The sequence below is a fragment of the Pagrus major genome, chromosome 17, assembly GCF_040436345.1.
Source record: "Pagrus major chromosome 17, Pma_NU_1.0".
NCBI lineage: Eukaryota > Metazoa > Chordata > Actinopteri > Spariformes > Sparidae > Pagrus > Pagrus major.
The window spans coordinates 4635951-4708039 of NC_133231.1; the positions used below are offsets into that span (position 1 = coordinate 4635951).

The 72089-nt window shown below is 40.8% G+C and overlaps 1 protein-coding gene across 1 annotated transcript; it reads left to right on the forward strand.

Moving 5' to 3' along the window:
* The first annotated feature begins 26266 nt into the window (after nucleotides 1-26266).
* Nucleotides 26267-29641, forward strand: id4 (inhibitor of DNA binding 4). The gene is made up of 3 exons (XM_073484585.1): nucleotides 26267-26868; nucleotides 27403-27468; nucleotides 28183-29641. Exons 1-2 carry the CDS (start codon nucleotides 26500-26502, stop codon nucleotides 27448-27450), a joined length of 417 nt encoding a protein of 138 aa, XP_073340686.1. The 5' UTR covers nucleotides 26267-26499; the 3' UTR covers nucleotides 27451-27468; nucleotides 28183-29641.
* Nucleotides 29642-72089: the final 42448 nt, after the last annotated feature.

A 72089-nucleotide genomic window follows, 5' to 3' on the forward strand; every position in this document is an offset into this window, starting at 1 on the left:
AGCAACTAATAGCAACTCAGAGCAGACGGTGGAAGGCAGGATGAAAAGACCTGTTATCATAAAGAGGGGCATGACACGATAATTGTCCAATGGAGTACCGACGCCAATTTCCAGGCATTCATGGAAGTGCACTTACCTGTACATATAACAAATGAGAGGAAAAGCTGTGTGAGGACTGAAAAAGGCTTGAAAGAGAATACAATGTTGCCTCCTTTCTCACCTTCCCACAACTGGCCAGTCGTTGTGTGGATCTTTGTTGGATTTTTGGTTTTGGAAAAGTACAGTTCCAACCAGGGTTGGAATTTCGTCATTTTAGGGGCAAGGCCATTTGGCCTTCACTTTTTTTTTTTTTAGGGGCACCAAGGCCACATGACAGGGCACAAAGGCCATTGAGTAAAATTCGATGGTTTTACCTTTCAGATTGATACCATAACATCCTAATTTATAATAAGACATGGATTATGTATTAAAACATTTTTTAATACCAATATCAAGTTAATGTTACATTAGAAAACAATTTTTTAAAGTACATCTTACAAAGGAATTACTACTTGAAAGCAATAAAACATATTATGTATTAAATCTTATATAAATATATCAATATCAAGTTAATAGTACATTGAAAAACTTTTTTTTTCAAATTACATCTTACAAAAGAATTAAAAACAGAGAGTGTGTGTGTGTGTGTGTGTGTGTGAGAGAGAGAGAGAGAGAGAGAGAGAGAGAGAGAGAGAGAGAGAGTGTGAGTGAATGCAGTGTATTAATTTAATCGGACTCATCACTTGATGACGGAGAATCTGACATCCGGTTAATTTTCAAAATAAAACACTCCGTGTTGATACCATCACAAAAACCTCAAAAAAATAGTCAAATACGCGCTCTTCTTCTAATCCTTCAGTCGGGAACACTTCGTGTTGTTGTGTTTATAACACATACATATAACTGTGGTCGTGCGTGATTATGTAATTATATAATATTATATGTTGATAAAATGTTATTATCAACAAACAGTCCAACACCAAAAGTCACACTACACCACAATGTCAGCATGTCCTCATTAGAAACACAACCCTATAAAGTAAGTTGACTGTGAAAGCAGCTTAATACGACCCATATTTATGTTTACTTTTGGAGGCTTTCTCTGGGGGTCGTACTAATTCATTTGGCAGCAAAAGAGGAAGTTGTGACGGTGACGTAGTATGAAGAGCAACAAAGTCCGCTTCAGGAGGAGGTTTGGGTGAATGGATGGGTGTCACAGCAACACAACCCCAGGGACTTGATTTCCAACTTATCAATGGCTTCTGAGGTTTGGTTGCCCATGTATATATTGAATTCTGCTTTTGGCTTTAGGCTATAGGTCTCTGTTCCAGCACTGACCTGATCCACCCAACCAACTCACTCCCTGTGGTCCGACCATGTTTAGCATCACTACTCCAACGACAGTTCATTTATAGACATTTACATGCAGACATTAACTTTAAAACCAAACCTTAGCACTTAGCAGCGAAAAAGGGGGTTCCCCCAGCAGTCCCATCAAGAAATTCTTAAATATCTGTTCACTCTGCATCTCCCAAGTGTTCCAACCTCATGACACCCCTCCCTTTTAGTTGTTAGTATAGGCAAATTAGTTATGTAAATACTATGACTACACTATGTAAGAAACTGAAGTAAAATAAGTAAGGTAGTAATTTTACCCCAAACCACAATGTTTTCCCAAATCTAACCAAGTTGTTGTGCTGCCTAAACCTAACCAAACTGCAAGTGGATGATGACGGTTGGGTGACAACTTCATGTTGATTTGCGAATGGTGTTATATGTCATTTTGGGAGTCACTGGCAATCGACCTTTGCAGTTGTTTGGATATGAAGATGTGATCCAAAATTCTTAACAATTAATCTTCTGCCAGTTAAATCAGTTAATTGACTAACTAAATGAGTAGCTCTACACCGATTGTGTTCATTTTTCAAGTGGTTTAACAGGAAGTAACACTGATAAAGTCTGACAACGAACAGGTACAGAGGGGTGAAGTGTGTTATGAATTTGCCACTTGGTGCCTGCAGCACTTTGATAAAACTATATTTTCAGGATAGTATGTGTGTGATCTGCCGAGTCAATTGTCATGTTAATGCAGTAATTAGCTACCACATTCTTCGGCTTTTTTCTCAGAAATAGTGCTGGAGCCAGAGGCTGGTGGTCAAGGGCTGATTTAATGGACAGGATGCATGCTGGGCAACAGCACCCACAGGGAGGTCAGAGCACCCTGCCCAACCGCCTTCAGCCCCCAGCCCTGCTACTACTGCTGCACTGGAAGGCACACCTGTTACACTTTCCCAGGGGTGTGGAGGTGGAGAGGGCACAAACACCCTGCAGCACAAAGAACACACACATACACACACTGTGCACACAAGAAAGGCAGCAACAGTAGCCGCCCACACACACTATAGGGCACGAAACCTTCATTCAGCTTCTATCGTCTCCACCACATACCACAACACATTCCAGTACCAGAAGTGGATCTGGACCTCTACCCCCCACAAAACACACACACACACACACACACACACACACACACACACACGTTTTTCTTTGTGTAAAGAGTCTAATTGAATGGGAAAGGGGGAGGGATGCTTCGCTGCGTGGAGATACACTCTTTTTCAAGAGAACACAAGAAAAACAGAAGGAGGGGAAATGGGAGTGCAGGAAATGTGTTCCAGGCATTTTTTTAGAGAAGTGCTTGGGATTGTCCTGGTCTTCAAGGTCAAAAAGTGAAAAAACAAACTACTTGTTCAAATGGATGCAGAGATCAAAATAGCGAGATCAGATGAAATGTCGCCTGTAGAGTGAGAAGAGATGTGAAGGGATGAAGAGACGATGGGTAATAGATGGGGGGGTGGGGTTATTCTGCATGGGGCTTCCCTTTCTCATTGCGGAGGGTTAGGGAGCGGGCATAATATAATCTCTTGCCGCCACAGGTAAGCTTTTGCAAGACAATAGTCACAAGGTGAAGGAAGATAGAGGAAAAGGTTCACATCCATGTATTTTGTTGTAATGATAAGAAAAGTGACTATTTCTTGCTGCAAAGAGCTTAATGTTCTATTGAAATTGCATTCTCTTTAAATTATGATAAAGCAAATTTGCTCGAAGGAAGGAGATATAATGATATTGTGGCTATGCGATTTATACATTTTTCAAAATAACTTAAAACTGGTGTGGGACATATTGTAGAAATACCATTTAAACCTCAAGCCTTTCGTTGGCGAGCAGTCGATATCCATCTAGTGCTACTGACTGGATCACATTATAGCCTCGTGTAGCCTACAAACAAGAAATTCATTTCTCTTTTTCAACAAGCACATGGTTGGATATGTACTATTAGCGATACAAGACATTTGTTCCAATGTTTGTATTTCATTCGGGAGTGGAGGCTGGTTTACTACACAGTAAAATTATCAGAGTAATTTCTTTTTTTTCTACTTTCGGTGTTTATATTTTACTCTATATGATGATAATTTACTCTGTGAAGCATACAATCAAAACAACTCTACCCCAAATGTAATCGATATAGAGTTGTATTTAAAGCTATGGTCTATGATTTGAAAGATTGGTCATTATTATGAACATTATTTAGATGGTGGTTATGGCCCAATAGTACGACCTACACAATGTGAAGAGCAAAAGGAACCAAATAAATCCATTCTCTCTAGCGCCTGCAAAACTGAAAAGAATTTTCCCATCCATTCCCCTCGCTCACTCTCCTGCTCCTGGTCACGCCTCGTCCAGACCCACTTCCGCATTTGAAATTACAAGCGGACAAGAGGTTTGTTTTGCCCTGAGCAGTTCAGGTACGGAGGGAAAGCAGAGCTTGCCCCACCGGCAAAGGCTGAAAGAAAGCGAAAGTCTGTCACTGAAAAGACACAAAGCGGAGATGTAAACAAAGAGGGCTCAAACCCGAGTAAACATCGGGTCATCATTTGAACGGTGGTGACAGGTCTGTGAAGATATGGACCCGATGCTGATACAGCGGAGTTTCTGTTGAACAGGTAATCTTTCGTCTTTATTGTGGATGTGGTGACACAGATAACTTTCATGCCGATGCTGGCTTATGACTGTGAAAGCTGCTGTTAGTTTTTTCAATTTCTGTCTCTGCAGTATTGTCAACACTTGTTTATTTGTTCGACGGAGACGTTAGCCTCTATGTTAGCATTGTAAGCTAACAACAAGCTAACATTGCTATCATGTTTACACCAAATCAGCCTATGTATTTGCTCGTGGCAGCTAAATGAAGCAGCAAGTAAAGCTTAGTTTATGCTTCTGCGTCATGTCGACGCCGTACCTACGCCGTCGACATGACGCCGTTGTTGAGCATTCGAAGTTCTGCGTCGAGGGTCCGCGTTGCTCTGCAATTCACCGCCATGCCGCCAGGGGGGTGTGGCTGTGTGGCTGTGTGGTTTCAGGGGTTATAGCCGAATCCTTGCTTTATCTTCCGGTCACAGTAAACAACAGTAAACAATGGCGACCGAGGTGGAGCAGCTGTATTTGGAGTTGGATCAATATTGAAGAGCAAATGCTTATATTGTAAATGTTAAAGCGCAGGCGACAGAGAAGACGTTTGCGGAGGTGGTCTGTACGACCGGAAAAAGCAACTGCCGGAAATTACGTTCTGAGCGGACCAATCACAGCGCTTGCGGTCCGCGTCAGCGCGACGCGTAGTTAGGATTTTTTGGAGGTGCACGTCAGGCTACGGCGTAGGGGTCTGCGTCGACGGCGTAGCTACGGCGTAGGTACGCCGTTGACCTGACGCAGAACCATAAATTAAGCTTAATGCAGGCTAAAGCTATTCTGATACAGCAGAGTTTCTGTTGAACAGGTAATCTTTCGTCGTCTTTATTGTGGACGCTGTAACAAAGATAACTTTCATGCCGATGCTGGCTTATGACTGTGAAAGCTGCCGTTTTTGTCTGTGTTATTAGGCGGTGTCGAAACAATTTAGAGACGTTAGCTTCTATGTTAGCCTTGTAAGCTAACATTGCTATCATGTTTACAACAAATCAGCCTATTTATTTGCTTGTGGCAGCTAAATGAAGCAGCAATGCAAGTATGATGAATGAAACCCTCCGCTTCACGTTGGGGTTTCATTCATCCTGTCCGGATTTATTTCTCCATAAAACCTCTCGCCCGGTCACTACTCAACTGTTTTGTTAACCCTCCTCCCGGTCTTGTCCATTTGTTTTCAACGAAGCCTTTGCTAAATCAATATGATGGATTATCACATACTCGTTACGATGTGTGTATTTGTGTGTCTTATCTGTCATAAACAAGAGATTACGGTTTACGGCACGTTTGTGTCGCGGTCTGGTGCTACTCAGACAACAGCTGGGACACAGCTGGTCCGAGGCTCATGTAGGTTTAGTTTTCAGCCACAATGTGGAAGCGATCATTGTGATTAAAGCTGACAGCAGCATCTGTTAGTCTCTTGGCCCTCAATAACTTTTAGAAGTGGCTAACTTAGCTATTGATAAATAGTAACTTATTACCTAGCTGTAACGTAACGCAGCTGTAACATGCTAATGACGTTACGCTAGCTTGGCTGTGGAGCTTAGCTGTGGACATTGTAATGACTTACAAGATTTACGTTAGTTTCAACGTGCATTGTAGTAACTTTACCTGTGAATCCGACATCGTTACTAAAGCTGGCGCTGTATTTGGTTTCTGCCGGCCGGCTTGTTGCTCTTGTTGCGGGAGGGGGTGTGTCGCGGGAGGCTCCGAGGGGAGATGGAGGAGATCTCGACATGGAGCGCGTATTTTTTCAAATCTTTTTTGGATCTTAGACCATAGCTTTAACTCAACACAGAATTCTACTTCACTCAATATATTTGATATATTACACTCAGTCACTATGATACACTGAAAGGTTATCGTGTAAAGTGTTAGAAATAAGCAATAAATCAAAACACTCACATTTAACTTTTTCCATTACAAATATCATTTTAATAAAACAATTTTGCAATCCAATACATTTGGGTTTTAAAGAGCTTACTGTGCACTTCTCTGGACCACAGGGAACAGTATGGAACAATGAAGAAACTTGAATCATAACAACTGTATGACATCTGTATACTGTATCAAATGCTTTGTAACAGAAAAGCTCTTTGACATGAACTACATCAGGTCCTTCTGTTGTACACAAAACTTTATATGTATTAAAAAGCTCCTCAAGACATACTGTTTGTAGGGCAAAGAAACCAACAGTAACCTCTCTGGATTGTGTGGAAAAACTGGCATCTCACAATGGACATTATTACAACAACTAAACCTAAGTAAACCTGAATACATATTTCCATGGTGTTTGGCCCATCTCACATTTAAAACCTTGGTGTCAATTGGTACCTGAAGAGTCTCAGCTATCTCAGAGTCCCAGTCCATCACATTTTAAGATAACATTTTACCTGGTCCTCCTGGGGGATCCTGAGGCATTACCTGGCCAGATGAGATATGTAATCTCTCCAGCGAGTTCTGGTTCTGCCCTGGGGTCTCCTTCCAGTTGGACGTGCCCAGAAAACCTCCAATGTGAGGCAACCAGGAGGCATTCCGATCAGATGCCCGAACCAACTCAGCTGGCTCCTTTCAATGTGAAGGAGCAGCGGCCCTACTTCTGCCAACCGGAGAAGGCATTCTCCCATTTTCCGGCAGAGAACCATGGCCTCAGACTTAGAGGTGCTGACCCTCATCCCGACCGCTTCGAACTCGGCTGCGAATCGCTCCAGTGCCTGCTGGAGGTCACAGAATGAAGAAGCCAGAAGAACCATGTCATCTGCAAAAAACAGAGACTCATTTGTGAGGTTCCCACTCTCCTCACCACCACTGTGCCTTGAGATCCGTAAATATCATGAATAGGATCAGGGACATGGGACAGCCCTGGCAGACTCCAACATCCACTGGAAACATGTTTGACTTTGTGCTGAGCTCGAGGAGGAGCTATCCGGGCCCAGGAGGAGCAGGAAAGCATTGCTGGGGAAATGGATGTCTGGAATACCCTACTGAGCCTGCTGCCACCACGACTCAACCTGTGATAAGCAGACGAAGATGGATGGATTTTACCTGGTCCGATCATCATTCTGTTGGGGTCAAATGTCTGCCAACTGTAAGCTATTTGACTTTGGTGTTTCTTTGCCAATGTTTTATTTACATTTTTTAACCTTTTCAGTTGCTCTTAAAGGTCCCATATTATGAAAAACACGTTTTCTCTGGTCTCTACATGTATAAACTGGTCCTCCCTGAGCCTACCAACTCCCAGAATGAGGAAAGCAAACGAGTCCTGCATGGTCTCTGCAGCCCACCCACTGGTAAAACGGGGCTCCTACAGGCTGTTCAGATTCAGCTCCTGTCATTACGTAACGAAAGGAGTGATTTTCATAGGCCGGCCTCCTCTGCGCGAAAACACTCCCCCCTCTCCCCGGAGATATCCGAGAGGGGGGCGTTCATCCCCGAGGTGAAGTTCAGTGTGTCGAGCAGTAAGATACCAGTGTTTCGCAATGTCGTCGCTCAGAGCTAGACACTCAAATTGCTCTGTTGTTGGTTGTAAAAATCAACATAAGTGCCTATATTCTGTCCCAGCTAAAGAAGAACAGAAGAGACAGTGGTAGCGTTTCATTTTTAACGACAACGTGCTGGCTACGGCACAAAGTCTGTTTGTGTTTGCTAACCACTTCACATCGGACTGCTTCAGTAACGAGGGTCAGCACAAAGCTGGCTTTGTGCTGACCCTCGTTAAAGGATCAGTCCCAACCATACGGGACCCAGCAACTGCACCCGAGCCACAGGTAAGTGTCGCCACGTGTTGATAGTATTTACAGTTGCCTATGAGTATGGTGAAGTCAGCTTGAAATTGGCTAACTAGTTAGCTCCGCTTCGGTCCGCTATGCAATGGCGTTTGAAGCGAGTTTAATGTTAATAATATTACGAGGGAGCTTGGTTGTCACAGTGAAAAGTCTGGAAACGTGCAGACTGGAGACAGAGAATATGCGAACAGTGTCCAAGAGTTTGGAGACTGTGTTGGAGACAAACACAGCTTTCGCTCGCTGTTTATAGATGTTACCTGTTGCAGGTCAGTGGGGGATGGGAGCCGGGTGGTTGTGTTGGGGAGTGGGGAGTCTCTCATGTAAGTATGTCTCCTTCTGGGTCCGATTCTGGGTCAAACTGGTATGGTTGAACGACAGCATCTCGGCGAGCCATAGCGATACATCCACTGTAAACATTAGCGCATGCTACCGCTAGCGGAGAGCGGCATCCTCTCCCTGAGAGGGGCGTGTGGCAGGCAAGGCAGGCGTTGACAGATGGAGCTCATTAGCATTTAAAGGTGTAGGCACAGAAACAGCCTGCTCTCAGTAGAGCTCACTTGAGCGACTTTCAGACAGCTGAAGTTCAGGACCAGGATGGGTTTGGGGCAATACATTTTGAATACAGTGTTGTTGGACCTCTCACAGCTGTGTGAAATTGATGAAAAACAGTATAATATGGGACCTTTAAAGAAAAATATGGGTTGCTTCATAGCTCATGCATACGCTATGCAAAAGTGGTCCAATTTTAAGAATACATGTAGGGTAACGCACCATAAAAAGATGCTTCGCCAGCAGCTTCTAGTTTGGAAACAAATGCTAAAAATAAAATGTGGTGTTCAGCGATCAAGTGTTTCAAGAAAATGGTACAGTAATACTGTTAGATAACACTGGAGAAAATACAAAGTTTAGAATTTGAAGCAACAACAGCAACCAGTGTTGATTTTTGGACAAAGTCTCCAAAGATAAGTGGTAGATTGCGAAGTAAACACCAGGATTGGAAGGCATTTAACTAGGTCTAGGTTAAGTCTTTTGAGTCCTCTACTAACTTCACTGCCGCAGGTTTGTTGTTTTGTTCTATTTAGCCATATAAAGCTCTTACTGCTCCTGTGTACTTCCTTTGATGTTGAATATTTGTCCATCAAGTGCAGTGTTAGCAGTTTCATTTCATACTGTGCCTTAGCCTCCAATACATCAAGCATAATATCGACTGAGATATTTTCCCATGTATTGAAATACTGCAAGGAATTCAAAATGCAAGAACGTTTAACACCCATCACATAGAGAAGACCTGGATTTGACTCCATTTTTGTGCTTGAGTTCACATAACTATCTTTGCTGAACCCTCATTAAATTCTGTCTGAAAGTCCTCTTTCTCAGCAAGACAAAAGTGGCAGAAATATCCGGCACTGAATTATTCAACAAAACCAAACAAGCAGTGAAGACCAAAGTTGTCACCTGTAACTTGGACAATAGTTCCATAGTCTCCACCTCCAACACTGTGTCCAGTAATAAAACGTCCTTAAATAGACCGCATCCCAAATTCCTTCCTTATTTAGCGTGTTCACCTGGGTCTTATGTTTAGATCAAAGCCGAGCTGAGGTGATAAAAACCCATGTCTACTGCAGAGTCAGTTGAATCGGGTGTAAATGCTGAGTTTACACATTCCCATTGCACACAAAAGCCCGATCTTGGCGGGTTTAAGTGGGATTTTTGACCGGTGGAGAAGGGGTGTAAGAGGATTTTCTTTCATACTGGAATCAGTCTGCATCATCTCCTTCATATGAGGGTGTTAAAAGTAAACTGTAATGTTTTCAAAATTAGGATGTAAACAAATTTATCAGTAAGAACAAACTGATCATAGGTTCCAGTAGTTCGATTGCGCAGGGTATCAATCAACACTTCCTTGGCCCTGGCACAGTTTGAAGAGGTGTATTGTCACGGTATGGTTACTCATGCACAAGCACTAGCATGGGTGCGCGACATGGACATGAAGTGTTATCATGCGTATTACGCTGCCTTGCATAATCATGAAATCCAGGGATGTGAGAGTGCCATCTATGACCAAAACGACACAAAAAAAGTCACAAAAAAGTTAAGTCATGTGTGTTGTTCTCCATTCTGCTGCGACTGCTACACGACGTGATTACATATGTACAAGAGGTAACTGTGCTCAGGCCCGGTTGCAGCTGGAGCAATCCGAGTGCAGGCCAGCGGGGAACAGGGGAGGAGGGACAACCATGCTTCGGCACGGTACGGAGCAACTGGGCCAAGTGTGAGTGCGCCCTTACTGAGTAATGACTGAATCAAAAGGGACACTTCTAGATGGAAAGTTATCACAATGACTTGCTGCTAAATCTTCAGCTGTAGTGGGGCTTTCACCAGGATCAGGACATGGTTTATGTGCTTTATTGAGATGCTTTCTAAACCCAGAAAAATTGCCATAAACGTTGTCTGAACAAATACCGTGGATCAACTTCAAGTGCTTTATCAGGGAATTAGCATTGCTAAGGGCTTTTGCAAATAAAACACAACATCTCAGTATCAACTCAGTGCAGCATCCGAGCCCTCAACTCTGCAACCCTTGGATTCACCTTAGTGGTATCAACATCTATTTCATAAATGGTGGTCTGCAAGAAGTTGTATACATTTACCAGATCGTGGTTGTATGAGGTACCAAAGACAAAATTAACTATAAAGAGCTCATCAAAACAGGCAAGAGAGTCTGGTGACTTACAAGGTACTGCATGTTTGTCAATCACAATGAAATACTTGAATCACACTCCTCTGCGTCCCAACAGGAAGCAGATAAGGCTTTACGTAATGCTATCCCGATGCCCCTGGATGTTGTTTCCAGTCTGTGACACAAGAACTCTGTAGACTGTGATTAATTTTAATAACAGACTAATAAACAGTTTGAGAAAACTCTGCACTCCAAAAACAAACTGGATGCTTGTTCAGTACTGCGAGCAAAGTTCGTAGCATTTTAAAATCCTTCTTACTGTACACATACCGATCACAATGTCCTCCACCGTGCTCAATAACAGCAACATCTCGTCGTGTCTCAACCCAGGTATGAAGTATTGCGTTATAAGATCTTATAAAACATTCATGGTCACCACTCTATTCTCTTTCAATGTCACACCCACAGCAAAATCTGACTGGTTACACGTCTTAAGTATTAGCCTATCAACACTGAAGGCTACTGTGCTTCACAGGCAGAAGGACTGGAGCTTCTTCGTTTCTACTGAGAGCAGAGCTGTATTGTAGCAGATATTGCCGAAGATGCAATAAACATCACAATCTCACGATTTACTTTGATGATGACACTGTCATCATTACACAACCTTAATTCATTTATCATTTATCACAACATCTTCAATTTTGGCATTTGTTTAAAATTTCTGAAAGGATGTGAGGCAATCTGCAGAGCTTACTTGAGCTAGACGAGTATCCTCTGCTCTCTTGTAGAAGGACTACGCTGCAATACTATGGTGTCATCAGAGTCTGCCTCCACTTGTCTCCACTGGAGCTTGCAAAGGAGCTGCTAGCAGGGGAGCTCAGCCAGTCTATCAATCATGTAACATTAAATTGATGCTATTAACACTGTAAACATTACACAATTAAAGGGAAAAAAACATTATCACTACAGGACTATTTGTTCATGACAAGTGCAATGCAAAAAATTCACAATAGATTTGATTAGGCCCACTATTGTTCCAGAAGGTGTGTGACAGGTGAGCCCAAAAAAGATTATTTGAAATGACCAAAATGAGAACCAACAATTCAGCAGCTGCTCTCCAACACCTCCTCATACTGTAACCTTCAGTCTTTGATTCATCATAAACTTTTGAGTCCTAAGTTGGAATGTCTAATTTCTTTGCAAATGTGAAGACTAAATAAGGTTGCACAAGCATATTGATGAATCTGTTTTGTATATGTAGAAAAAACAGAATAAGACAGAAATCAAAAGGTCATCTTTACTTGAACAGCAGAAACCCAAATTGAATTTGGTGCTCTTTTCCAGATAAATTCCAATGATATGCAGCCTGTCTACTACTGCCTCGTACTTAACTATTAACACCACTTCTGAGTTTTATCGCAATACACCTCATGTTTCCACTGCAATTGTGGCAGCATACAAATATGAAAGTATCACTTCTTTAAAACCATTACTGAAAGGCGAAGACAATGAGCACAGCTTACGTTTATACAGATAAGCATAATTACAGATGGCTCCAAAAACACAAACCAATCTTTGATCTGTGATTTAGGGAGGCATATACAGTCATGGAAAAAATTATTAGACCACCCTTGTTTTCTTCAATTTCTTGTTCATTTTAATGCCTGGTTCAACTAAAGGTACATTTGTTTGGACAAATATAATGATAACAACAAAAATAGCTCGTAAGAGTTTAATTTAAGAGCTGATATCTAGCCATTTTCCATGGTTTTCTTGATAGTAACCAAAATCACTTAAGTTCTTACATCAATAGCTATGGCACTGTACTGCCAAAAACACTGCTTTTAAGCATTCCATGTTTTCTTTTCTGTTTGCTTTAAACACATGATACACACAGGAGTTAGTACTTGATTGCGTAACCATTGTTTTTGATGACTGAAGCCATGCGTCTTGGCATGCTCTCCACCAGCTTCTGACATTGTTCTGCTGTCACAGCAGCCCATTCCTGTTGCACAAATTCAAACAAATTTGCTTTGTTTTTGGGCTTGTGGTTCTCCATTTTGAGTTTGATGATTTTCCATAGGTTTTCAACTGGATTCAGATCTGGTGATTGAGCAGGCCAAGGCATGGTGCGAATGTTGTGGTTCTCCATCCAGGCTTTAACTGACCTTGCTGTGTGGCAAGGGGCATTGTCTTGTTGGAAAATCCAGTCATTCGAGGCAGGAAAGAGTTTTCCAGCTGATGGAAGAAGACTGTTTTCAAGAGTAGCCCTGTACATGACCTGGTTCATTCGCCCTTCACACAATTGCATTTGCCCTATTCCACTCATACTGAAACAACCCCAGATCATCACTGATCCACCCCCATGTTTTACTGTAGGGGCAAGACAGTCTGGTTTGTAGGCTTCTCCAGGCCTCCTCCTAACCAGTAAGTTAGCTGGAGTGGGCATCAACTCAAAATTGGATTCATCACTGAAGAGAACCTTAGCCCAATCATCAACAGTCCAATCCTTGTGATCCCTAGTAAAGAGTAACCGGGCCTTCCTGTGCCTTTCGTTGATGAAGGGCTTCTTCCGTGCTCTGTGTGACTTCAGACCAGCTTCAACAAGTCGGTTTCGAACTGTCCTTGCCGAACAAGTCACATTTCTCGACAGTGCCCACTCATTTTTAAGGTCCCTGGAGGTCTGATGACGATTCCTGACACAGGAACGGACGAGTGCACGGTCATCTCGTGGGGTAGAGAGACGTTTCCTGCCGCGGCCAGGTAGCAATTTGGTAGTGCCGTGTTCGGCTTGTTTTTTCTTGTTGTAATGAACAGCTGTCTTGGAGATCTTTAGTTTTTCTGCTACCTGTCTCTCACTCATGCCAATTTCCAGCAGTGCCAAGATGGCTGCCTTTGTGGCTTCACATAATTCTTTTGTTTTAGGCATTATGTGAGAGCTGACAACTTCTGAGTTGTGCTATGGCTTGAATGTAAGCAGGAAACCACTCTAAGCCTTTGCATGTGCAGTGCTGCTTATGACATGAAATGGCCTCTTATATACCCTGGGAATACAATTAAGCTTAAGAATGTCAAATAGGACATAAAGTATTATGTGATCAGCTGCATTTTTTGTCGTGTTCATTGTATTATACCTTTAGTGGTACCAGGTATTAAAATGAACAAGAAATTGAAGAAAACAAGGGTGGTCTAATAATTTTTTCCATGACTGTATATCTGATAACTCAAAAGAATAATCAGTAAACTAGTCTAATACTAAAGTAACTGATTTAGTCTGCATCCTTGACAACAAAAAAAGTTCATTTTAATTACATCACAAATACTCACAGCAATACAAGTTTCAATATACAGAAAAAAATCTTGAATGATAGTGATCGGAGATCATTTAAAAGTTTGGTGAAATCAAATTGTAAAAAATCAACAGTAGAACTCATGGCTATGTTTAAAGTGAAAGTAAGAGCATTTCCACACGCACAATGTGAAGAGAACTCAAGAGATTGGGACTAAACAGCTGTGTAACCCTTAAGAAAAGCACTTATCAGTGAGGCTAATCGGGAAAAAGGGCTTCAATTTGTAAAGGAGCATAAAGATTGGACTCAGCAATGGAAAAAGTTCATGTGGTCTGATGAGTCCAGATTTACCCTGTTCCAGAGTGATGGGCGCATCAGGGTAAGAAGAGAGGGGGATGAAGTGATGCACCCATCATGCCTAGTGCCTACCGTACAAGCTTGTGGGGGCAGTGATATGATCTGGGGTTGATTCAGTTGGTCAGGTCTAGGTTCAGCAACGTTATGTGCCCAAAAAATGTGGTCAGCTGACTACCTGAATATACTAAATGACCAGGTTTTTTCCATCAATGGATTTTTTCTTCCCTGATGGCATGGGCATATTCCAAGATGACAATGCCAGGATTTGTCAGGCTGAAATTGTGAAAGAGTGGTTCAGGGAGCATGGGACATCATTTCACACATGGATTGGCCACCACAGATTCCAGACCTTAACCCCATTGAGAATCTTTGGGATGTGCTGGTGAAGACTTTATGCAGCAGCCTGACTCTCCCATCATCAACACAAGATCTTGGCGAAAAAATTAATGCAACTCTGGACAGAAATAAATGTTGTGACATTGCATAAGCTTATCAAAACGATGCCATGGCGAATGTGTGCCGTGATTTCAAAACATGCTGAGTCATCACAAAAACGGCTCTGCTGCCGTGGCGGATCAGAGACGGACTGAACACAGATCTGGTGTGATTTGGGGGTTATTCTGTTTTCTTTTCAATGTTCACTATTGACGTCCAAATGACATCATTACAGGGTTAAAAAAGAAAGTTTTTATAATGTCATTTTTGGGCGTCTTTACAACGACATCCAAAGGACAGCTGCTTAGGGGTCAAAATTAGTATTTCATGATGTCTTTCATTAACACAGTCCTTCTAGCTTTCCTCCTTTCATCTGCTAGAGCGCTTTAGCAGTTTGTTTTACACAGCCTCCCAACTCTTTTTTAAAAAAAAATTAGAATAGGGGTTGTATAAGCTACAATTCTTTATTGAAATTGGACAAATATACCTGATTCCTTGGAAAATTTCTGGGAAAATTTCCCCGAAAGTCTGCCCCTTTGCAACCCTCATGTAATTATGAATAACTGGATAGCCTCACTTGGAAATAGCATAATAATAATAATAATAATAATAATAGCATAGCCACTTTCACTATAATTTAATTATTTTTCTTTATATAACATGTATTTCACTTTACTATTTGTCAAAAAACTTAGTTTAGTTTCCAATAATGGCAAAAATATTGGTTCTGATGTTGAAACTGCGTAAGATACCTGTAGAGGTCTAGCTAGAAGTCAAGATATTTAGCTTTCTTGCACGTCCACAAACATCCAAAAAGTAGTGTCATAGATTGTGGTTGAGACATTGAACCTGTTTTGCACGTTAAGAGACTTCCAAAAGGGGTCAGACATTCAAATATTTAACCTATTGTGCATGTCCATAAGCGTCCAAGAGGGTCCCTAGCCAGACGTCCAGATACTAAACCTGTGTTGAACGTCCACAAACGTCCAAGTGGCTCACTAGCCAGACATTTGAATATTTAACCTGTGTTGCACGTCCACAGATGTCCAAAAGGGGCCAGACATCCAAATATTAAACCTCTCTGAACGTCCATCAGACGTACAAAAGTGGGTCCAGACTGACAGACGATAAAAAGACATGTTCTGAACATCTCCCTGACGTCACATGTTTGCTGGGAAATGGCAACATTGTGTAGCATATGGAGTTATTACAATTTTGACCAAATAAGTACACAAGATGGTGTTTTTGTGGATGTGTATTTTTCTGGCGTCAAGAGAGATTTAACCTTCAGTTAGCTTGTAAAAACACACCAGATTTGAATTTCATCCTCTGCAATGTTTCAAAGGTTTGCATAAAATTTGGATGCTGGTTTAATGGAATGCAAAAGAGGGAAAAAACTGAGATGATGATGATGAGAGAAGTGGAATCCTCCTGCTCTCAAGACTCTATTCTTTCTTTCTCACTTACTGCCTTCCTCTTTCTCCCCATCATCTCTCTCAATAACATTCCAGTCAGTGGTCTGCAGTTGGATCATAGGGATTTAGGGTCTCTGCTGGCGTCCGGGGTCGCCAACAAGAAAGACAAGGAGCAGATGGTGGTCTTTGTCATTCCCTCCTCTTTTCAGCCTCCTGGCAAGCCTCACCACCTCTCTCTCTCTCTCCCTCTCTCTCTCTACACCACAGCAACATTGCGGGCGTCTGAATAGGCCCCAACCTCCGCAATGCAAGCAGCCTCGTAGGTATGGACCTCCACAACCAGATGGTGAGATTATTTGGAGCAATTAATTCTTTAAGAGAATCAGTGGGAACATGTTTGCAGCAGAGATTTGGGGGTGAGCGGTTGAATGTGTTGAATGACATTCTTCCTTAAAGTCCCTCCAAGAAAAAAAAGTTCAGAAGGGGTGGGGAGGTGGGGGCCTTTGGTGGGAGGTTCCAGGAGGAGCAGAGTGAAAGGGAGGGTTTCTATTCCAGGCAAGAAAAGCGCGCGTAAAGCATGAGGCCGAGTATGGGAACTTTTCTTAATGAAAAGGGACATAGGGTTGACTTTGGAATTTCCACATTCCAGAGCAAAAATAAACAGGAAAACATGTTTTCAACATAAAAAAAAACTAACAATCTGGTGTTACAGAATAATTACAAATGTTTAATCTGTAATGATACATACACTTATTAATCGGTGAGTAAAATTTTCAAATAAATATGTCTTCATCACATCATAGAAATCATCACTCTACCACGTCAACTGATTAGCTGTCCAAAGCGATCAATCAACATATCAGTCAATCTGTCCATCAACTGCTGCCTTTTCATGTCGAGCAGTCTGTTGTGCTAAGTAGGCGAGCAGTAACATAAGGGCTGTAATCCGTCAACACACTGCATCATAGACCTCCTAATGACCCTGCAGGTCACAGGGTCGAGTCCCTCATTAACTCTGACACCAGTGTCGTCATCACTCCTTTCTCTGGATATTTCCTCTGAGGAATTATACTCTTTTATTTCTTCTTTTCCTCTCATTCCCACTCCTGTTGATGAAACATCTGTGGTAAAGACTGGTGGAACAGAAGATCCAAGTGAAACCTGCAGAGAGGTCTCAAGGAAGACTATGTTCAGGAAGAGTGACAAAACAGGACCAAAAATGCATGGCAACAAATATGTAAGGAGGTTGTTATGTTAAAGACAGATTAACCAATGTTTTAAGATCACAGAGGTTGCCATAGAAATGAATGAACATCACAGGGGTTCTTGTTTCCAACTTAATCAGCTGACTGAAGTCGTTCACTCTTAAATCAATCAGATTTTTCTATCACTTCAGTGACCCAATCATCTCATCGCTGTCAAAGTGTAAAAACAGGTCCTTCCTTTGCTGCTGTCAGGTGTTAGTGTCAGTTAGGTGTTAAAAAGTCGACTATGTCATGGTAACCTAGCTGCTAGCTGACATCTGTGCCCCAGGCAGCCACATTTCTTTGATGACAACTGGTTATTTTGTTGTTTCTTTTATTTAGAATAACAAAAAATGCTTCTTTTTTTTTGACATGTTTATAAAATGTGATCCTACATAGTGTGACATGTCGCAGTGGAATGCTTAAACATTCTGCATTACAAAATACAATTTTCATTGTTCGTTAGAACTCCTCTCACTGCATCTTTCTTTCATATATAACGACTAGACTACTAGTTAACTGCTACTATGAAAAACTTTTGTGAAACCCTTAGTGTCAGCTCAATGCAACCCTCCCCCACACCATTCACATCCAGTCTTCATCAAAACCAGTCTTCCCAGTTGATCCTTCCAGTGATCCTTTAGATGTCCTTCTCTACATCTCATCCATGCAGATCTTCAACATTGCTCTTCACCCCTTCACCACCACCACCCGTGTCTAGACGCCATCAGGAGGAATATTCTTGTACAGCTGACGACATTACTTACCATATGATGTCACAGTGGGGTTTAATCACCAAACACTCACTTCATCTTCTTCAACCCTCCTATTGTGCACTATGTCAAAAAAAAAAATTAATCACTCTCTTCAATTTAGTATCTGCTGATTGAACTAGGCTCAGACTAGTCAGACAGATCAGATGATGATCTGTGGATGAAGATATTTGAAAATAATTGCATAGTATGGGTGGCTGCAGTAGCCTAACTCCTCATCAGGTGAAAAAGTCAGAGATTGTCTGTGCACAGAAATCTAAGTGCAATGGTTATTATTTTATATTTTGTCCTTGCCAAGGGTAGAATGTCATCATAAAAATCTCCCACTTCTCCCCTGTCAATTATTTTCTCCTAACCTAGGTATATGGTAAGTGATGCCATTGATATTCAAAGTGAGGTTCTGCAAATTAATATACTTTAAAAAACAAAAAGCAAAAGCTGATGAATGCTTCCAGTTCAATTTCAGGTGTGCAGAATTGTAATATTTAGTCATGTTCAAATAATTGACGATGGTTTTCAGCTGTACACACAGTAATCCTAACCCTACTGCCCACCACCCTCAGAGAATGTATGTACTTCTCATTAACGAGTTGGTCTTTTTTTTTATTATTAATTATTTTCCTATATTTTTATTTTTAGAATATTCCACCGAACCACCAGACTGGGCCACTCATCATTTACAATTAGCTTAATGGCTAAATGGAGCTCGTTTAAAGCTCATTTTTCACTGCTGAGATAATGTTAGTCTCTTACTATTTCTTAACATACCTTATGCCTAAGTGTTACTCACACTATAACAAATGGCATATGGTTGAGTTTACAGGAGGTGCTCAGCACCTTGACAAGTAGATCTCAAGGAATGCTTTTGATTGGCCCACATCTGCAAGAACAATGTTTTATGTTAAAAATGAAGTATTCTCTAGTCTACAGCAGGGCTTCAGTAAGGGTGCCTTAAGGATATGTCTAGCCACAAGCCACTAGATTTGTTCCCATGTTTTTTACTGTACATTTACTGTATGTTTTTAATTATGCCACATCAAAAAAGGCTACATTTACATTACTACATTTTTATATTACTTTTGAAAACATAATAATTTATTATTATATTAAATACACTGTTGACGTAATGCTGCAGTAAAGACTGGTGACCACAGCTCATGGTCACTAGTTGTCATTGTAACACGTGTGTTCCCCGCAGACACATTTTCCAAGAGCACAGCAGTTAAATATAAGGAGCAAATGATTTTCCACTGCAGGTAGAGCTCAAAGAAATGCTGATACATCTCAACTCTCAACAGAGGGACTAAAATCAGGCTGCACAGTAAAAACTACTTGTATTACAGCTTTTCATAGAGAAGCCGGCAAAAATATGAACTGGTACAGTCACAGAAAGGTAAATTAAAAACAACACATACATGTGTCCATCTATTTTGCCCTTGAAAACATAAAATGTAAGCTAATTTTCCTTTTAACACATTTTAGCAATGAGCATACTTCATTACTATTCATTGTTTTATTTATGCTCAATATTTATATGCAAATCTGTACTGCAAATCAGCGGAATAAATGTTGGCAATGTACTTTTTTGCAAACCACAGATATGTTGAAACATTTCTGTCAGGTTCAATTTTCAATTTTATTGGTTAGGCTTAGGAACAAAAATACGCAGTTAGGGTCAGCGAAGAACATGTCTGGGTTTAAAATACCTGTTTTGGTTGTCACAAACACAGCTGGAGATGTCTGGACATCTCAACAAAAATATCCAGTTTCTGTCGCCACAAACAGCTGGAAATCGCCCCATGGTCCTTAAATACTGGCTTGGCAGCCTTCTAGCCCAGCTGTATCTCTATCACAATCCCCTCCACCTCCTGATTAAAAGGTCATGTCATAAACATGTAATGTGAACGTGATATGACACGTATTGTAGAATGTCAATAAATGATTCGGGCATGATGTCATGCACACAGTCCAGCTTACTAATGCTGCTCAGTTCTCACTTTGACGTGTTTGTAGACAGACAGACGTTGTGTCCTCTGTCTCTCTCTTTGGCTCACATCAACATTTTGTCACCAAACTTGCATCATCAGCAAAGGAAACAAGTATTCAGCTGATGTTCTGCTCAGTTACAGGAAATGTTTGAGCCATATATTTATACATACATTATAACAAAACAGAACAATAAAATATGGTACAAGGCTTACCCTGAAAGAAGGGACGATTTAGGATCTGATGCTAGTAGAAGAGACAACAAGCGGAGCAGCAGCTGCACAACAGGATGCAACAAAGGTGCACCTGTTGTTACACACACACACACACACACACACAGAGACCATCACAAACACAAAGAGAACACTTCACACAAATATCTGTCTGCACCTACATGTTGTTGTGTCTCTCTACAGTTTGGAGTACAAACAGGACAAACTGAGCGAGCATCCAAAACGCCAGGTCAGGAGTGTTTGATGTGACTACGGTGGGAAATGGGGAAGTGAAAGTAGCAGCTGGGGGAATTATGAAAAACTCCCAGTGGCGATGACAAGAAAGCAGTGAATTATGCTTTTAGACTTCACTGAACTGCTCGTGACCTAAATGAGTGTGGCCCAGAACACGGCTACCACTTTTAGCACAGTTAATACGAGGATAGATCATGGCTACTAAACACAAACCCCACAGGTGGACTGCGACATGGTGCGCCTGCCAGCGGAGAGAATTGTCTAAGTGGGGTTTCTTTCCTTTATACGCTATTTTTATCCTATACCACATTTTCCATCCCTTTTATTTACTATAACTATCTCTCAGCTGTCTTTCATGATGCATTTGTGTTTGCAAGTAGGTGTGTGTGCATGTGTGTGTCTGTGGATGGTTACTCAGGTTGCACAGTGTAAACAGTGAATGCACCTGTGTAAATGACACAGTGAGAGATGTTTAGCTGGGAGGCCATCAGGGAATTAGGCCTGTTGTGCAAACTGTGTCACCTGGAGGGAACAAGAAAAAAAAAAGTGGCTTCACCAGTCACAGCCATAGCTGAGCCAGCTGACACAGACAGATCTGGGTTCAGAAGATTCCCCAGCTCTCCTACACCTGAGAAAGACAGATAGCAAATACTGTGCATGCAAATGTTAGACGTAGTTTGAGAGATTATTGACTGTTGTGCAGGCTGTGTGACATATGAAGACACAGAGAAAGAGTGTCACTACTAAAGCTCAGACAGAATAACAGAAAGCCAGTCCACCTGTTGGGTTTTATTTACAAGCTCGTCTGTCACCCATCCAAACCAGAACCAGCAAACAAGCAACCTGCACAGCTGGGCCAAAGTTCAGGAGTCATGTGATGGTGAAGGTTTCTGAGAATGTGAGCTGGGATAGGCAGCAGGGTTTCAGAGGTGGCTGTGATGGCTCGTGTGGGCTTGAGATAAGTTGTGCGACTGCAGCTTCTTTCAGGCTGGGTGTGTTTGAGGGGTGGGGGCTTTTTACAAGTCAGTTTCCAGGGGCTGTAAGCTATATGTTGTTTAAAAAACTGGCAGTTATTTGCTGATATTATTTAAAGTTGTTTATTTTGGCATTTGGTTATTACACTGAATAAACCATATAATTATTCATGCTGTAAAGTTTAAGAGCCAAGGCTTTAAATTTGAGTCTTAGGAGATTGTAAACAGATTTGGTCGAGCTTAAGATGTAGCTTCTTTTCCTTGTCAAACATATTATCAGTACAAGTTTTACACCCAATGTATTTTGTAGATTGTTTGTTTGCGCTAACTTTTCTCGCACTCAACCAAGTGAGTGTTCACATATAGCTTTAAAGGCATGATAGTAAGTCAGGGTTCAGTGTGAAGTGGAATGGTGCTTTGTGGTTTTCTTAAGCTGTAGAATATTATTTACTGTGTTACCTTATACTCCACATCTGGATATAACATGTGTATACGTATGTGTACACTGGGATCAAAAATATTATCCTTGTGGGGAAGCAGCCTTTCACAAAACCTTATCAGGCAGTGGAACTGAATATCATTTTTGAATTACCTTGAATCCTAAACGCCTTCAGTTGAAAAATTTCTGTTTCAAACAATTGTTATCCTCACAATGTAAAATAAATTCTGTCAACCTAAACATAAGTTCAACATTTATAAAACGTGGAAGTGTCAGGTGGCTCTTGTTGTTGGCTACCATCATAACATGCTCCATGAAATGACCTTACCTCCAGTTTGAAAACCAGGAGGGAAAAGGAGGTGTCACCTGAGAGTGTGTCCCCACCCTCAATTCAACCACATCTCACAGAAACCTCTTGCAAAATGTGGCCATCATGTAATTTCCACTTTGTACACGGTTGCTGCAATGTTGGCCCACTACCAAAAATGTAGCTGAAATACTACTAATGCAAGACTTTCTCTCAGTGTTCTTCTGAACTGCATAAATGGAGTTTTGTCAGAAAGAGCAGACTGCATAAGTTAGTAATCTGGTCCCTGTCTCCACATTGTAGTCACAACAAACAGAGGGCTTCACCTATTAGCCTTATCTAGTAATGAGTCTCTAGTTACCAAGATTCATTCCCCAGTCAGCACCGCTATAAACCTTTGGGGAAGTAGTGCCAGAAGGGCCACAATTAGAGAAGTACATGTAGAGGAAGCATAGGACAGCAAACACAAAGACAGAAGGGCAGAGAGATAATGCACACTCATGTTTCCTCTTTGTTCTGACCAACTTTGCCTTATTGCATGTGTTAAACCTGAGGTTGATCCATGCATCGTTGACTGTGTACAAGGCGAAAGACAGACAAGAATAGAATATAACAAGGTTATTGGGCACAAAAAGTCACAAAGAGCATCTTGTTTACATTTCTGCCAAAGGACACACAAAACTCTGCCTTTATAGAGGTTATTCCTTGAACCTTAACCTGCCAAAGGCCTGGTCTGGTGGCACAGCAAAATTAATCTGTGCATCCTCATAAATATGTGGTTATGGAAGGGAAAACTTGTAATGTCAGGTTGTAAATAACTGATCTACTGGTCTACCAGCAGCTCTCAGACCTTCTTTATTTTTACTCTGTACTATGCCTTTTACTACCCTTTGCATTTTGTCCTCAGCATTGTACATTATACCATCCAATAAAGAGTTACCAAAGTGCAACAAAAGCTCTCTCTAAATGGCGTTCATTTTAGCTAGACTAATCTGAAACATATCTGATGCTTTAGCTCCTACCTCATACCTGTCTGCAAATCATTCCTCTATTGTGGAGCAGTTTATACTCCAATAAAAGAGGTTAAATAAAAGTAGATGTTATGACATAGCAAATAAGCTATGAAGCTGATAGCTTCCTCAATTTTGGACTCTCCAGCTCTTTGTTCCCTCACAGGTCAGTACTGTCAAGATCAAGCCCCCAGGAGGAGCGCCAGGCTTTGAAGCCAATTTGACATAGTGGCCAAACAGTGTAATTACAAAGTCGTGATGCAGTGGGGCCCAAACGACTTTTCCCCATGAACATACGTAGTAAAAGAAGTGGCTGTACATTAATGGATACATTTATGTGGGCATCACAGCTCCAGCAAAATGACTCATTTCACTATGAGAATTTGATCCATTCATTCCGATAACATTTGGAAAGTCTAGAAGAGCCACACCATTAAATCATTTATCCCAGATTAAGTTAGCCAGGGGCTTAACCTGAAGTTAGCCAACTCAGCCAGCGGAATCTCTAGTGTCCTCATTCTATGGGTCCAACAATGTTACAGATCGGGTAATTTTATAACTGGAAAGTCTAACTTTTTTGTCTTCATGCACCACTGAGCAGCTTTAATGAATAGGCACTGTAGGCACTGACACTGTATCCAGTTCTCATTAAAGCTCGATGGTCAGGATGGTTTGGTAAATGGTTGAATGGAATCAAAGTTCACTAAAATTGAACTTGACATTAAAAAAAGTGGACATGTTTAATTTTCTATATAATAGGCAATAATCATTGCAGCAAGCCTGCATTGGAATGACTAGATTTGGCTCCAAAATGTTGCTGGGTGAACTGCTATCATGACCAGGCCTTCATACTTTAGATCAATCAGGAAAACTTAGTGTTTAGAGGATGTATACTGAATGTAAGAGCCACCAAACACACATACTGATACATTTCACAGCCGGAAGTTAAATTTCATTCATTCATACAGAACAAATAATACACCTTTACCCGAAATACTTACACACATTCCATGAGCAAAACAGGAGACAAGCTTAGATTACCCACCCCTTTCTTAATAATAACATAATATACTGTAGATACAGATGGCCATCCCTTTGTTGTTTATCATTTCTTTTCACAATTAATATAAAAATGTAGCAATACATACTCAGATACAATCAACAACAGTCATCTGGACATATATATCACTCCATGAGTTCATAATGTCTCACTGGTTTTCTGTGTAAATTCTTTTAAGTTGGATCATCAGACTGAGCAGAATCTCCAACTTTCTGTTTTTATTATGGACATACATGGTCAAAATGGAAGCATCAGTGAGTCATTGCTTCGGCTCAGCTGGACAGTGTTTTTCTCTCAGACCTAGTCCGTCATCTGCTTGTCATGGGCAAGAGTTCGTGGACCATGTTGCTAGTGGAAAGGCTACTATCAAAGATTTACACCACTGAAACCTTTGAAATTGTCCATGAACCAAACATTGTTGCACACATTACTGAGCAGAACAGTCACTTCCCATGGCAACAGAAAACACAGAAAGAGAGAGACAGAGGCAGGAAGACAGAGAGACAGAGAGAAGAGGAAAATAACCATTTAAAGCCATTTAAGCCTTTCAATATTCATGACAGAAGAGACTGTGGTGGTTCCCATAAAGTTTGGGACATTAAACCTCCAAAGAGGCACTGAGGTGGGTGTCATCCCTGCTTGACTCAGACCTCAAGGCCCCCCTATGCATCCGAGATGGAAAACACTCAGGATTCAGGCTGACCTGAAGCTGAGTGGAGCTTCAGTGTTGTCTTGGCAACCTGTCTGACAAAAAGAAAGAAAGAAAGAAAGAAAGAAAGAAAGAAAGAAAGAAAAGAGAGAAAGAATGAGAGAGGAGAGGAGAGGAGAGGAGAGGAGAGGAGAGGAGAGGAGAGGAGAGTGAATGGATGAGCTCCCCATGTGTGGCGCCAGGCAGTCTACCCGGCGGGGCAACTCAATAGGCGGCTGTGAGGGAGGGAGCGGAGCGGCGACGCGTCCCCGAGAGCGGAGGAATGTAGGAGGCACAATAACACACAGCTGGAGCAAGGAATGGCAAGGAGGCGCCGCCAAATTGGCCTGTCCCGGCTCCCATAGAGCTGCAGTCATGGGTTGTGAGAAAGAAGATATTACATGAAGTCATATTAACAGTTTATTCAGTCAGAGATGATGATGAGCTACAATTAGATGTCCTTAACACCACGTTTTTTTCCCTCTCATGAAGAACTAGTAATAAATCTGATAAATACAAGTTTCAAAGTAAAATTACAATTCACTGAAAGAATGCTGCATAAATAACGTTGTAATAATTTACAATGAGGTCAAAGCTTAGTTAGTTAATCAAGTTAACGGTCAATATTAACGCATCCTCCGTCCCGAAATGGATTAGAATATTATCTTGTACTTTTGGTTAGTTTTATTTATTGGGAAATTGAATTATTTTAGTTAATGTCAGGTTACCTTTACATTTTCATTTCCGCACTGAAGTGGGACAGGTTACTATTTCTAAGCAGGTGGTTCGGCTCGGGATCTTCTGTCACATCAGTACAAGCGAGGCTGTGCGTAATTACGCATCAATGACTAAGGCAGTAAACATGCAATCCGACGCTAATCAGCCTGGTGAATTGTGCAAATATATCACCACCACTACCACCACCACCTCTGGCTCGACCAGTCAGAAAACATTCAAGATATGCCTCTCAAGATACTTGAGACTTTTTTTCTTTGTATGGCGTCAGTAATGCATTATTGAGTGTTTTAAATCCCCCCGCCCTCTCTCTCTCTCTCTCTCTCTCTCTCTCTCACACACACACACACACACACACACACACACACGCATACAAACACCTCTTCTACCAACAGGCAGCCCATCGCAGCGCACACAGAATGAGACACGCCTTTTTCTCGGCTCCGTTGTGGGGTCGGTGGGCAGCGGGCTGCCGGTGATTGACCAGCTTCTCTCCCTGATCTGTCAGCCGGCTGGCTTGGCGCCTCCCCTCTCCTCTATAAATGTAGGAAATCTATTCATTCCTTTCACATCGAGCCTGCTGAAGTAAGAGGAACTGTAAGGCTCCACGGGATGTGTTGACAGACTAGAATTTCGCTTTTTGATTTCCCTTTTTCTCTCGCTCATTTGCGGCTGTATTAGAGTAGCTTTTGTCGTGTTTACAGCGCCGTGCTGTAATCTCAAAACCTCCTGCTACCAGTAGTGTAATCATTTGTTTGTTTTTTTTTGCGTTGCTTCTCTCTGAGCCGTTGGTTATCTAAGATGAAGGCTGTTACTCCAGTCCGCCCCCAGAACTCCTCCTCCAGCGGCAACGAGCTCTCCCTGCACTATCTGTCGAAGCAGAGCCTCAACATCGCCCGGTGCAGGATGGAAGAAGAGGACCTGTTCTGCCTGCAGTACGACATGAACGACTGCTACAGCCGGCTGAAGCGCCTGGTGCCCACCATTCCGCAGGATAAGAAAGTCAGCAAAGTGGAGATCCTCCAGCATGTCATAGACTACATCCTAGACCTGCAGCTGGCCCTGGAGACGCACCCTTCTCTCCATAAACAACAGACCGGGACCTACCCTCCTCCAGCTTCCAACCCCAGCCGGACACCGCTGACGGTGCTCAACACTGACCACCATCAGGTAAGCTTTAATCAGCGGAGAGGACTCTTTCATTCCTCGTTTCTGCCGGGACTTACCGGAGACCCCGATTTACTGTAACTCCCCGTGCCATCTGCCAGTCAGACTCAGACAAAGCGCGTCATGCCCTGTTATGTGTCATTGTCCTTTGAATGTTATGAAAAGAAAGGAATCAAAATACTAAACACTTCACATTGAAAAAATCGTGCGCAAAAACGCATTTGATGTGGGTTAGATTGCGCACTTGATTGCGGGCTGTATGATTTGCATGATAATGACAGTGTGTGTCAGAGGCCCACCTTATCCCAGGATTGGTGAAGTACCTCAGCCTGCAGCCCACTCCACTGCGCACAATAAGGGCAATTTGTTATTCAATAGGCAATAAGAGAATTTATTATGGCAGATATCGCCGGCTAATTCTCTGCTGCTCTGCTGCATATCATTTATTTTGCAGTGCTTTATGGCTTGCTTTTATTTAGTCTTTTCCATGGCAGCTAAAATGGTTTTACATGTTTCTTTTTCTTCTTCTTTTTGTAGAGGACGTCTATAGTCAAAAAGCCGGAGGACTCTATTTTATGCCGCTGAGATGTAAGCACTGCATTGGTAAGTTGAATTAAAATATTACTCAATATTTGAAATGTTTTTTTCTTATTTTTTATTTACAATCAGAAGTTTGGTTGCTGCTCATTTATTTAATAGATGTGACCAGTAGAAAACCACCATGTGCTGGTCACTGAGGCATCCCCATTAACTTGATTATTGTTGCCTATATATGGTGTGGATTGACAATCTGTAGAGTGCTCTGGGGAGGCCAGTAGATCTCAAGGAAAATAATAATTGAGGAACACTAAATTGGCACCAACCTCAGAGGCAGCTGTGCTTTGCGCAATAACTGTCACTGGTGTAGCAATCTGGAAAGAAGAGAGGGTTAAAACCTCAGCGTGCCCTCTCTTTTATTCTTACACACACTCCTTCCTCTCTCTCTCTCCGGCTCTCTCACTCATTCACTCTCACAGTTTTTATTCAAGCTGCTGCTCTGGCTTTAAGGTTAGATTTATAGCTTTGAATCTAAACACACCTGGATAAGGCTAAAAGCATGTGTGTGGTGTGTGTTACAGTAAGACACTCTCGCAGTCTGTCTGAGAGCCTCAGCAGCCTCTCGGCAGCCTTGCCCCACAGCCTGAGGAGCTGTGTGGTTGTTGTTTGACCTGGTTTGTTTTGGGTTGTTGATCAAGCATGGCCTCTGTTTTATCGGTGGCGCCAGTCAGTCTGGAGCGCTGTAGCTCACCCCCCCGCTGCTATTCATCCCCTCCACAGGTGTGCAGGCTGCTCAGAGCCGCTCCAAAGCCAGCAAAGCTTCGCCAGGGACTCACACCCAACTGGAGGCACAATCACAAGGGGATTTCAAAACCGCTTGGAGGAATTCAACCCAAATAAAATCACTATTCATATCAGCTTTTTTGGTTCCACTGAACAAGGAATCAGTATGTAGACATCTCCCTCTTCCTCCTCCTGTTTAAGTTGCTCTAACTTTACACCTTGTCACTTGAAAATTCCAAAAGAGTGAAAAAATGGAATCCGCACGGTGAGAAGTTTCTGTTGGAAACCCGTCTGTCAACAGCTATGAAAACTGTTTGTGAATTGTGCTTAAAGAATAACTAAAAATGACTCCAGTTTAAAGCTTTACTAAACTGCGAAAATCATTGTACATGTTTTGGACATCTATTGTTTAAAATAGATGATTTGTGTTGAACAGGGATGTCGTCCCTGGAACCTTTAAAATGTTTGATATTGTACAAAAGAACAATTCTGATTCGAGACAATTAAGATTGTACATATAGAGACACAAATGTTCTATAAAAAGTATGTGAAAGGAAGACTTATATGCTTAAAATAGACTATTGTAATTATAAGATATTTTTATTAAAACCTTTTTTTGTCGTTATGTAAATATTGTGTTTCCACTTTTAAGTCTTTAGTAAATGAACGTGGTTATGCTCTGCCAATAATGTCCTCACATGATGATATCAGTTAACTCTTTGCAGTGTTTTTGGACTAGTTTAATATGTAGCATGTCAGGCTCATTGCAGAGATATTGAATGTGCACTGAAGCAGCCCTCCCTGTGTAGATATGTGGTGGAGTTCAACACAAGTTCTTTTATTATTTGCCCTGCTTAGCTTTCTCTTGAATTGTTTTGTACTCATTAACTATGACAACTTTGACCCTCTCAGAGCGAAGGCTTGGTCTGCAGTTTGATCTTTTTTTTTTTTTTTTAAAGGCCTGGTTTGATTCTGTTACATTGCACTCTTGTTAATAATTTAATCAGAGAGGTACAGCACTTCTGACAGTGTTTATAATGTAATAGCTTAACAAAAATCACTGCAACAATGTCTCAGAAATGTTATATTTGCGCAGTCGAAGCTTCTACTTGAGAAGTTAATGATTGACACCATCGAATCATTAAACTTGGGTTATGAATTGATAGAATATGTGAACATTAACAGACTCATTTTGGACAACAACAGATTGTTTTCAGACAGGCAGTGTCTTTAAGTGAATATGAAATGATTTCCCTGTTGGAGAGTCAGCAGTCATTGTTAATGTAAAGAGAAAGAAAAAAACCTTTATTTTTCATGACATTGAACACCGAATTTACCTCACCACCCTCCTGCCAGTGTGAGAGGGCACTTGTACATTACTGTCAGCTGCACTGTTGGACTTGACCTTCACTGGCTTGTGAGGAGTTGTCAAAACAATTAAAGTTTCCAGGAAGAATTGTGTCGTCTCAAGTTTTGTCTCAGGGGGCATCTTTATGTTCATTCCTTTCAGTGCCAACGTGAAATAACGAGGAAAAAAGGGGGGAGGTGCAGGATAACCAACTAAATGTAATACAGTATGTGAGTCTCGTGGAAAATAACGGGTGGGTGAAGATATTAAAATGTTGCAGATGTCATCTAAGTCCTTAAACCTATTTTACAGGATTTAGGGATAAAGCTTTTTGTTTTGTGGCCTTTTTTATTAATTCCACCACAAACATGGCCACAGCTTCAGCAGGACCGCAGAAACACAAGAGAAAGTCAGGAAATCACATGATGAAATCAGATCATGTTAAACAATATCCAGGTGTTCACCATTTTAAATGTTATAAGCAATAAAATCATCTTGCAAATGCAATCATTGGTCATATAAATGTTTAAAGTAGTGGATTTATTCTTGCAACATATCTGCTTCAACAAAATATGTGCATATAATTGGTAGACAGAAGTAATATTATTGTTCTAAATAATAGTGGTTTTTCAAAAAGAAAGGGATAATACAAGATGAGAACAACCCCAGCAATGTAACATTTGTGGAATCGTATTCACTGAGTAGAGATTTCACAAACTTTATTTATGTCATGCACTCTGTAAATCTTAAACAGGCCTCTGCAGCAAGTACAATGTAAATAGCATATGCCACAAATGGAAATACCTTTGTGTGTACAAATGAAAATGGCAAATCAAGACAAAAATGCTAAACTGGCATCATTCAGGTGAACCGTACATTTTTGTTTTTTACTTAAGCTGTCTTGCATTTCTCTGACACCTTCACCTGGAGTAACCTGTGATGAGTAAAGACACACAGTAAACACTACTTCCTAGATTACCAGTATTGCCAGTAAATAGAATTCAGGGATTAAAAGTTTTCCATTCCTCAACAAAGATATTGAAAAAAAAAAATTCAAGTAAAGAAGTGTGACGTGAAAAGGAAGAAAACACCACGTAATCGCTGGGGTAAAAAATAGAAAACCAATCATTTCAGTCACAGTTTTAATTGGGAGAAAGTTGCAGTATTTCTGTACAAGGCCTCATCGGGTTTACGGGAGCATTTGAGCAGAAATAGCCGGATATCTTAAATGTTTCAAATGTTTCAAAGATTTGAAAAATAGTCTGATTTATATTATAAAGCTGATGATGTTTTTCAAGTGTGGGGGAAACAAAAAAAATCTTAAATGAAAAATTCAATCCGTAAAATTCTTTTCTAAATATTTTCTTGATTTTCTAAGGCAAAGTGTGGAAATGCAGCCAAATAACTATTACATTTATTCTAAATAACATTACTGTAATCACTTGAAACAACTGTCCTTAAGTATCCACCTCACTGTAATTAGTTACAGTGAGTATCCTTTCTTTCCTCCTCCTTTCTCACGGAGCTGCAGCTCTTTCTTGTAGACACACTGACCCTTGTTCAGCTGTCCCCACATCAACCTGCTGAATGCGGGTTAAAGCGCCTGTTTGACACCGACAAGCCCAGCGACAGAGATGCCATGTGGGTGCTGCAGACACCTTTCAGACATGCTGCTCCACTGTGACCATCTGAGGATAAGCAGGCCGTGCAGGCCACCTGTATGTGTTTATAGTCCACACTGCCCTTGACAAGAACTGTCCTTGTGATGTGAAATGTGTACATGTGTGAGAGTGATAACAAAAACAAGACAGAATTAAAAACTATGTTAAAGCACAGGTGGCCAGATTTACAGTTAGACCTCCCTGATATGATAAAATATATTCCGGTTCTCAGAGAGAGTGCAACACGAGTCTGACAGTTCAGAGCAGGCTTCATTAGCCGTGGCTACATAGTTGGTGAGAGCATCACAAATGAATTTTGTCTGAGAAATGCTGCTTTTCATAGATAAATACAGGGATACGGTGGAGATAACCCAAGCTGACCCTTTAACTCAGTTAACCCTGCTAACCATCCATCATATGACATAGCAATTTACTCACTTTATACAACAATGCTGGTCAATTTATCACATATCGATTAAAGAAGTATCAATATTCAACGGATGTTACCAGGAAGGTAAGGAGGATTTGAACTGAAAAATTATGACAAACCATAATATGAATGTTTATTTGCCATGTGCATTTTCTTGGCTACATTAAAATATTCATACAGTGTTAAATGTTTGGTGATCAACTTAAAAATGTACACAGCTCCTGTTGGAAAATCAGTCCTGATATATGATTTTCCTCCCACCTCATGATCATTTTCACATTCAAAGTGTTCGCCACTGTAGGCCGCACTTTTACAGAAAATATCATTTTTACATTTTACATAGAAAACACATTTATCTATATAGGGTGTAATAAATGTGGCATTTTCTGGCAGAGACATATGGCATTAATTCAACAGCCAATCAGCTATACGCTTATATTCATATGCACTACATGTACGTATTAACTTTATCCCATTACATGATGTTTCATAAAGACATGTTTTCCCTCACAGCTGCAGTGTAATAGAGCATACACACAGGACAGGACTTACCGCTCCATGATCTGTAGGTCTAATTCTCTCTATTAGTCAACACTCAAACTGCTGCCATCCCCAGATACATTATTCATTTATGCTCCTATTATACTTTGCTGCAGCCATATGTTGACTCACTGTTTCGCTATTAGCTACCACAGTGGCGCCCCATCCTGCATGTCTCCAGCATTAGCACTGCAGGATTTTCCAAATAATCCCTGTTGGGAGAGAAACAGTCGTGCAGCAAACGTCTGGGACTCTTCATCAGCTCTTTCTGCCTCTTTCCTTTTTTCCACAAACTGGTTAAACATTACGGTTCAATTCTTACCTGTGGCCTTGCTGTGCTCCCTGCTCCAGATCGTGGGAAAGCATCACATCCTGTTTGATAAGGAGGCCCAAACCGCATCGGTCAACCAGTTTTCCACCCTTGAGCTGAGGCTGAGGGAGTGGACGTGCAGGCCCTGTGACCAGTCACTCGGAAATGTCTTTATGAACACAGTATCATTATTATCAAAACAAGGGACTGGCCGGGCTGCAAGTGGAGCCAATTGTTTGCACAGGTGTGAGTGTGTGAGTGTGTGAGAGTGTGAGAGTGTGTGCTCTTATTTCTATGCATGCAATTGTGTGTTTTCCCTATGTCTTTAAAATGCCTGTCATGCATAAGATTCAATATAAAACTAAAATTACAAGGGGGATTTTGCAATTTTGCGAGATTTCTGATTAAACCTCCCATGCTCATTGTCTAGCCTTCTTTTATGCTCCTCTTTCAGGTAAAACTACCATCACTGATTGTATCTACAAAATCTACTGTTTTTTTCTAGTGCGTTTCCAAACAGAAGAAACACAACGGTCCCTAATTTCACAAATTTGTACTAGGCACCGTGACACAAACGCATAAAATGAGGATGCTCGCCATCGTCTCTGCCTTGAATTAACCTTCTGCATATGTTAAACTGCAATAACAGGTTTGGTTGTCGTGTCTCGCCTCCCGCTCTCCCTGATTTAACTCCGCATTACGGCGTTCCACGGGGGCCTATATCCCTGCGTGTTAATCACTGCTCTTCCTGGCGCACAGAGAAATATATGGCGGGTGCTTGCAGAGGAACAGTGGAGGACAAAAACGTGCTCGCTCTTGGACACTACTTGATTACAGACTAATTGGTCTAGAGTGATTAAATATCTCATGCTTCTCACTAATTGCAGCTATTTAAAGCAGCTATTAGCTTAAAATGCCTGCCACCAACAGCCGTTTACTCATAAACAAAATGTGAGCTGCAGCAATTCACCTGTACTGCTGCGACTGGAAAACAAGAGTTGGAGACGCACAGGAAGCTTCAGCTACAGTGAGACATCACAGCACATCTTAAATATTTAAAGTCTTATTTTTTTCAGAAAGCCAGTGAATACTTTATGGAATACTCTGCGTTGCTTTTTAAAGAATACCTTTTGAAAATGAACTGCTATCTATCTTTTTTCTTCTCTTGCTATTCCCAATAAGTAACAGATGCACATTTTTTACTGGAGCCTAATTAATCACAATTATATTTTCCACATTCATATTGCTAGTGATAATTGATGTGTAATTATTTCTTCATTTGGGCTGTTTGTGTCTTAATGATTTGACACTTATGTTTTTATATATTGAAGGAAAAAAATGAAGAAACAATAATCCCAACGTGGAACATTCGTTTTAATTTAGCAGCCGCGGTCGACGCTTTGCTCTCGGAGATACTCGAGGAAGAAGGACGTGCACGCACACACTCAACGTTTTCATGCGATCTGAGCCTGGAGTGGCCATCAAACACAATCACAAGAGTTAATGTGTGTACACCCACCAGTTTAGCTTTAGTCAGGGCCTCTTTCAGGGCAACAACAAACAACGACAGGGGTGAAAGAGAGGAAGACGGAGAAAAGGGACGCAATAAGAGAGGAGGAATAGGGATAGAGAGTGTGAGAGAGATAGAAGAAGGAGGGAGGAGGGAGGACTTGGCATCACCAGTGCCAGCCGCAGCTCCCGGGAGACAGGCGATGAATTACAGAAATGAGATCTCAGACAAATGCCAAGCTTTTCCAAAGAGCAGCGAGAATGGCTGCACCCCCCTGGAGAACACAGTGATTAGAGAGGGGGAACCAGGGGTCTGCCAAGCCCCTTAAAGGATCTCTGTTAGTCTATGTGTGTGTGTGTGTGTGTGTGTGTGTGTGTGTGTGTGTGTGTGTGTGTGTGTGCGTGTGTGTGGCACTGGGACAACAGCCATGTCACAGAACATGACCCTGAGGTGCAGCCATCAGACAGCCAATATGGCGAGTTAAATACCGCTGCTGCATCAGAGCGGAAGGGCTCCAACTGCCTCCAATCAAACAGGTTTCTGTTCACCTAATGAGCTTAATTAATGAGGCTTAGTTTACACTTCTTTGCTCTGAAATAGGCAACAATGTGCCGCATTTCCAGAATAATATGATATACGTCTAACTCAGGTACAGGTGCTTTTCAGTGAGAGGTCTTCAGCTGTTTAAAGCCAGATTAAAAGGAGAGTGAAGAGGGAGTAAATGCTGGATGACAAAGAGAGGATACAACTCATTCAGCTGCTTTTTTGGGGATCCATTTCTCATTTGTTTTTATTACTCTCACCCATGTATTTATCTGGATCTAGCCTTTTTGAATTTGCTCTGATAGATATGTGAGGGACATGTGCCCTTACCTTTCAAACGCCTGCTTTTCCTCTTTGATTGGTTGATGTCAAAGTTGAACGAAGACTGAGAAGAGGAGCTGCAGACATTTTCAATGGCTGAAGAAACTACTGCCCACTCCTCTGCATGATTTTCAGTCAAAAACAAATTCTCTAATTTTGATTTACAGTTAATATTCTCTATAATATACAGCCATACAATGCTCTATTAGGGACATATGCAAATACAACCTTATCTGTCAAAAAATCAATAAGATTATTTATTATTATTTGCTAGATTTTTTGTTACCAATTATAAAATTTTAACATAAGCATGGATATAAAGAAATGCATTGGCTACAGGGGCCATGTAGGCAAATCACACAACAAGCAAATAATACCCAACAAATCAGCAACAACTTGAAATAAGAGTGTAGGCACAGAATCAAACATAAGTGTGGCATAAGTGACCACATAATGTTACTTTCAGGCAGAAAAGTGCTGGCAGTGCGTTTGGTAGCACTTTTGAAATGTTAGATAACACGCTACACATTGGTTTTGATTAACAGTAGCAAACACTTAGGTAACAGAGGGTTGACTACAACAAGCTTACAATGCATAAGGTGATATAACACTCAGCAACAAAATTCAGTGTACGAAAGGTTCTGCCCCTGCAGATGTGCTTTTTGTTTCTGTTATGATAGTTTCTGTCTAATAGAGCTCAGGATAGTCAGATACAGCCAGAACAAGCTTCTCCTCCATTCTCTTGGTTACCAGAGTGACGGATGACAAGTCCCACCTGATGTAAGTCTAAGTCTGTGGCCCAACAGGTAAATGAGGTCTCCAACACAAAGTGTGTTGTAATTAATGGACGCATCGAAAATGCATTTAGGGTGAATGAGATGTTTACACTGAAATAACATAATGAAAAAAGACACTTAAACTGTATGTAATCTAGTGTGCGATGCTGGGGTTTTCTACCTGGAAGTTACTGTAAACAAACTTAGTATTTGGTTCAATATATGATTGGTTGCCTAAAAACAGCGACATTGATGACACCAGCGTCTTTCTGAAAAGTTCAGAGATTTTGAACTCGTAGCACTCAGAGTGGCTGTAGATAAAAGGTGAAGAGCTATGATGCAGCCGGATGCTGCTGCATATGCTCTCTTCTTATTGGAAACAATTGAAAAAAGACACTGGCTCTCAAAAAAAAAATTATTATGGAGACAGAGGCCCTAATGGATAATGAAACTGGGCAGCATATTACATAGATTACATCACTATCAGAGAGGTCACGACACTAAGTGTCCCTTTTTCCTGACCTACATCATTAAAGCTTCTGAGCATTACAGAGTGGAGATAAAGAAGAAAGAAACATACCTGTCTACCCCGAGACCAACCCCTAAAAACGATTCAATCACAACTCAGCAGAGAACTGAGACAAAGAACAAAACCAACAACCAACAAGTCAGCTAGTCCAGCTACACACCAATATTACAATAATTGTATATTATGAATTGTTTGATGTATTCATTCAATACTGTTCATGTTGGTAGCATTCAGTCAGCTGCTAACCGGACAAGATTTTAAAAAAACACAAATGATTCCACCACCAGCAGAAGATAGATAGATAGATAGATAGATAGATAGATAGATAGATAGATAGATAGATAGATAGATAGATAGATAGATAGATAGATAGATAGATAGATAGATAGATAGATAGATAGATAGATAGATAGATAGATAGATTTTTAAAAAATGTTAATTCAAGGTCATGACAGAAAAAATCTCATATAAATCAGTGTTTCTGTCTTGATTGAGGATGACAGGAGTCTGTGTGTCACTTTCTGAAATTCTTTCTGGGATTCAGACATGAGCCATCAGATTCCCTCAGACAAAATTGTTTCTGAGTGGGAATACCGATTTAAAAATGGGGATTTTATTTCAGCGACTGCCTGAGGGGAAACTACATCAAACCAAACAGAAATCACATTGGAGTCTGAGATGACGAATGGGGACCTTGAATAACTGCATTACTGCTATTATATTTGGAAATGGAAAAAATTAATTTCAGCGCACTGCAATGTTTCAGTTTCTTACAGATTGCGCATCCAGCAGCAGATATACGTTTTGATATAGATCATTTACAATTTCATTAGAAAAGCATTTGCCCACAATTACAGCAATCTATATTTGTCTGTGTTATCTTCCTGCACTGTGGCACTGAAACGCAACTGAAAGCAGAGACACTGAGGAGAGATATGGTGGACAGGAAAGACACGATAGACATAACCATAATCTATGAATATGCAAAACATTTTTCATTTGAAAAGTTTAACTGCCGAACACAAGATGTCTGCAAACTAGTTGTGATGTCATAAATACTCAACCACGCCTCCTCAATAAGATTAAACTTTTTTGTCGTTTCTGCGCTCAGAAATGCGGGTGTGTACCACATGCCTCTACATATTTAATTAAATAAGTATTGTTGTGATCCACTTGACGCGTGTGTGTGTGTGTGTGTGTGTGTGTGTGTGTGTGTGTGTGTGTGTGTGTGTGTGAAAGTCATGGATATGGACCACCTAATTAAGTAAGTCACTAGTAACAGCAGTATCCCAGTCTCCCTTACATATCGAGTTGCATGAGGGGAAACTTAATCAAATCTGTGAAGCATCTACTCATTGGTGCCTTCTTGTCAATTCGGCATTCAGAACATTTTCCTTGTAAAAAGTGTCATTTTTGTCGCAGCATTTCTTTGTAGAAAGAAGAAAGCGGATAACCAGACTCCCTTTAAAAAAAGCTCAATTTTAAAGCTCGTGCTGTTAGGGGAAACTGTATAAACTTTGTGAAAGACTGTCTACAACACATTCTTAAATATTTGGGCCTACTTGTTCAGTCGTCATTATACATTATACATGAAGATATTTCTTTTTTTGGATAAAAAAATATTGTTTCCGTTTGTTCTAATGATGTAGGTGTAGGCCTCTATTTGCATATAGTGCAAATAGAGGCCTAGTACTTGAGATCCAATCACAAGTGGTCACTCAAGACGCATGTCGAGACACATTTAATGTCAGGTGGGAATTGACGGGCTTGAAGCTGTTCACTTATTGTTGGATCACTCAGGACGGGTGGTAAAACCAAACATGCTGTTTTTTTAAATAACAACCTCTCTCTCTCTCTTTCTGTCTCTTAGAACGCACCCGTTGTATTCGCTATTATCCTATCTATCTATTTCTGCCCTAACGTTGGTTCAGGTTCGTTCTTTAAGGGACCCCACAAGTGGACAGGCTGCCATTAAAAACGACATCATTGACAGAGTGACACATAGTGACAACAGTCATAACATTCATAAAACATGAATGTTAAAATCCCCATCAATAACATTACTGTCAAAGTCAGTGCACATGATAGAGAGCATGAACTGCTGATCAAAGTCACCAAAGAAGTTTGCATTTTATTTAGGTGGCCAATAGACGTACAGCTCGACAACTTAACTGAGGAGTAACATCTAGCACTGGGGGAAAAAAATCAGTTTTATGAGTGAACCTTGAGTACATATGAAAGGAGGTGAAGCCGGGAGGGGTTGACTCAATAAGTATAACATATTGTATAATAAGTACTTTTAATTTTGATATTTTCAGTATGCTTTGCTGATGATACCTCTGTACTTTTAACAGAATCTGTTTTAGAAGTAGAAGTAGTAGAAGTATCTGTACTTCTACTTAAACACTTAAATATGTGTACATAATGTTTGTACTCTGATAGCGTATGAAACTGAATGTGTTTTTGTTACCTGAGAAAGCAACTTTTATATCTTCCATGAAGTCGGCCATGTTGCACTGTCATGTTTCTAAAGTAGCCCAGAACATAAAAAACAAACACTGGCTCTAGAGATGACCTTTCTCAATTTTAGGGTTTTTTTAGTGGCCACTGTTGGGGAGGCTGAGAAGAGGAGTATTCAGTTGGTCGCAATCTGCAACCACACCATGAGATGCCACCAAATTCAACACGCTAGACCTTTAAATCAAGGATCTGACTACTTCTGCAATAAGCACAAAACATTTGCAGTGTCGTCCAATAAAAGAACTTTTATAATTATATAATATATATTCACAAGATAATGGCCTTTCATGCACTTACAGTGTGCGGTACAATTAAATATAACCTTCTACAAAGGGAATGCTTCAGTTTCAACAGGCCTCAGTTCATCAGAAATAAAGCACTATATTTATGTCATTGCTGAAAGTGTAATTTTCTTCTGACGTGTTTTCTGTTGCACACTGGTAAAAAAAAAAATCATTCTCACATGCTGAGCTTAAATTCAGCACAAACTGGATCAAAATGAAGCAGCACAGCCTGTGCGCCTGATCCCGCCATATGTTTCCATATAGATATCAAGCCATCGATTAGGGGAATGCTGTCATCAAGTTGGCAGCGATTAGGCTGCTGGCTTTGGCACCCAGTCAACAACTAATTCACATGCTAATGTCTTCCAGATCAGGTCTCGCCCCCAAACTGGTTCCCCTTATTGACTTGATTCCCTGATTGGACAGATGGCCACCTTTCAATATCACAAACGTCTGTTTGTGTTTAGGCTCGGGGTATGGGGTTGTCAAGAGGAGGGGGCAGGATTCCCAAGCTTATGAATAAACAACAACACTCATCTAGATAAACAACAACATTATCTGGCGTCTGAACCTTGACGACGATCCATTATGGCCATTACTGTCACATCATGTGCTACAGTCGGCTTTTAATTGCTTTTATTCGCTATTGAGAATGGGGGGAAAACTCAGACACTGTATCAGTCGAGGCTCTTAATTGATTTGTCCTCGCGCTTGCCAAGACTGCAGTCAATACAGTCGAGTGTGCTGAAACCTATCAAAGCGGAGCGAGGACTGAAGGCACGAGCACTGAGGACAAAACAGCTGAGGCTTGTGGAGAGAAAAGGGAAAAATAAAGCAGAATTTTTATTTCTCTCGACCGTCCCCCCTCCTTCTCCTCCTCCCCCACACATCTCTCCCTCACCTCTTGCTCTGCTCTTTCTCTCTCCGCTCTCTCCATTTTTGTGCCTGGCAGCAATCTTTCTCAGGAGACTTTCTCTGCAGTTGTGTAAGGGGAATGTCAGTCCTGTGTAGTTGTGTGTGCTTCTATCTGTGTGTGGGTCTGCCTCTACGAGAAACGTCCCCTGGATGTGCTCATTAGCAAAACACAAGTGCGTATGGCTCCCCAGAACAAGGCATTCTGGGTACTGCCACTGTCTATCTCAGCTTTGTGAGTTCGGAAGCAACTAATGAACAGATTCAGGCATGAATACAGGGCAGCGCACTGCACACATTAACACACACACACGCACACACGCACACACAAAAATTAAGTCTTTAAAATGACCTTTCACTTATAACAGACACAAAGAAAAACATTCTACAAACTTAATATTCTAATTTTGTGTGGGGATGGTCTGAAGCTCTCTGTTCTGGTAAAAACAAAAGAAGAAAAAAAAAATACAAATTCTGCTCTAAAGGACATTTTTTCCAACACATAAGTGCATATTGAATATTCAGTATTTAACACACAGAGGAGTCTCCTGGTTGGCTGGAAAGAGGTTCTGGATTTGTGTGAAGGGATTTTAATAAAAGGTACTATTTTTTGTATCTTCTCACGTGAAATGTGGCACCCAAGTTTTTACATTTCATTCAGTTTTGTATAGGTGACAACACAACATCTCATCTCCTCCTTCTGTGAGCTTGTTACTGTAATATACAGAAACGGCTCAACAATGTTTCAGTTATGGGCTTTGGTGAGCATTAAACAAGACAACAAGTGTCATCTTTCTAATGCCGTACTTTGAAAGTCTTCAAACTTCATTAGTTTTATGACAAGGTACTACTTTCTCAGGTTGAAAAATGTTCTTTTAAATTGATAGACATCGTATGTGTAATTCATTGCACAATTCAAAAAGGACAAAAAAATTATTTGTCTCTCGCCATTCATTACCACACGTTTTTTTCTGAAATCCCATAATGCGCCACCAGAAGGGGAGGAACTTGACTCAAAAAACACCCATGTCTTTCAAACTCTATGTTGTTTGTAACGAGGTCTTTGTGTTATACATGTGTAATTTGCAAGCTCAAGGTGAGATATCTCTGATTTGACAATGCTGCTCCAGCAGTGCTCCCCATTACATGAAAACATATCGTCTGGTGTGAAATCAATGAGGAAAGCTATCCTGGTTGCCCACACTGTCCACATGTTCTCCATACACACTGTATTAGAATAATAAAAGCACCCAAAAAAGAGCATATTCCCTGTATAAACACAGTCTGGTGTGTTGTGCAAGGTGCAGTAATTGATCAGTGCCAGAAAATGAAAGCAAGTATACAGTATGTCCTGGAATTCAATTTCAGTGTTGCATCTATCTGAAGACAGAGAGTATCTAAAGATAGTGTCGTAAAGTATTGTTCTGTGAAATTAATTACATAACGTATTTCAAGCTGAGCATAGGCACTCATAAATATGCATTTTCATGTACAAAAGGAAACAAATTTAGACCCAATCACATTGCCACTGTTCAAAACTAATCAGTGCATAGCAACGAATGGAGAGACACTGTAATCTCACATGCAATAAAACGCTGTGAAATGAGCAGAACAGGTGCATAGGTGAACAAAGATAAATATAGCCTGGCTTGATGAAATAATTTCTCTGTCCTGGATAATAACTCATTATGTTAATCACAAGCCCTATTAATCATTTTCTCATTTGAACTGTCAGGATGTGATTGTCGTACGAGGAGATTGTGTAAAGTACAGCGAAAAGATTCGCCTTTTGCCATTCATCAAAGTCGCGTGGGCACAAGAAAAAAAAAAAGGAACGTCAGAACGGAAATCGATGCTGGAGCTGCTGCGATGGTTTTCACCCGAGCCATAACAATGAAAAGCCTCCTCATATCTGGGGAAGTAAAAAGAAAAGAGATGATTAACACATTTGCACCCACTCCGGCTGTTAGAACCTGATGGCGCTGTAACACAACAGCACAACAGGAACCATATTAGCAAGAGCCAGGAGAGTGTGTGTCTCTGCATACTGTATGTCCTTTCCTGTGTGTGTGTGTGTATGTGTGTGTGAGAGAGAGAGAGAGAGACAGAGAGAGAGACAGAGAAAGAGAGTGTATATGAGTGAGTGTGTGGCACCAGGCTCATATATTGTGATTGTCTCATTGTGAGAATGCCCTACTGGGGTGGCCAGCTGTTCCTGTGCCCATAAAAAGGAGGCAGGAATGTCTGGTGGGATGAAGGAGGCTGCAGAGACACACACACACTTTAGAGGAGCAGATGTAGGGCAAACACACACACACACACACACTTACACACACACTTGTATCTATACACATACGTAGCAACGCAGCACACACAAAAACTCCCACAAACATAGAAAGACGCACACACAATGCACAACCTCAAACACAGAAAAATTTCACACAAAAACTGCAAAGACATATCCACATTCGTAGATACCTGGATGTACGTGCGGTACAGCACTACACACATCCAGATACAAACACAAAGACACACACACACACACCAGCCGCAGCAGCAGGCGAGGTGGTGGAGGCGTTATCGGTCCATATCTGTGCTTGGAGCCACAGCAGTCTCCAAGGCTGCTATCAGCTCCCCCATTATCTCTGTCTGAGAGTGTGGAGGAGGAGAAGGAGGAGGAGGACAACGATGAAGCCTGCCCCCCCACCCCCTATCAACCAGCTCCCCTCATAGCTTCCGTACGCACACACACACATATTAACACACACTCACCACCAACTCGTTAAGAGGGCGGAAATGAAATGTCTGTCCCCTGAGTCGCCTGAGTAGCAGAGCTTTGCTTCTGTGGCACAAGTTTGGAGACGACAACAGGCATCCAATAATAAATCTACAGACAGAAAGAGAGGGGAAGGAGCTGGAAGGAAAAGAGATGGGAAGAAGGAGAGTGAAAGAATAAGAGAGAGGATGAGAGAGAGAGAGAGAGAGGGCGACATAAGGGGATGGCAGGGGGAGGAAAGGGAGGGAGCAGCCTGCTGCAGCCGGCCCTACCTCAGGTCTCATTAACTTAATGGTCTCTGTGGATGCTGAAGGGCTGAGCAAGGATAGAGGGCAAGAGGGGAGGGGAGGAGGTCTGCAAACTAAATTTAAAGCAATGTTTTCTTTAGGATGAACTTTTTAGCACACATGTCAGCAGTGAATTGAGGAGAATGCTTTTATTTTGAAGATCTATGCGGGCCTCAGCTGGTTTCAATACCTGGATTGTTGGGGGAGATTGTGAGAGGAAAGTAAGATACATAATGCCAAACTAGTCCTGTGGAGCTGTCGCAACAGTGGTGAACATTTGTATTATATTATGTATTTATATTGTGGGTGATGGTTTACAACAACAACAATAATGAGGCTTAAAAAGAGTGAATATAGGGTTTGTTGTATATTAATTTTGTTAAAATCTTTGTCGCACATGAGTGTCTGTTCTGCACTCCTCCACAAAGAGGAGCAGCTATAGTGCAGAGAAAAAACAAATGAAAAGATCCTGGTTCAGGATTCCGGTGTTGTCCATGGAGGTCGTGCTGCACTAGGGGCAGAAAGGCTAAACATTTGTGAGATGTTATACTGGATCCATTAAGTGCTATGCATCTAACAAGGATAGTGTGCAAAGTCTATCCTCTAAAATAAAGCAAAGACATATTTGAAATAAAATGTGCAAAAGTGTAAAGTACACTCAATCAATCAATCGATCTGTATATAGTATATACAATTTGTATAGCGCCAGTTCACAACAAAAGTCATCTGATGACACTTTTCAAATTGAGCAGGTCAGACCATACTCTTTAATACCTTCATTCTTCATAATTATTTACAGAGACCAAACGTTTCCCCCATGGGCAAGCACCTGGCGACAGTGGAGAGAAAAAACTGCCTTTTAACAGACAGAAAGCAGAACCAAACTCAATGGTGGGCAACCAGCTGCCTCGACCTGCAGACAAGACTGGCATTCAATCTTCGATCTGTTGCTCATTTTGTTCAGCAAGATAACCTTCACAGATGATCACCACTTTTCTGATTTTCAAAGCAAAATAAAAGCGCCGTAAGTAAAAATCTAATGTTAGGTTCTAAACAGGCTGCATTGGTCACATGACTTAAACGTCACCACCACTATTCGTCTTACTACGCAATTATTATACACATTTTCTTTAAATTGACCAATCTACAAGTTGTAAAGTTAGAATTAGAATAGTTCTATAGGCAACTGAAGTCTGCCTATAAAGACGGACTAGTGAGTAGACGAGTGTTCAGTGTGGTGACGTTTAATGTCCGTGACAATTTAGCTGTTTTTAAGAAAATAAGCACTTTATAATTAAATTGTGGGACATTTATTCTATAGTAGAACAATATGTGTAAATATATTAAGCCTGTGGTAGCCACACACCTTATTTTAGGCATTTAATCAAAAAACAATTTTGAAAAACCTATTGACTTTGTGACGAGTAAACCAGATGTGCAAAAATGCTAACAGATTTTATTAATGTTTTGTTTAATCACGTCACTTCTTTCTTCATTCTCTCCTAGAAGTTCCAGGTCAATGAAAAGTACCATTACCTTGAGTAAGCTTGTGGATTTCTCCAGGTTTAAACTTGAAACATTTGAAATAATGGAAATACACCACACTGTAAATAATTTTGTGCTGTTTCAACTTAAAAGTCTAAGTTCAATTGCTGCCTTAAATATTTGAGTTAACTTAATTTAGGTTTAATAGTTTGTTTAAAATCTTCTTTTAAGTATTCTTTTTTTGTTAAGTTAACTGAACTTGAAAATACACTACTTCAGTTAACTTAAGATATTAAGTTGGATCAACGACTGTTCACTTATACTGCCAATCATTATAATTAAATTAGATTTCCTTACATTTGGAGAGAACTTTGAAGAGTCAATTCTTCATTTCACACAAGAAACAGCAGCAGCTGCTCCTATTGGTGCTGCTTTGTTCCAGCATTTGCACAAAGATATGACTTGAAACAAATAAAACTTTTATATGTTTGTTAAGTTAATTAGAAAAGATAAGTTGATTCCACTAAATTTTGTCAAGACATTTTACAGTGTACTAGACAAAATACTGAACAAAGGTCTAGTGATTTTCAGACATTTTAATGCAGAATTCTTACCTTAAACTGCATGTATTCAGTTCAGTGACAGTCTTGTTATTGCATTTTCTGTAATAGATGGTGTCTGAAAAAGGTCCAATGCGGGACATCTTCTTGTATATTTTTCTTTATGGTAACATAGATTTCATTTCATGTAAATCACTGGTGTAATATTTTTAACCAGCCTCCCAATTTTTGAATTGCTTTCTTGGACCAGTTAAGAAGGGGAGAAGTTAAAAGATAGATTTTTGTTTTTATATATGGAGTTTATAAGTCACATTTTTGTATATATCTCCTCTGTACAATGAAACACTTACTTGTCTCCATGAGTGTGCCACAGCAGCACTCATAGTTCTTTTGTGCTGGTGTCATGGCCGTCAGTGTTGACAGGGTATCAGCTGCTATCATCTGGACTGTCCAGCCACTGGCGCCACACTCAGAGGGGTGTCTGCACCACCTGAGGTCTGACATGGACACACTCAGACAGACACATGGGACGGCAGTCTGGAATATAGATGTAGAAAGGGTAGAGAGGCAGCTTCCTGCTACACTGCTGTTGGATCTTAATATAATGTCATTATTTTGTGTGTAGGATGGATGGGAATCAGATTTACAAAGCCCAACAAGGCGGCCATCAGAAAGTGCACTGAAATGCTGCTCTCGCCATGGTAACACATTAGCTTTCTGCGCGCCACCCACTGTATTGAAAATGTATTTCCATGACACTATTAATCAGAGGTGTCAAGTAAGTGTAGCGTGTAAAACAACCATTCAGTAAAGTGAACTGGAATGGAAAGATCATTCTTCATTTTCTAACTCTCTGCTCTGGTCTGAAAAAGCTAACAGCTGCTGATTTGCAGCATGACAGGGCACAGGCCACTGCAAGAGACAGAGACAGACAGGCTGAAGAACAAGAGAGATGACAGACCTCAAACCAGTCCACATACTGTACATCAGACTGCCACTGGGTGAAAAGCAAAAGGGACACTGCAGTGATGAATGGAGAGAAAGGGAGCTGGCGAGAACAATATTTAACATAGAGGGACCAATGGGAGAGAAACGTGGCGACGCTGGACCTAATACAAGTAGAAAAGCTATAATTCATGAGAAATGCAGAGTGAAATAATTTGTCATTTCTGTTAAAAGCACCTTGATCACAGCTGTGTGGGTCTGGTGGGGGAAGCATCGTTAGAGAATTGCTTACAGCAACTACACTATATTCAAGTTTGAATTTCACATGCAAGGTTTTCTGTAAGTTAATGTGACACAAGCAAACAAATACACAAATACACAGCGACACACTCCCTCTGTCTCTCTCTCTCTCTCACACACACACACACACACACACGCACATAAAGTCACACTGCAGGGACCATCTGACAAGGCCAAAGTGATGTTGGTTTCAGGGGACCGTGAGTCAGTCCCTCCACAGATGGGCCGAGGCCCTGCACCCTCTCCCTAATGCTCCATTCTGCAGCTGTGTGAGATTAGCTAGGTACCATCAATGCTAATTTGTGCTGATACAACCAAAACTTTTATTGAGAGGAGGGAAAAAAGGAGATAAAACACACACAGCTTTGGTACAAGGAAGATGTCTCCTTGAGTCTGCTGCAGAGGTTGCACTCAAGGTGTACTCTGCACAGAGGCCAAGGTGTGTATTTATGTACATTAGTATACTGATTATTATAGCTTGATATAATGATCATTTCTAGGGATTTGAACAATCTTGTTAAGCTTTGTAGAGGTTTAAATCATGTCATGTCAAGATTTCATAACATACTTTGCTGCACAGTAATCTGTCTATCACAAAATACATTTATATTTCACTAGTTTGGTTTGCTGAATACATTCTGGAGGTAAAGGCACTTCAAACTTTGACACCAGAGACAAGTGTTCACACTCTGCATCACACATGGTGGGAAATTTGGTTAAAGTTAAAGGACTTATTTGTAAGAAAAGTTGATTAATGAGTGTCATTCCCAATGTTAAATAAAGACTCTCTGGGTTTCCCAACTCGTCAAAAACTGATGCTTTGGGATTGTAGGACACCCGGCCTCCAACCCAAAGCGTCAGTTTTTGATGAAACCTGGACCTTTGAAAAAGAGGGTTTTGGGACAAAAAAAAACCCTGAAAAGTGCTCTAAGTCAGCATTGACTTTTATATAAAGGGTATAACCATGACCACAATGTTTCCATAACCCTTACCTTACTGATCTACCTGAATATAACCATAAAAACTTGCATGCAAATCATGCTTTGTGGTTGGTAGTTGCTATTGTAAGAAATCAAATGAAATGAAGAGTGAACATTTTGCATATGTTCATTTTATCATTATGTTGATTAAACAAAAAACATTTTATTTCTTTCAAAACTTGTTGCAAAATGGTGGAAGCCTATTCCTGCCAAAAATCAACCCACTCCTTTATGAGATACTATCATAGTAAGTATTTTCAAGTGTCTAGAGTGAGCTTCTATAGTTGTATTTGGATACAGGATTTTTGTAAACAGGGTTGTGTTTTTGTTTTGAAAAGTTTGACATTTTGGGAAATACACTTATCCCATTTCTTGATAAGAGTTAGATGAGAAGATCGATGCCACACTCCTATCAAGAAGCAGCAGCAAGCAGCCGGTTAGCCTAGCTTAGCATAAAAACTGGGAATGTGGGGAAATGGTTTCGTGGCACCGTCCAAAATGAATAAAATCCACCTAGCAGCACCTCTAAAGATCACTGATTAACACGTTACATGTCCTTTGTACCACTCTCATGTCTACATGGTTCTCTCAGGATTATCTATCTATCCGTAATCCTTAAGTGAACTGCAGAGTTAATGGGTCCTTAATCAGTGTTTAAAATAAGCCTTTTTTACAGTGGACACTTAGACATGGCATATAAGAAAAGCACAGACGTTTCAATTAACATTAACGATGGCTCACCATCATACCTTTCAATAGAACATATTGAAGGGTGAGGCAGCAGGACCCTGAAACTGAAGCAGCTAAATAGAACTGAGCCATTATTTGTATTATTATTATTTACGCTGTTCCTTTTCAAGTGACATGTCAAAATACTTTTCATAAAAAAAGGCCTGGAGGACAGAAATGTTCACCAGTGAACAGAACTATAAATTAACAACACAAGGATGGATATGTGTATTTGTTGAGACATGACATGTATAAAGTCTTCAAATCCTCTCACCCCCTTTTATTCATCATTCCTTTCCTCCGTTCCATTTGCCAGTCATCATCAGTCGTACACTGTCTAATAAAGTGACTCTCTTGTAAATGTCTCCCAAAGGGTTCAGAGACTGTGTAGAGGGTTTCATGTTTTTGTTATTGTGAAGAACAGAATGTAATTTATTTTGTGTCATGGCAGAATTTTAGCCCCGTAACGTTGCACACAGATCATCTATTTACAGCTCTTTACACTTGATGCATTTATTCATTTTCTTTCCTGCTATGTGTTCCAAATGTCTTCCACTGTAATAACCCACTGAAATACATCAGACCTGTAAACCACAATAACACAGAGAGAGAGAGAGAGAGAGAGAAATATCCCACATATGGCTAACCCTAATATGGTAACTCTGACTGAATACATTATTTGTCATATACATAATGTCTCCCAGCCAGCTTATTTTCCCCAGATAAGTAATATACAGTGTAATGTCACTGGCACGCATGCTGCAGTAGGAATAATGGGAAGGTTTGCTCTCTTTATGAAATAGTATTCATCACAACAGAGACAAACAAATTTGATTTCAGCTGTGGATTACTCACTGGTGGAGATTGATATTGTTTTCATGCAAAACCAATAAAGAGGCATCATGTGGATGTTTTGATTACATTATTGGAGCTACAAATACAGTTAATAATAAAAGTGTACTAGTGCCTCATGACTGAATCATCCTACAGTATGGTATATTCCTTGGGGACCATTAATGTTGTGTGAAGCTGCAAAAATAACTCAATAATGACGGCTTACATAACCTAAACCTCCCTCCAGACTTGTAGTGTGCAAATTTATGGGGCAAGTTCTGTGATCTCCTCTTTTACTTTGCAACAAGAAGTTCATGGCATCTATTGTGGTCCTTTATATCAAAGGTTAGAGTGAGGTTACTGTCTGAAGGGCTAAAAGCTTGACAATTATATTTCTAAAGGCATTGAAATTGCCCCTCCATAAAAATGGTTTACTTGTAACATACAGTATCATTCAGTTAAAAAAAGGCTTTGTTAGGGCCTCTTAATTAAAAATATGTAGATCAAAGTGACTCCGGATTTCATTACCTTGATTACATACCTGTAAATGTCCTATTTGTAAGAAAAGTTGATTTTTTTTGTATTTTTTTTTTTTTCAACTAATTTTCAAAGCATCATTTTTTGACGTGTTGGGAATGAGACTCAAGAATCAACTTTTCTTACAAATAGGACCTTTAAATATGGCTCAGTAATGATCACCATTTCCATAATTTGTAAATTAAAAAACACACTTTTGAAATTGAAACTCCTGACTTAGTTGCTTGCTAGATACTGCATGTGCATTGGAGTTACTCTGATTAACTTATACAAGCTAATTTCATTGAAACTAACTATATCTCTTTGCATGTTGTGCAACTTAAAAAGTGCATATGGAGCTAAAAGCCACTGGACTCTGTCCAAAGCACATTGTATCACACGGTTTAATATGTATACATACACAAAATGTAAAAGCCACAAGTTGAGGAAGTTACAGTGTGCACTGTAACAATTTCTTGGTTAACAGCAGCCAGGTGTAGTGACTTCCTGGAGTTTTGTCATCACCATGAGGTCACCAGACAACCAACGGAGACTTAGAGAGTTATCTTGTTGCTTTCTCTCAAGCATTATGTTTCTGGAGGGAATGTTTACAAAAACAAATGGAAAATGGTGGCTATCACATTAGTATCTGTGGGGAAACAGTATGTTTAGGAAGCACTGGGCCCAGCTGCTACCAATTCTGACATTAGGACGTCATAAATTAGTTGTGTGCATTACAATCCATTGACCCTCTTGGCTACTGGTAGCTCCTTGTAAGTGTTAAGCTGTGTTTCCACTGCATGGTGCAGTGCAACTCAGCTTGACCTAACAAGCTTTTGGTACCAGCTACTTCTCTCAATTTCATTTTCCACTGCAGCTGGTACTCCTTCGATGAAAGCAGGAGAGATCCTTTCATAGGCAACCAAATTGGTCGATTGACCAAAGCATGTGTTTTTGGGCTACCTGTTTTAGAATCTGGGTGAAGTGAAGTGAAGATGTTTGCAAGACGTCCGTACAAGTGGCGATTCTAGTGACAGTTCCCTCTGTACAGTCAGTGGTCTGCAGTGTTTTCACTCCACTGTTTGGCATCAACTCAGCTCACTTTGAACCTCAACAGAGGTGATACAAAAAAGTACCAGGTAGTATTCTTTTTACAATGGAAAACCAAAAAAGAGCAAGCCAATCCAAGCCAGGCCAAGCCAAGCCAGGCCAAGCCAAGCCAGGCCAAGCGGAGCCGTGCCTCAGTAAGAGGCATGTACATTATCCATTCAGTAAACAAAGTGTGACAAGCATAAACATTCTCTCTCTCTGTCTCTCTCTTACTCAGATCTGGTGCCAAGTGGGCATCACAGGTGCACCGTGTGTTTGTCTAATGGCTACCTGCTGCCTGGCATAGTTACATATGGACACAGGGAAATCTGATTAACTACGCAGCCACACTCTGCAGTACCTTTAATGCACCTTGTAAACATGCATTTGTCTGTAAATACTCTCTATGGTATTGCACATAACAAGAAAAAAAATCATGTTTTGTTTTGTCTAGGTTTTTTTATAGCTTCATCACTAGAACTACATTTCACATTACATATTACATTTCATTTTGCATTGAATTCCACAACTTATCGGTCCACCTGTGTTTTCTTCATGACTTTAATTTGTTAACCTTACATCTTCTATGACTCTATAAGGCTTTGTTCAGTGCTGTCAGAATTGTCCAATATGGTTACTAGTTTCTTTTCTTAAGCTTCGAAATTGATAATAAAAAAACTTCAGCGACCATGGCTCATTATGTGAATTACTGTATTTCCTTCTCCTGTAATTTTCTTTCTTATTTCAAACAAATTTCTGTTGTTGCTGCTGCTGCTGCAAACAATGAGATATCATATCTTGTATGCCAGATGATTCTTTCTGATTGTTGCCTCCAGATTGTAATAAAATGGACAGTTTTTAATGAAAATAAAACATTATATTTTAAAGATTTCAAGAAAGGGGTATTTGATCTCAAGCAATTGAATCGTCTCAACCTAGAGAAAGAATGAGCTCATGTCGAAAACATATTCAAGCTAGTCACGAGAGAAATAACAAGACATATTAAAAATGCACCATCTTGTGACAATGTTGCTTTGTTTTCATCTCCCTGTTCCATAAAGATTTAAATGAATCTGTTTTCAGAAGTAAAGCAGCAAACAAGGAACAAGAGCTGACACATTTAGATGCCTCTCCTTCTTTCTGCTTTCATCTCTCATAAACAATTCTTCCTGTCTCTGTCTCTGTCTCTCCCTCGCTCACTCTCACATTTTACCGTTGTGTCAATTACTGTCCCAGTGGTTTTCCTCCTCAGTCTGACACATCCACAGAGTGTGTGAGCATTCATCAGAGCTGTTTAACCCTTGCATCGCCCCGAACTGGAAAACAGCCAGGGAACGTCACAGAGGCAGCCAGTTGTCAGTGACTATCATCCCCACCCCCCACCCCACCCCACCCCCAACCCACCCCCCTCGTCAACGACGAGCACATCAGACAGGGAGCAGGCCTTGTTGATGAGAAGAAATTCACTAATTGTTTGATTATACAGATCTTCATGATAATGAATCGCTACTCCACGGTTCGGGAACATGGTGTGCAACCCGAATTACCACCCCAACACTCAAGCTGTGAAAGTTGATTACTCATTAGCGGGTGACTGAGTGGCACAAACAACCCTGGCACCCCCTTTAAATCCCCCTACTCTGTTTTTTACTGTATGTACTTGTAATTGCTGTACAGTACACTGTGGCACAGGAGACCGCCCTGTGCCAACATGGGTAGATTAAAATCCAATCCATGATCACAAGGTAGCATGTTTTCACCTTTTTACACCAGCGCTTTAAACACTTCACAATGTTGCCTTGTGTCTCCCTGCAGGTTTGGAAATCTGCAAAATGTAACTGAGACACAGGACCAATTTCTGAAGCTGGTACAACTCGACTCAGTATGTTCATTGTACTGACATTGCTGGTTGCTGCGCATGAAAAAAAACTACTGGCAGCAGTTTGTTCTGTCTGCTGTTTGGCTTACAAGTGCTACATGTATGGAACATTTGTTCACATTAAAAGTAGGTGGACAATACAGTTGGATTTTAAGAACATATATTGATAAACCATCAATACTACATCACTTTAATCCTAATACACTAGACACAAGAGTGACTGTGCATTACATTTACATTTAGTGCATTTAGCAGACGCTTTTGTCCAAAGCGACTTACAATAAGTACATTTGTCACAAGAAAGAAACCACAACATATCACCGTCGATAGAGTAGAAAAGGAAAAATCTAAACAGTTTTCAAGCCCTCATCTGAGCATGGTAGCTGCTATTTATCAAGGATACCTTAAGTACATAAGTGCTATGGTTTAAGTGCTAAAGGTAAGAACATACAGGTGCATTTATTTATTTATTTATTTATTTATTTATTTATTTATTTGGGTGGGTGGGTGGGGGGGAGGGAGTCATGCTATGTGGGGTCGAGGTGAAGTCTGAACAAGTGAGTCTTGAGTCTTTTGCGGAAGATGGCGAGTGACTCTGCTGTCCTGACATTGGTCGGGAGTTCGTTCCACCACTGTAGCGCCAGAGCAGAGAAGAGTCGCGACTTCACTGAGCGGCCTTTGTTTGCTCTTAGTGATGGCGGTACCAGCCAGCCAGCTGATGTAGAGCGAAGTGCTCGCACTTGGGCGTGTGGTCTGTCCAGTGTTTGGAGGTAGATGGGTGCAGTTCCGTTGGCCTTGAAGGCCAGCACCATGGTCTTGAATCTGATGCGGGCCGCAACAGGAAGCCAGTGGAGGTCGCGAAGGAGGGGGGTCACATGGGAGAATTTGGGTAGATTGAAAACGAGATGCACTGCAGTGTTCTGGATACGTTGCAAGGGTTTAGTCGCAGAGGCTGGGAGTCCAGCCAAGAGCAAGTTGCAGTAGTCCAGGCGGGAGATGACCAGCGTTTGGACCAGGAGTTGTGTTGCGTCCTTTGTGAGGAAAGACCGGATCCTGCAGATGTTGTAGAGGGCAAATCTGCAGGGTCAGGCCACCGCTGTGATGTTGGGGGTGCAGGATAGTCCATTGTCGAGGATTACACCCAGGTTCCTCGCAGTCAATGAAGGTGATACTGTGACGTCCTCGACAGTGACACTAATAGACTTTTGTGTCTCTTATAAGCAAAGAGAGCAATGGCTGACATAGGATGGAATCAATATATTAAGGATCTATTATCATGTGTTGCTATGGAAATGAAACTAACATGTATTATTAAAGGGAATCTGGGAGATTTTCAAAAGATCTGGGGGAGCTTCATCAATTTTTTTAAACAAACTGTTGGTAATGATCAATAAAGCCTAATACTGGGGCATGGGAATGGGGTCTAGGTGCTGTGTAAATACTGGGAAAGTATCAGAACGTTCAATCCATGGAGAAATGCTCACAGCCCATATTCAGTAACTGTGCCTTCAAACAAGCTGTCAGGACTTCCGTAAGGTTATGATGTCACAACTATACAGTCAGCGGCGTCACCAATGCCCTCGGCAAGGCTGTGACTGCGGAGCTGTTGTGGAAACATGGTGGGTGGTGCCTGCTCAGGCCTGTGAGTGCTGACCAATCAGAGCAGACTGGGGTTTTCTGGAAGGGGGTCTTAAAGAGACAGGCACTAAAACAGAGCGTTCAGACAGAGGGTGAATAGAGGTGCTGCAGCAATGGACAGTTTGAGAAAAATACTGTTTTTTTAATCATTTAAGCATGTAAACACTTTCTGGTGAACATACCAAAATGAAAATATGAACCTGAAAAGGAGCATAATATGGGACCTGAAATAGTCCATATTAGATACAATATGTAAATAGTAAATACTTAAACATCTTTATAGTCCCCTGTTTTGATTACTATGTTTTTATTTATTTATCTATTCATTTGATGATTTATTGTATTTTGTGCCAAGACTGACTATTTTATCAATATGTGATGTTTGTTAATATTGAAAACAGGGGGGGGGACCAACTTTATTCTTTTGAACTGTCAAATAGATTTACCCACACCTCTATTCCCAGATTATATCTCAGCTGAACAATTTTCTTGATTTAATCAGATATGTCCTGGACCAATCAGTGAACTATGAGGCTGTGAAGATAATGATGAAACCTTATTAACGACAATTAAAACTAGATATAAACTGTGGTACGTTTCTGAAAAGACTTGACCTGTCTTTTATTAACTCAAGTTTTATTGGATGGCCATTTGGTGGATCAGGTGATTCTCGAGCACAGCAGACATTCTAGGAAAAAGAGGGACTGGAGCACAAGAATTGGCTTGCAGCCTTTAATTGTGTTTCATACTACTGTTTTTTTATCAGAGTAAAAATGAGACATTAGGCAGACACATAGTAGTAAACATAGAACAAGTGTACAATTGAATCTCAGAATTTCAAATCTGTTGGATGATCAGCATGCACAAGACCTTTTTTTTTTCCCTTGGGTCTCGCACGCTCACAAGGATACACATGCACGCGTAGCAATACTTCAACAAAGGGAATGGGAAGAAAATGGCTAGCTGTTAAACATGGATGTAAAAAATGCAGGATTTAAAGGTGCTATTTGTAAGGAAAGTTGATTTTTGAGTGTCATTCCCAACTCGTCAAAAACTGACTCTTTGGGACTGTAGGATGGGTTGGCTGCCATCCCAAAGTGTCATTATTTGACGAGTTGGGAATGAGACTCAAAAATCAACTTTTCTTGCAAATAGCACCTTCAAAATATTTGCAAAACTACTCAAAATGTTTGTTCGACCATGAGGGATACCAACTTTTGTTTTTTTTAAAGAAAAATCCACTGTGCACCTTTTAGTTCTGTCCATCCTGCAGAGACTCAGCCTTTGTGCCTGAATGATTCATCCACTCCAAGTCAGCAACAGAGGTACTAATTCACACAGTATCAGCCGCAGTGCTCAATGACCTGCATCAATCCGACAATATGACACTGTGATTGATTACGCCCATTTTTGGAGACCAGCCAGCTGGCAGTGAGGTTGTTGCCAAGGTAGGCAGACAACAACTGTCTTAGCCTTGAAAACGTGTGTTAACATGCACACTCACCTGCTGCTATATGTATGAAAGAGAGACTGACACATTTTATTTCATACATTAATTTATTTGATTTGATAATGACATTCATATGCTCATGAACCAGTTATATAACAGTAATGATCACAGTGGCAATCAAAGCAAACATCCGATGCATAAATACTGCGTGGGTTTATTATATATGTCGGTTGTAGGAAGAACTTCAGAGCCAAAGATGGACAGCTGGATAACAAGAGCAGTGTGTGTGTGTGTGTGTGTGTGTGCAAGCCAAACACAAAATGAATTTGTGTGTAATTGCATGTGAAGTACAACCAGGAGTGGGTGGCTGGGTGTTTTTGTGAGCACATGTATGTATGTGTGTGTGTGTGTGTGTGTGTGTGTGTGTGTGTGTGTGTGTGTGTGTGTGTGTGTGTGTGTGTTCGACTGCCACAACAAGACAAAAGTTAATGAGGTTTGAAGGCTGCTGTGGCAGCGGCGGCCTCGTCTTTGTCTCCGTCCTCTGCCACCCTGCTTCCTGCCCAGGCCTTTATTAAAAGGATAATGCAGCAAGGGTCTTTAAGTGTGCAGCTGCAGAGAGAAAGACAAGGGCGAGAGAGCAGTAGAGCAAGGTAGAGACAGAGAGAGAGACAGAGAGAGAGAGAGAGAGAGAGAGAGAGAGTTTGGGTTGGTGAGCAAAAAGGAGAGCCAGGAAGATTGAAGGAGGAAGAGGACAGCGGAGAAAAAGAGAACGGGATGAATTCATGGATAGAAGAAGAAGGAGGAGGATTTAAACAAGCCATGCAGAGATGGATAGGTAGATGGATGTATCGAGACAGCAGACATAAAGAGAGAAACGACTCAGCCCTGTAGATCAGGGATGAAGCCAGAAAAGAAACTGAAACAGGAGAGAGAAATGAGAAAGACATTAAAGAGGTGCAGAGCAAGAATAACAGGAGAGATTCAGAATGACAGATGCAGGGATAAGGACAGGCAGGAAGACCGATTGGAGAGATTTAGAGCAGGAAAAGCTACTGTAGCGAGCAATACAATATGTGAGCACAATGAATACACAACAGAGAAAAGCCCATAGATTAAACACTTAAACAGAGCACGCATTAGGACAGTATTTGTTCTGACATTAAACAGTGAGCCATTTTCACCGTGAGTAAACTTAGGTCTGTATATGAAGAACATTAAAATAGAGATTATGTTTAAATATACATTTTATGTTCTTTTTATGTTAATAATGTCAATGTCAGCAGAAATCACAAACGTGCACCACCTTCATATGTGGAAGGTAGAAGCCAAAAAAATGGCACTCAAACCACTTGAGCAGAAATCCATATTCTATAGTAGGCAAGAGGTGAGGGACACCCCAAAGAGATCAACAGTCCGTCATTGTCACTTTTTACCCTTCAAAACCCACAAATCTTCTGGTGGTGGGGCTGAGTCACCTAGATTATAATAAATGGACTTTTTGATTTTTGATTAATGAGTATTCTCAAGTAGCAAGACCTATCTCAACACGTTGCTTCAGCACTGGAGAAAGGTCTGTCTGCACCAATTCACATTCTGGTATAGGGGACAAAACACTGACTTGTTTGTATTCTTTAAACTAATCACAATCATCTTGGGTGGTACTAAGCCCAGGAGGCAGCATCAGTGCCCTGCAGAGTAGTGTTGGGGGAACTTGTTTTGCACGTTGGGAGGTGAGCCCTGACATTAAAATGGTTAAATCCCTGCAAAAGAAAGGCTGAGAGCTGCGGGCTTGTTTAGTTTTGTTACATTAGCGATACAGTTAGGGTTAGGAAATCTTGCCTTTTAGCATTTTAGCAGATAGCGGATGGGAGGAGAATGCCGATTAAAATAGTCAGCCAATTAAAGGCTTATGCCAGCAATCCACATCCGGTGAGTCAGACTCTTAAATGAATTTGTACATAAAGTTGTCAAGAACTATTGAACTGCTTTGAAGGTAGGGAGACATTTTCATTTTCTGCCCTGCTTTGTACATTATTTTTACAACAGGACATTCTTTTTGGAAATTATTATGTGTTTGTATTCATGGAGGCTATCTTTTCATTGTGCTAGCAGCCAATGAATGTTTTAGATAGCGCTGTATGGTTGCTGTATGGAACAAGAGCTGGGAGGTATTTAGCTTAGCTTGGCAGAGGGAAACAGCTAGCCTGGCCACCTTCAATAGTCAAAAACACCTTGTTCAACCTGTTCAAAAGCAGATATTTAAAAATGATCTTTGATTTTACAACTATTTCTAGATGAACAGCAGTTTCCATTGAAACAGCATCTCTGTCAAGCATGTTCCCTAGACACCTGACAAACCCACTACCACTTTAATTTCCCTAACACCCACAATTTGCTGTTTTTACATATGTGCACTGGTTTCAAAATGAAATGCAAAGTGTTTAAGCATTCCTTAAACAATAGCTTCTCTCTAAATTTCTGAAATATACCAACAATGACTCTGTTTCTAAAATCTGTTGCTTTCTGACTGATCAACCAGTAACAGCACACTTCCTCCCCTGTGGATCAATCAGTCTGCTGAGGCAAACAGATATTTTTTGTTATGTCCTGCTTTGTACTGGCCAATTAGTCACCTGTTAATTGGCGCAGGTGCACATGTCTGAATCCAGGGGCATCGTTATTTTTTAAAGAATCTCTGCAGACCTCCCGTTGGCTGAAATGAGCCGTCCTTTCGGCCAGTGGCAGGTCTCAGGTGTGGGTGTTGTGGCTGAGACGTGTGCCTGTTAGTGTTGGTGAGTACATTGTAATTAGTCTGTGGCTGTAATAAGTCTCTCTCTCCTCTCTCTGTGTCTGCTTGGCCTCTCTCACCAGCTGCCCCTCTCCTTTGCCCCCTGCTTTTCCCATCTTTCTTAACTCTACCTGTTTGTTGGTTGAAACATAATATACAGAGTCTCTACTCCATTCTTCAGCTCTGCATCTGTTTTCTTGTTTTGTTTCTCTCACATCATCTGTTTCATTGTCCTGTTTCCAAATTTGAATATGTAAATTTCGCATCACATTAATACTGGGCCAGATTTTCAGACTCTCAGCTCAGAGCAGGTAAAGCCTTAAAGCCCCACCAGGTACACTTTAATGGAAAATTCTCAGTCAGAAGTGATAACTTGTAGAAATGTAAAAATGTGTTGTTTGTGACCTTGCTTGTAGAGAGACAACACTGGCTTTAACATGAGACTTGTACGACAAACAACAGAAGGTGGAACATATGGACGCAGCAGAAATAAAAAGTTTTACTTTTAGCTTCGTGCAGTAACCTTCAAACATCCTGTTTTCATCTTTTTTATTCAAGTGGCAGTTAAATATAAATAAAAATATGGACATATTTGTATTTGGAAAAATTGTCTATGTTGATGTAGTCATACAGCATATTATGTGCGATCTAGTGACAATGTAGAAAATTGATACAACAATGTTTATACAAAATTAGGATCATAGTAAGAAATGTGCTTTTCTTGTGTGCTTAAATACACATATATATTATTTCATTTTATTTACACCATGAAGCTGTTTAGTGTACGAGTAAAGCTGAAGTAGCACACAGGGTTCGAGTGATAATGTGAGTTTTGTGGGGGTCTCTAGCCTAACTAACAGTAGGAGTGGAGATTGATAAATTATTAACAGCCTAACGGGTGCACTTTCTGAGAGAGCGAGAGAGAGGGAGAGAGAGAGAGAGAGAGAGAGAGAGAGAGAGAGAGAGAGTGATTGAGCTCAAGTGAGAATGAGCGAGAAAAAAAACACACACACACCCACTACTACAATTGTATCAAGGAGATTGCACAACGACTGTAATTGAAATATGAAAAGGTATGATGGCGCACACCACATAACACAAGAGCCCAGTTAAGAGTAAAAGGTCATCCTCTGACCGTTACACAGACAGTATAGACCAAAGTGGTCTGTTCTCAGCAGGCTGCAGTCGCGGTCCTGGAACCCATGATGTTGAGGTCCGGTGTCCTTTCTTTATCCAAGACTGCTTGAATGGGAGATGGTCAAATCTGTCAATTTTAGGTCCACGAACAACTAATCATTAAGGCTACTGGCTCGCAGCCGGTTCCTGGTCTTACAGTCAGAGTCATTACATGCAGAAAAGCCACTCTCGCACTTCTAACCACTATAAGTCTTTTCAGAGGTTTACCTTGATGTTCCTTGCCTTGTAATTTCCATTCTCTTAACTCACTGACAGCTTCACTGGCTGACTCTCCAAGAAGTTTAGCAAACTTCCCCAACTCATGCTCTCCAAACAGAACAAGTTCCGTTCTCTTTTTCAGCCAGCAGCGTTGATCCATAGGCTTCAACATGTTTACCAACTCACTGTCAGGGAGACGCCTGGTGAGATTATTGATGATTGAATGTTAAAAATTGGGACTTATTTATTTTAGGTTGAGTTTTAGTGAGTTCAACCCTTTTAACTTGCCGCTGGTTATGCCCTCATTGACTCTTGTCTGTTTTCCCCCTTGGTCCTTCATGGCAGAGAGCACCTTGATCGTTTGGTGGATGTGGTGGCTTGCATCAACCAGTGGGTTTCTGTCATTTCTGGGAGAGACTTTGCAGTTCACGTAACACGTCTTTCATCGTTGCTAAATCAGCAAGGAATCCTGTGGATGTCCGATGTTTACGTAAACTGGTGTACTTGGCTTTCTCTACACCAGGACGTGAGCCATCTTCAGAACCAGCTTGTTGAAACGCTTGTCCAGTTTTCAGAATCTGCATGTTCCGCTCCGCAGCCTTTTTCTTGATCTCCCTTGCATTTTTCAATGACTGGTAGGAAAGAGAATGGAGTTCTGAGAGAAAAAACCCTAACTGATTCCAGCCGGCAACCGCCTTTAATGAGTCATTCAGCGCTAATTCTAAATGATGCACGATACAGTGAACTGCCTGAAGTCGAGGGAAATCCTGTTTCAGTCTCGTCATGAGTCCAGTGTTTCTCCCGGTTAGAGCGGTGGCCCGTCTGTGGCTATGCTGATTAGGATTTTTCGGAGAAACTCCTCATCCATTGCCGAAGCCCTCAGGCTGTTTTTCAACGCATCACACAGCGACTCCAAATCTGTGCCATAGTCCAGTTCAACAATGTCTAAAAACACATCTATTGTCCATTTCCTGTGACATCGCATCTGGCATAGATAATCATCTATGGGCGTCAATGAATTGTGCTTTCATCTAGCGTTATGCTTATACAGGAATCAAGTGATTTGACATTAGAAATAAATGTCTTTTCATTCCTTGTGCAATATGCTCTACAATCTGAGCACATGAATGATCGGATCGATGAGCAGAGCCAACTTTCTTAACTGGATTCAGTTTTGTATAAGTCAATCTTTCTTAAGCAGCAGTATAGACTGCCCTGAACGAACAGGCTGTCTCCTTCAACATACTGGAGCTAAGGTCGACAACTGTCTTTGGAAGACAATATGGTGCATAGTTCAAAAATTTAAAATAATGGTTGTTGATGGGACCCCCACAGATGTATGATTTTATTGCATTTATTAGAGCTCAGACTTCTCCTTATAGTATATTTGTCTAATTTTTGCTAAAAATATCTCATTACTCTTCATATAAGACATAATCACCTTGAAAGCAACATTACAGTGAGATAAATGGGACATATTTTTAGTGTTTTAACATAAAATGCAGAACATCTGTGGAGTTCAGGTTGGGATCACACTCTAGCTTTCTTTTAAACTAAAAAAGACGTTTGACGGTGGAATGCAGATAGGATTAAGTCAAGTATTGACTGGTCTTATGTGCAACTTTGGCACCAAAGAGATGCACCATTCTTGTTATTGTAATCTACAAAGCTTTGGAAAAAAAACGTCCAGCTGCATCTCCACAAGTATATTTAAGTCACAAAAGAGCTAATTTGATAAAGGTTAATACAATTAATTCCGAGGTATTACTGGAGGTCTACTGGCATTTTTTCATTACATCTGCCAGCCTGGCTCTACACGGTTCTATTCGGCACATCAGCCCAGCATGGCAGGGATTTGTGTTTCCATTACAACAGGGCTACCTGTTGTCTTTAACTGACAACGTGCTTGGCCTGTGTAGGGGTCAGAGGAGCAGCTGTTAACACTCTTCCTCCCAGCACTATTGAAAAAAGGCGCTAACAAAGCTCCATTAATTCAGTGGCAAACACATTTCATTTCCTATAAATTCTTCACAATAAAACTCCTTCATTATGTAGTTATTAACGCTGGAGGTGGGGCGGTCGCAGCTTGGCCCTACTCTGGAGAAGGGACATCGCAGGCGCAGCTGGCTCAACTCGGTGCAGTTAAGCTGTTGATGGAAATGCAAATTGGTGCAGCTCTAAGTGGCCTTAGAAGTTAGAAGATGATAAACCGGAACTGCGACTATCATGATATCTTTTCTCTGAAATGTTAAGCAGATGCAGTTTCTATAGATGATGCATTTTGCTTTGCTTAGCACTGATGGCTGTACTTGGCAATTCTTATCTGTTCTCTGGCTCTGCTGCCGGTGTCATAACACATCACCTCCTGTGCACCGCTGTATGTTGATTACCAGGAAAACGTGGTTCAGCAAATCTAATGAAATTATAAACCCATTGCAAAATATGGATTCCTACTTTAATTTGCAGCCCTCTGAACTGCATTTTGAACTTCTTCCATTGTTATGACCTGGCCTCACAGTGAGATACATTCAATATGATCATCAGAAACAATAAGGAAAACATGCAGGTTGTGGTGGATGCCTCTCTGGTAAGCATGATAGAAAGGAAACTGTGCATATGTTTATGACTGTGGGTGAACGTATTGAACAAGGCAGCCATTAACCCCGCTGAGGAAGGAGGACAGGGGAGGAGAAGGGGATCCAGGGCAGGTGTCCAGAGGAGGAGGTGACAGAAAACTGTTGGACTCCTGCTGGGAGCTTCATTTACTCGCCGAAACAGCGGACAGAGCAGGAAGACAGGTTTCTTTCTTTCTTTCTTTCTTTCTTTCTTTCTTTCTTTCTTTCCGTCTTTCTTTCCGCCTTTCTTTCTTTGTCCAATGATCTTGGACAGTAAAGTCTTGATTTGTGTCTAGGACTGTTTCTCATTCAGATGTGTCAGTAGTGGAAGAAACATTCAGATCCTTTTGTTTGTAAAAATAGTAAGATCTTAAAGTACTCCTTTACAAATATAAGAATTACATTTTTTTTATTTGTCATGCCAAGTGGCCCCTTTGTTATACATACAGTATACATACATATATTAGGGATGTGCATCTCTCCCTTATAAGATGATCCAATAAGTATTTAGATACAGGGCCTCGGATACGAGTCAGAGATGACACGTTGTTAATACAGGATGATTTGGTACAATTTGGTACAATTCGCTAGAATTCAGTGCGATTCGATGCGATATGAATCAATCTAATACAGTTCTCAACATTTGTTTTATGTAGTCATTCATTTCATTATAAACCAAAATAAGCCATTTCTATAAAAGTGGCAGTACTTGGGGTTCCCTGGTGTTTTATTAAGTATACTGTATCTGATGCTTCAAGAAAGACCAAGGAACCCAAAGTGTTTTTGTTACTCTATGGCATGTGGAAGAAATGGAAGAGAAATGTCATTTTGAAACCACACGGAGGGAAGCAGCAATGAGAATGACTGGTAGCACTGTCACTAACGTCCACATCACTATTGTCTTCTACTCCCTGGCTGTTGCCAATCATGATTTTAATTATGACTTTTACAGTAGACACAGACAAAAACAAATTACTGCATGAACAAACATTCTGACATTATGAATATAGACTGTCTCACACAGCCAGGCCCATGTAGCAGAATTATATGTTGCATCCCTGTTTATAAGTGGGCCTGTACTGTTCTGCTTTCCCAACCACTCGACCCCCATTATCCAGTCGTTGTAGGAGGGCATGCTATAAAGGCAGATAGTTGTCATCTCATCTCTCTATTGCTCTCTGATGCCGAAGGCACACCCCACTTCCATTTCGCCTTGTTTCCTGTTCACCTTGCTGCCACTATTTTCTCAGGTATGGTATCAGTTGCTGCATTGATTGCGCTCCAGTTTAGTGTCATTTGCTGTTGAAACATTAGTCATTTTTGTAGATATCCCTTTCAGGGATCCCTCTCCTTTGAGAGTGAGTCACTCGCAGGCCGCTACCGGTAAGTCCTCGCGCTGTAATCTAATGATGCTGCAGTAATAATAATGTAGTAATCAGCTGTTTGATTTTGGGGTGGTCACCATAGCTGTTTCACCACTATGCTCCTGTTACAAGGTGGAAGTATTGTTATTTTGTTTTTGTGTACATTTGTGTATGTTTTTTTTATATATTGTGTTTAATAACTAAATGTTGTTTTTTGCTGTGTTTTTATTGCCACTGTTTTATTGTATGCATGATCAAATTAATTGTGGCACCCCAAAAACGAGACACCAGCCAGCAGCGAGGGGAAACCAGTGTTACGATGCGACATACATGCAGCAGCAGAGCGAGGAGCTCTGCCAGGCAGTGTGAGTACCCTTTAGGGCCATTAGTAACACTCTGGTACATGAAAATGGGAGTATGAAGTTTTGCAGTGTGTGTACCTGTACTGGTGGTGTTTTCTGTGTCCCTCTGACGTGAGGTTACTATGAGGTGACAGTGACCAGCCTACAACCTCAGCACGACTAGCACTGGTCATTTGATTATCCTCCTTTGCAGCAATTGACTTTTAAAGGGTAGGCCACACTGGCTGCATGAGCAGCATGTGTGCATGGCGTAATGTCTTGCTTTTCATTTCGGTATCCATATTAACAGGTTAGAGCAGCCATGCTCTAACCTTTCACTACAGTTCTCACCCTACATTTTTTATAGAACATTTTAACCCATTTTTAGCCCATGTTTTAAGGACATTTTAGTTTTTGTATTTTTCTTAATCTGGTTTTATTTGTGGGTTACTTTGGAGTAACCTGTAAATAAATCACTCTGTATGCACCCAGTAAAGCACCTGTAACTATTTATCACTCAGTATAACTCTTAATCAGTATTTCAACCAAGAACCTGTAAATTGCAATAGACTCCAATTCCACATCATTCCACACACACCCTCGTTACACTCCCCTCTCCCTTCCAAGTGTGCTAACAGACTGCCTGATCGGTATGTAGGCTACATTGCGATGGTATTATTCTTTCTAGTTATCATTCCTGTTGTTAACTTAAGTTTCCATTATGTATGACAGGGACTGTGAGCCAGGATCTGTGTGTATCTGTGTGTAGCTGCTGTGGCTACGCTAACTCACGTGCAGAAATGCTGTTGCTTTGCTCTGCTTTGCCTTGCTTGGATTATATGCTTTGCCTACATGACTGCTTTGCTTTGCTTTGCTTTGACTATAAGCAAGCCATACTAGCATCAACAAAAATTAATCCTCTTAGCCCCCGTTTCATCAAACTGTCACTCCAGGTGGGTGTTACCATCTTGCCACCAGTGAACTTAATCACTGTTCTACAGACCTCACAAACAACCAGACTTCTGTCCAGTTTTCCTTCTCTCTGTATAGTTATGGTGCACTGTTAACTGTGTCAGCGTTGTTTGACATTTGTTTTTGTTTATCCCTCACAAGCATGGATCCAATAGCAACAGAGGCGGTGCACTTATGTAATAGGCTGGCCAAACAGGATGCTTGTTTAGTGCGTGGCGACTGTGTTGCTGAGCTGCTGCTGCTAACTCGTGTGTTTGTGTTCACATAGACAGCGTTGCTGCTGCAGTGTGGTTCCTGCCTGTCCTATCTGTTCACATGGAGTTTGCCTTTGATAATTATCGATAAATATGATGACCTGATTTTCCTTTACCCCTGTTGAAAGAGCGAGAAAGCAGGAGGGGGAAATGAGAGGGAGGGAGGGAGAGAAAGAAAAAGAGACACAGGGAAAAAATAGGCGAGACTCCGAACCTCTAGATGACGCGATGCAGCAGCCCCACTTGACATTCACGGTCGGTCTAACCTGTTAACATGGATCGCGAAATGAAAAGCAAGAGGTAACACCACGCACCAGCACTGCACAGGCATCCAGTGTGGCCAGCCTTCAACTCTAATAAAAGTAATGCAAGAGTCTCACTCTGAACTTTAACCTTGAATGAGATTTGAAGATGCTGTGCAGAATTGGCAGCTAAGCCTCAGTCAAAAAATTAACTTTAAAATCGGGCTTTCATCCAATTCTTAGTACGTTTATATCAATGCAGGCCTGCACATCGATGTACTTGCAACTCTAATGTTAAAAAACGATTTCCTATTCATAACAGTGAAACTTTACACCCAATATATATACGTGTGTATATATGTATTTTTCCTTGTGAATGGTCAAAGTTAAGCTGACGTTAACAATTATAAAGTGATCAGCTGAGTTGGTTTGTTCTGCAAAAACCTCAGTCTCATGACGACTTATAAAAAACAGCCACAGAAAACAGCCAAAGACCAAAACTACAAAAGTCTGTTGATAAATGAGTTCTAAAAGCCATAATCTGCAGTGCAATAAGAATATTTTAACCTGTCTTTGATTTAAGAAGTTGCACTATAATTATAAAAAAATAGTGTTAGAAAATTCCTGAAATAAGTTAATTTGCATTAAGGACCAGTTGAAATATTCATAAATCAGTAGCAATTTTCAATTATGCAAAGTAAATAAAAAGACAAAAAGGTCTAAATTTCAGGCTGAAATTATCCCATAAGAGGGCAGATTCTTCACTGAACAATGCATCATGTTTTAGAAGCTTGTAATAATGTATGTATGAAACAACAGATGCCATATACAAATAATGAAGTAATAAGTGCAATATTTCCCTGTGAAATGTATTTGAAGAATAAAACTAATTAAATTGTACTTAAATGCAGAACTTGAGTAGATTACCCTCCATTGGATCTATTCAGTCTGAGCCTCCACAGTTTCTTCAGTATGAGATCTGTCCATGCAGGTGATACAGGAAAAACCTAAATCAGCAGCAGTGATGGAGCTGGTTAACAAGTAATGTCTACTTTGTGAGCATAATATGAAAGCTTGGGTATATTCAAATATATCTAAACATACCCACACTGAAGGCAGACATTTTCATCAAACGATATGAAAATATGTTGGCACTGTTTTTATGACCAGCCTGAACTATCATCAGACAATCAAAATGAACAGAGGAAGAAGCTCATACCAGTCATTGTCACAGACCTGGATATCACACGGTGGATGTACATCCATCAGTGTTTTTTAATAAAATGTTGACATGCAGTAGAAAGCAGGTGGTAGATTCTCCTCTTGTGCTGAGTTAAATAAGACTGTTTATATTTATAGAAGCACATATATGCAGTTGGAACAATACAACAATGCAGCAGTGACGATGCATAAAATCAGAGGATGAGCAGAGCTTTTGCACACATGATCAGTTTATATGATTCATTAACCATTGTCAAATACAGTGTTTGGAGCAGTAAGAAGCTGACAGTTATCTCAGCTGTGGTCCTATCTGGTTTCAATAATTATAATGTTTTAGAGCCAAACATTTCGCACCTGAAAGATTTCTTTAATATGATGAAAAATTATTTTTCGCTCATTCGCAAGGGTATGGAAGCATTAAACACTCATTTCAGTTTGGTTTATATATACTCAGTCTTTCAAGCTTCAAATAAGGAGGGAGTAACATGTTTGTCCAAACTGTTAAATGACGAAGAAATGAAGGGAAAAATTTAAATGACATGTAGGCTTCTGTTAATGCACTTGTCTGTGTATAAAGCATTATTCCCTCCATCCTCTATGTAGACATGGCCTACATTTTCACAAAACACATCATGGTGAAACACTGAGATCTAATATGGCACAGAGGACCGACCAAACCGAGTGGATGAATCTCACTGCTTTTATGTGGGCCATTTATTCACATCCATCACTTTCTGTTTGGAGCGTCAGGAGCCAGGGAGACTGGTTAATTCATCAGTAGTCTTCCTCCTCAGTGGGTTCGGGAACATGGGAGGGAGCCAGGGATGTAGTACAGAGATTCAACACGGGGAAAGACCATTTGACATCAATCAGAGTGACAGAGCGGCATGGCACGCTGCAGTTCCTCATAGGTGTGAAGCAAAGACGTGATACATTCTGAAGGAATTCCCTGATTACAAATAAATATGATGTCCTTTTATATTTATTTTAGTTTTATTACAGGAATCTCCAGAATTATGCTGTTTAATTATTTTATTTGCATTATTTTCATCAAAGTCTGTAATCACAATAGTATAATTAATGTTTACTACCACAAATCTGAAGCTTAGCATAGTCCCTTCATTAATTTAGCTTTTGTTGAATTAATCCATGTCTCTTTCAGTACTGTTTGTCCTTCTCCTTTCTGTTGTAAAATACAGAAAGAAAAGACAGAAGTGGATGTCAATTCTCCTGAGCCTGAATTGATTTTGAGAGAATATCCTTGCAAAAGAGGAAAAACGAGGGATGCGGCAAAGAGAGGTAAGAGAGGGGCATAAGAGACATAGGAGATAAGCGGCAGAAGAAAGAAAGTGAGGTAGCACGGAATGAGAGGTAAGGAAAAAAGTACACAGATGGGAAGAGAACGAGGGAGGGAGGGAGGGAGAGGGGGGTGAAGGACCACTCCTCCACCTTCCTCTGAAGAGAAAAAGGAAAGAAAGTGAGACTGGAGGATGACAGCAGGGTCTGAAAGAAGCAGCCTTCTGAGAGGATCATACCTCCTGTCAGACCATCACTCTGTCATAAATTCACACACACACACACAAACACACACACAGGCATTAAAGCACACAGCTCAGTGGGACCTGTCTGAGGAAAACACGAGTGAATGGAGGAGAAAACACCGGGGTCAACAGAGGTTGATGGACACACAGTAATACACAAAACACACACACACACACACCACTCTTTCTGCACTTTTCTACAATAACTCTTGGTTGCCATTCAGGGGGAAAAAAGTGACATGAACGGACAACCCTGTTTTATAATGATTATTCTCACATACAGTTAAAGATATAATATGTAACATTTCTACCTTAAAATGTCTAAAATCGATGAGAACTGTTTTAATATATTTAGTGTGCTTACATTATCTTGAATGTTTCCAACAATGTTCAAAACTGGAGAAATCCATATGTTTACTTAAGGTGACGGTGGATTGCATTTTGTCGCTTGCTGTTACAACTCCCTGGACAACACCAGATAATATATCACAGAATGAGGAAGAATAGAGGAGAATAAAACTTTATAACATTACCTTGCCCGTGAACACTTCTGTCCACAACAGTCTGGGGTAGAAAAGGCAGGGTAAAAGGGTCTTTTAACCTTCTCTGTCCTTTCCTGTTTCAACATGACAATGCCTACGTGCACAAAGCCAAGTCCATATAAAAAGTCTTGCCCAGTTTGGTGTGGAAGAACTTGACTGGTCTACACATTGGCCTGACCTAAATCCCATACAATTCTCTGGAATGAACGGGAATGCTGACTGCAAGCCTTACCACGCAACATCAGCGTTACCTTACTAATGCTCCGGTGTCCGAGTGAAAAAAAATCACTGCAGCCAGGTCCAGCATCTGTTGTGGAGGCTGTTAAATGAGAAGAACAATGGTTTTGTGAAGAAATGATCAATAACCATATACTGTATCGGTGTAATGCTCCAGTGTACTTGGCAAAGCAAATTATCAGTATTTAGATGTATGTGTTCTGTTATAAAAATGACTGCAGTAGATACATTTTCCTTGGTAGCTACTACATACATGGGGGACAATTTAATTTTTACTCCGTCTGAACAAACAGCCCACTAGGTGTACAAATCAGCTCCGTCAAATATAAGATTAAGTGAGCAAACTCATTTCTGAGGTGTAGCTAAATATTCCATATCACCGGTGGCACTAGTGTGTTTTTAGTGTGACTGCTCTCAGTGGCAGAGAGTGCCGAACCTCTCCAACACACACTGAGCATCAAGAAAGAGCCTCTTTATGCCACTCCTCTGTATTCATTATCTTGTTCTGTGCTACACTAGGTGTGTTGTGCTGTGATGTGTGGTGCGGCGCTGTGCTCTGCCGTGTCGCACTGAGCTGTGTTGCTTGTGTACACTTCCCTCCTCTCTGCTGCGCTCCCTATCACTAATGCAACAGACATTAGCATAGTGTTTGATGTCGAGTTAGGAGACATTTAGATGCTCTCTGTTTAACAACTGTGTCAAGTGTTTGCCGCGTCTATTTACTTCTAGAACAACATCAAACAATGCACACACAAGGCCACAATGACGCCCCGGCTGTGGAGGATGATGAGAGGAGGAGAGGGGGAGGGAGGTAGATAAAGAGTGAAGAGAGGGAGAGAAAGGAATGAGAGGAGTCCTCCTTCCCGTAGAAAATGTGAGTGCTGTGAATCAGCAGCACTGTGGGGAGACTGTGGTGTCCACCGCGGGTCTTCATTAGAGCACAGCCAAGATGAGCCGACTCAGCCGACTGCAGACCCAACTGAGCTGTAAAATAAATGTTCTATTTCTCCGCTGTGTTTGTCTCCTGTAATCTGATCCACGCCAATATTCTTCCAAATTAAAAGAAAACAGTGTGTGGGTCTGTGCATGTCTTTAAATGTCTGCAAATAGTATTCCCATTGTGAGTCCTTCCTTTGTGAATCTCACAATACACCCTTATACCTAAGCAACTGAATACAATGATTGCCAGTGACACTGAAAATAACAACATCATAGGCTACTATATATGACCGTTGAAGAGCACCAGCAACTGGTGTACCGGATCTTCGTCGTTGTGGTTTACGTTGTGAAAAGGCTGCAGTTTGGTATAGGTTCACCAAAACTACTTTGTGAGGTTTTAGAAAAAGATCATGGTTTGGATTCAAATAAGCATGTTGGTTACTTACGTAAAGTAAGTTAAGTACATTCTGTATGTTTAAAAAAAGTCAACACTGTGGTTTGGTTTCACACAAGATATGAATTCTCCTGGGTGAAAGTCTGGGTGTGTTTGACCCATCCATCCACCCCACCCTTCTCCGTATGCACTACTTTGTCCCGCTTTATACTATGTATACGTATCCTATACCTGACTTCCTCCTTTGCTGCCGTCATAATTACTACAGCCACTAGAGGTTGCCCTGTAACAATAAATGTAAATATGGGGGTTAGATAAGCTGCCTGTACAGACAACCTATATACTGTAGCCGCATTTCTGGTGAGGATGTCTATAGAGAAAAACTGGAGAAAAAAACTACATCAGTTTGTGCCACGTCGAGAGAAGTTTATGCAAGACTAATAAAGATAACTGAAGATGAATCAATTTGAAGATTGAGGCTCCGTCAAGCCCGAAGAGAAAGACATTTTCTGATTGCCTTAAGCACATAGATGTTTGAAACAAAGAATCTGATGCTTTCTGTATGCGTCGCATGATCAGCCTCTCACCTAAAATCAGAATTTTAGGTGAGAGGTGGTGGTGTAGGATTAATAAGCCTACTGGGGGATTGGTCAACTGGCTTGCTTGATGCTTGTTAAAGTTGTCAGAATTCAAAGCTTATAATCTCACAGCTCTTGACACCCAATTAGGTTTTGGTTTTGGTTCAGATGTGGTTTCATTCATGACCAATTGTCTTTCGGGGCTTGGAAAGAAAAGATTTGCCGTTCTACTGTATGCAGCCATCGCAGTACTACAGGGACAGCTATGGGAATTTTAAAGATTATAACCGAAGAAGACCTGCATTCATCATTGGAGGAACCTTTAGTTTAGAAAATGTTTTTTGTTTGGTTTCTGGCTTTTTCAGCTTGCAAGGTTAATTCATCAAATTGACATACAATTATAAAAGGCAGAGCCAAATTAAATATGTGTATTATGTGTTCAAAATTTACAAAACTAAGAACAAGAGCACAATTAGAGCACCCACTGTCTGGCTAAATACACAGATCTTTGTCAGAATTCCCTGCAAACTGTACAGCAACTGAGTGTATGTTATGTCTGTGTCCCTTTGTTCGTGTACATTATTTTCAGATATAGTTTTAGATGACTTAATGATTACAATTAAACAATTCAAGTTTGTTTCATTTCCATTGTGTGTCCACAATTTATTGCCATGTTAAACGGTGTATCATCTGCATATATGCATGCTTTTGCCTGGGTGTGCATGTTTCTGTCTGTTCGCATGTTTCTTCTGTGCAACATGTAAGAGTCCATGAGATTAAGAAAGATGAGAAAAAAAGATCCAGAAATAAAGAATAGTGAGAGAGCAAAAGAAGAGGGGAAACTCTCTCCTAAGAAGGAGGGAGATAAGAGAGAAAAGGTGAACAGCAACACTCGTCACAAACCCCAAGCCTTCAGATTGGGATGGGTGAAATTTAATGGAATCAAGGAAGGAGTGGATGAGCTGAAGGCAAATAAGCTAGTCGGATCTTACTGGTGGTGGTTTATGTTTCACAGCACTGTAACCAAAACAAAATAAAATATCTATTTTCAATTGTTTAGTATTGGTGAAGTCCCAATAAATCATATTTGCATTGCATAAAGGTATACAAAACCTTTTAACCTTGTCGTGTCCCAGGCTTTTCATTTCATTTTCGTCTTTTTTTTATCATTATGTCCTATGCCTGCATTTCATTCCTGTAATCAATACCTGTCCATCATCCTGACCCCATGCTTCAGACATGAGACTGTGTCCAGTTATAGCAGGTGTTTCTCTGTTTGGGCTGTCAAGGACAAATGGTGGGAGACGGGAGGGTCAGTGCTAAGTAACG

Bases quoted from the DNA above. Each gene is read 5' to 3' on its own strand.
- id4 (XM_073484585.1), top strand. From the start codon at position 26,500: ATGAAGGCTGTTACTCCAGTCCGCCCCCAGAACTCCTCCTCCAGCGGC. The intron at 26,869-27,402 runs GTAAGCTTTAAT...TTCTTTTTGTAG, and splicing joins TCAACACTGACCACCATCAG to AGGACGTCTATAGTCAAAAA.